The sequence below is a fragment of the Homarus americanus genome, unplaced genomic scaffold (assembly GCF_018991925.1).
Source record: "Homarus americanus isolate GMGI-L3 unplaced genomic scaffold, GMGI_Hamer_2.0 scaffold19518, whole genome shotgun sequence".
NCBI lineage: Eukaryota > Metazoa > Arthropoda > Malacostraca > Decapoda > Nephropidae > Homarus > Homarus americanus.
In genome coordinates this window covers 8,331-80,419 of record NW_024723340.1, presented here as the reverse complement: position 1 = coordinate 80,419, position 72,089 = coordinate 8,331, and the positions used below count along the sequence as shown (strand labels likewise).

At 38.5% G+C, this 72,089-nt stretch overlaps 2 protein-coding genes across 2 annotated transcripts; one reads left to right on the top strand and one right to left on the bottom strand.

Moving 5' to 3' along the window:
• Positions 1-12,773: 12,773 nt before the first annotated feature.
• Positions 12,774-14,825, bottom strand: LOC121863407 (dnaJ homolog subfamily B member 4-like). The gene is made up of 2 exons (XM_042362034.1): positions 13,569-14,825; positions 12,774-13,265 (listed from the first exon to the last, which is right to left on the bottom strand). Exons 1-2 carry the CDS (start codon positions 14,633-14,635, stop codon positions 13,247-13,249), a joined length of 1,086 nt encoding a protein of 361 aa, XP_042217968.1. The 5' UTR covers positions 14,636-14,825; the 3' UTR covers positions 12,774-13,246.
• Positions 14,826-16,924: 2,099 nt separating this feature from the next.
• LOC121863406 (F-box only protein 33-like) lies at positions 16,925-69,111 on the top strand. Its single transcript, XM_042362033.1, has 7 exons — positions 16,925-17,268; positions 29,126-29,286; positions 31,543-31,774; positions 37,704-37,864; positions 52,004-52,124; positions 62,140-62,332; positions 68,914-69,111. The coding sequence occupies exons 1-7, from the start codon at positions 16,945-16,947 to the stop codon at positions 69,078-69,080; spliced, it is 1,359 nt and encodes a 452-aa protein (XP_042217967.1). The 5' UTR covers positions 16,925-16,944; the 3' UTR covers positions 69,081-69,111.
• The last annotated feature ends 2,978 nt before the right edge of the window (positions 69,112-72,089 follow it).

Below are 72,089 nucleotides of genomic sequence, written 5' to 3'. Positions count from 1 at the left end.
TTCATATAGTTTTTACTAAGACAGGAATTCAACAAAAGAATGAAAACATGATGAAGATTAACGAAATGTTAGAACATGTACATTTTCAAGTGTTTCATTTATATTAATTAAAATTTCATAATATCTGGGAAGCTGTCGATGATTGAAACTATTGTTAGAAATATCATCACGGTAATAGCTTTAAAACACGGTGATATCTTGATTGTTATAAATCTCCCTTAAGTAATACAACCGTTGTACGTATTGAACTGAATTTTATCACACGTCCTCCTCCGTACTGTGCTGGCTTTATTTTTTTTTCTTTTCGTGTTTACAGTTGCTAAAACTCGTTTCTTATTTCGTCACAAATTCTACCGTAATCCTCGTTCACCTTTGCTATTTTTTAATGTGGTGGGTTCTATACTAGTTGGCGAATCAACCAATTATTTGTTGTCGTTCCTCATGAGTAGCCTGTTGTTTACGCATGTGACAATACCAATATTTCTTGCTACACAAAACACTAGCATAAATCTGGTAACACGAAATGTTTAATGTAAATAACAATATGACAAGAGAGGTACTTATCCCAGAACTCCCACCTGTCACCATTCCTGTGGCATAATGTACACGTTTTGATCTTGAGCTGTGACCATGACCTTTGACCTTTATTGTTTATCATAACCTCACTTAAGTCACACTACCGACGTACACGCCATCACAATCACAATAAAAGGTATGTCCCTCAATATTGTCAATGCCTATGGCCTGGCACTTGACATTATGAGGGACCTGCCGCGCTTTGCCATAAACACATAAATTGTACCGGGAACTCCCCCACACACACACTCATCATTCTGTCACTTTATGTAACTTGCTGACAAAACCCATGACCCTTCAGGCTTTTACACCCTCAATGCATGAGTCATAAAGGCAAACATGAACTCCGCATGCTTCCCAGATGGGCACTGTAAACGCTTCTGCGCTTCACCTTGCACAAGATGTAAGGGGGTGCCCAATAAACTAGCCCCCTCGGGGGCAATCTATCTAATCTATTGATAAGTTCTGAGCAGGTTAAAATTCCTCTGCAATGCTGCAATGACCATCAACGTCGCTCTACTGGTCTATTGTGTTAACTTTGCAAGATTCATATTGAACTCTAAAAACTGTTGTTCCTCAGAGACGTCGAAAATTGACAAATAGCTGAGGTGTTTAAATTTTGATTCAGTGATGCAGACGTGATTTAGTCTATTTCCCACAATTTACAATAACTGAAGTAATGACTGCAGTCAATTCTCTCTAGTAGATGAATACATTTATAGGCTCCTTAGAATAATAAGCACAGAGTTTCGGTCGGAGTGGTCCTTGTTCCTGACCTAACTACTATGCTTCCTCGCCACACTACAACTGTTACTATATTATAGCCTAGGAGGTTACGGTTGCGCAAGTTGAATTTTAATGAAATTTATATGTGCCCTTAACCTCGTTGTAACAAGTTGGTCGAACAAATTAATACGTATAATTTTAAGAATGGCGTGTGATTGTTTTTCTTCTTTTTTATTTGAAACAGAAATGTTGCTTCTGAATTTATTGACAATTGCCAATAAAAACTCATTGAACATAGTACCGTTCGAGACAGTAATATGTAATAAAAAGAATATAGCCAAAAGTGATCGTGTGTCATGGGTCTAATTTAACTTATTCGTAAATGCACAGCCACGTAGAACATATTTACTTAATTTACCTAACGGCCACAAAGAGGGAAGGAGGCCGGTGGCCAATGTAGGATCTGCTTATGTTTTGGCGTCCAGGGTTTTTTGACACTCAGTGTGAGAAAGGAAATTGGAACAAATAAAGCAAATCTTTATGTAAAAGATTGCTATGTTATTTCACCAAATGCCTTCGATGTATTTGACACATTGAACAAGTCACACGTTAACTAACCTCACCAAGGTTTTACAGTATTACTGTATATAAACATTAGTTAAAACAGGATAGCAAAATTATTTTGTGATAGTCTTATAAAGTTTTAAATTCGTGATCCTCATTTGTTGACAGCTTCACATATTTTTCTGCCCATTTAGTGCAATATTAAAGTTCAAATTATTGTTTCCTCTGTCCTAGTTTACTCCCCACCTAATTTCTCTGTATCGTTATTTGCTTCATAAATACGAATTACTGTATAAAATTGACGCTTTAAAGTGAAACCGAAAGGATAGATATACTGTACTCGGAGCGAGCGACCATTTTTTTTTTGTACCTCACTCTGTCTGTGACGTCTGTCCTGCATCAGTGCTGGTGGGGAAATAGCGGGGGATGAGCCACCACGTCCTCTTGCAAATATTGTCATGACCTCAGGGGTCAGGGGCAAGAGAAACCTAAGGAGGTCACGCAACTCTGCCTCGTGAGATGACCGCTCAAGTGTGTTGTTGCTGTTGTGTGTCACGTCAAGGATTCAGACAGTGAGTTCTATAATTAGTGTAACTGATAGAAAGTTTTACATGCAGGCAGGCACACAGATAGAGCAGTCCCGGCCACCATGAGATCAGTCAGTCGATAAAGGGTACAAGGACAGAGGCGCTATTGGCTGAGGTCTGCCTGAAACGAGAATGTGAATGGACTTTATTGACTAATCGTGAATGGTCCGTGTTTACGAAAGTATGAATGGGCTTGTGTTTGTTAGAATATAAATGGCCTCGTGTTTATTAAAATATGAATTGATTTGTGTTTATTGAAATATAAATGGTCCTACTTTTATTAGAATGTGATGGTCATGTGTTTTTGAGAATATAAATGGTACTTTTTAAGAACACTACAGTATATGGTCTATTTTCCTTGGCTATGAATTTGATCTGCATTTACTAGGATATGAAAAGTTTGTTATAACTAGGACATAAAAATCCATATATGCTAGGCTGTGAATGGTTTGTATTCTTTGACTCGTGTTTGCTGTTGACTTTGTAGGAAGTGTAAGCACCAATAATGAGAACTAAAGAGCAGGAGTGAAGGCAGGAGCCAGGAGTGACATTTGGAGAGCCCTGACCCACGCAAGTCGTGTCTCACTTTCGTAGAGAGCGTGAGAAAGTGGAGACGTCTGATAGTCGCATAGGCAAAATCACCTTGAAAACACCAGTCAATAGAAACTCACTCACACAAACACTAAGCAATAAATATTCTTATACAGACACTAGACAATAAATGCTCACTTATCTGTGTACACACACACACACACACACACACACATATATATATATATATATATATATATATATATATATATATATATATATATATATATATATATATATATATATATATATATATATATATATATATACCCGCCAAAGCACCTGATAATGAATACCACGCATACAAATACCAAACAACAATATACTGTATACTCATACAAGCACTAATCAATAAATAATCACATACAAACATTAAATAAACACTCATTCTTACATCACTAAACAACAAACACTCAATCAGACACCAAATTGAAATACTATACCAAACACCATTAAATACTAGCCCATGCAAGTACCTAGTAATAAAAACAATTTGAAACTGGAGTTTGGCCGTTTGTTGTAATAAATGTAGTTATTGTCTTACACTCCATCTCTTTCAATGCCAAAACTTCTTGCTTACCTCCTGTTAACTTGCCCATATATACATATGCATACTTCAGGAACAGGTGTAAGGCAGTTTGTATAGCAGGTTATCCGCAATGTTATAGTCATGATGGTGAATGTACAAAGGTACTAAGAATCTGTTATAACTTCATTCGTACGGGACTTGGGCATCCAGCAGGGTATTATCTATATGACGTATTTTGAAGGATAAAAAACTCCTTCATGGTCAGTTAGTCAAAAAAGGCTGTAATTTGGCTGACTAACGCAGCCCAAAACTACACTTTCCTGGCCGCTGAAGTAGTTGGTCCGAACAAAGGTGCTTGGGGTGCAGTTTAAGATGAATAAGATGAATGGACTTGCAAGCTGAACCCTGGTTTCAAGCACCGGCCAGATTTTCAAATAGTTTTCAATTAACAAATTTTAATTTTCACATTTTGTATAGCTATGAATTTTTTCTCCCACCTTTTATTCGAGAATTTTATAATTTTGTCAATTTTAACGTATCTTGTATCTGGGGGAGAACTAAGTACAGTATAAGAATCTAGTTATTTTCAATGATATACCTTGAAAATGTACTGTACCATTCAAAGATATTAAGAGTGAACCTGTAACAAGTACAGTATGTTTATTTACACGATTTTTAACTCAGTTTGTGGACTTGACGGTTGTTATCATTGATACACAAAAGAAAAGCATTGAATATTGTTCATGTTTTTTCCAGCGCTTATTTAATTAGGACAATAGAAGGTAAAAATACTTCCCATGAAACCTATAATACGCAGGTGCATTATTACATATGAACACTGTACTTGTTGGCTCATCCTGCTTATCGAAAATAAATGACCTTAAATCCATCTAAGGCTTTGATTAATGTGTCAGGCCTGAGAGGTGAACAGGTTTAGCTTATATGAGGCATCATGACTATTATCACCCGTGTATCAGTCAGTGGGTGGTAACTTTCTTGGTCAACCTTACTAAATTTGGAAGATGTCACATACACCGGGAAATGAAGATACTTAGCATGCCCCCATTCTTGATGATAAAGTGATCGATAAGCAGGGAGTCTGGAATAACTCCTTGACGCCTGGAAGAGCTCGTTGCATAAATGGTTCATGTTTTAGGGGCCACAGTTTAAGTTTATTATATATATATATATATATATTTACACGGGGAAAGGGAAACAACGGAGCACCTTAGCTTTCGTCTTTATTCAAGACATCTTCAGAGGCAACTGAAGCCTCTGAAGATGTGGATCTACATGAAATATATATATATATATATATATATATATATATATATATATATATATATATATATATATATATATATATATATATATATATATATATATATATATATATATATATATATATATATATATATATATACATATATATATATATATATATATATATATATATATATATATATATATATATATATATATATATATATATATATTTTATTTATTTTATTTTTATTTTTAATTAAGGGAGATGCATAATATCAAGTAAGGTTCAAGGACCGACACACAAACAATAATTTCAGTTTTTTCCACCTGAGAAATTGAATTTGTGTAACATGACTCGGTGAATATCTAAAAAACTTTCATTAAATGCCAATTCAGTTATGGGATGTGTGTGTGTGTGTGTGTTTCCGTATATGAATATATGGTATTCGAGTATGTAAACGTTTACTTATGTGCATGGAGGGTATATGTTTTGCGTGTGAACATTCGTATGTACACTCCCAAAAAAGTATTGACCCCTTTTTCATAGACACAAATGTGTCACAATGGACGAAAATTTCCGATCACTAATTGTGATTCCTGCATTGTGTTGGTAAGCCTGCCTTCCGAGTGCCTGTGAGGTTGCCAGTTATTATTTCTTTAGTGGAATAATATAATATTAATGTCGATAAAATATATTATCAATGGCAGTCAAATAGTGGATTTTTTTTCTGGAAATCCATGACCAACTAGTAACCGAGACTCATTGGAAAACACGGTTTGCACCGTCAGACATGGAGAAATGTCACTTTCCGAAAAACATTATAACTATAAATCAATGTGATTCCTCCATAGTAACTGTCAATCCCATGGGAGGACTTGACGACATCATTTCGTAGTGTGTATCAGATAAAGCTCGTTGCCATCACAAATCATGAGCGGATACGTTATATTCATAATTGTTACATCATCAATAAGGTAGAAATAATGTCGAAATGCAGTAAATCATAGTCATTGTAATTGGATATGGCATCATAATCCACCTGTAATTATTATATTTGCAAATGAAAGTAATTTCAGATCATAATGTTTCATATTTCGTTCGAAGCGGTTCCATTGTAAACTCGGTTCAAGAAAACATTGTAACGTTATATTTCTAATTGGCAACGCCTCCCCTGGGGCTGAAACAATATCTACTGTAAGGTGCATAAGTCAGCGGGGTTACACTATGGCATAATTGGTTTTGCATATGGTATTACAATTCATTCTATTTCATTACATTATGTATATAATAGGTGGTATACTGCAGATATCATGGTGATTAACAGGTGCAAGAAGAAAGAACGAAAGGTGCAACTCACAATCAGAAATACTAACCGAACCGAGACTGTTGTGCACGTGTTATTGTGTTCGTTTCCAAATACATCAGGCCGGGGGGGCTGATACTTTTTTGGGAAAGGGTACAGTAGAGTGTGGAGGGACATGGTTCTGTATTAGTCCTAATAGAGCTTGTGAACTAAGAGCTTAGAACAGTAACACTGCCAACGTGAAGGTCGCTTTCGACCCACTGCCCACTTAAAGCTTTTCTAAACAATACTTGACACTCACTTTGGCCAAGCTCTTGGACGAATATCAACACTGTTGTGTAAGATCTCCTGGTTATATTTCACTCTTTGTTATCTGTGCTTATCCATTTATTTAATTATTAAGTTATATATCTACTTAATTGATGGTGTAAATGGTTAATCCATTTATCTGTTTATTCACATATTATATATAAAAAAATATTTGTTTGTAAATTCCAAGAGACCTTGTGACCTCAAGATGAATCAATGGACTCTTGGTTCAGACTGGTGACTTTTAAGGTAGTTTAAGACCATCGGGTGATCTCAGGTTCTCTTAGGAATTCTTAAAATCCACCAGTTGAGCCTACCAGGAAGCTCAAAATTCTATTAAGTAACACCAATTCCTACCAGGCGATCCCAGGTTCTATAATTATCATCTGTCCTCATGTTCTACCAGGTGATCCCAGATCCTGCAAGGTGACTTCAGGGTATGAAAAGGGACGCTAATTTCTTCCAGGTAACCTCAGACTCAACCAGGTAAACCCAGGTTATTTCAAATTACTCCGTTTTCTACCAGGTGATCCCAGGCTCTACTGGTAACCTTAGGTTTTAACAGGTAAACCCAGGGCCTATCAGTTGACCGCAGGCTCTCTCGGGGTCTCCAGATTCTATCAGGTTCCCTCATATTTCGGATCTGAATTTTTTAAATCTTGGGAGAATAACTTCCTCGCAATTTAGCATAAAAAATATGTTTCAATTTAATATTGAGTTTGAGTTCCATCTCGATATTATTTTTAATGTAATCTTGGTGTCGTAGCTTAAGTGAGCGAGTTACATACGATCTCATCTCCAGTTGGGGGAAACAATTTAAAATGAGGAACCGTGAAGCGCAAAGACAATATTATTGTTTATGGAATCCCTGAGAGTCACTTGGATGATGCTTAAACCAAGTAAACGCATGACCTAACAAGTCTTCGGGCCATTTGTGAATATGAAAGTCATTCCAGATATTATTTATTTAATTAATTTATTACGCCCCTGGGGGCGACAAGACCATGCGGACTAAATACACTGGCACTCGTGTCTTGCAGGACACGCTATGACTTGTGATATGGAGACATTTGTGGTGAGTTGAAGACTATGGGAGTTAGCACCCACCAAAGAGTGGGTAGCGTCAGAGAATTATATCCAATCATTCCAGATAAAATGGTTAGGGTGGAAGAAACAGGAGCAGAGAACAAGGCCTTTCAGTGTCAATAATTCACTGCGACATAAAATTTATGGCACATCGACATTATAATTCATTTTTTTACACAAATTTATTAGCGTTCTACATTAGTAATTAATCGAATAATAAGTATATTTGGATATGTACCACATATAAACTTTAAGGCAAATTTTGGACGAACAATGAATTACATGTTAATTAAAATAAATTAAACATTTTAATAATCACGAAGGATGGTGTACATCACTATTCTGAATGTTATGTGGAAAAACTATTCTGTCTTATCACGGGCTGCCGCTGATATAAAAACAGAACTTGGTAGATTTAAGGCACTGGTTAAACGTTCCGTTCGGCAACGTAAGTACTGTATCAGTAAATTCGTGGTCAAACTTATTACCATGGGCGTCCGCAGAAAAAAATGCAGGGGGGGTGCAATGTTATCCTGAATTCGACGTGTGAAGTGTGAAGACATCATTGACAATTTCGGAAGAGATCCCCGACGGCTCCAATTCCTGTTCCAAGAGTAGTAACCTGCTCTAACTGAATGAACTGTTGAGAAATGCTTATGTTATCTTATTCATTTTGTATTTTCCATGTAATTTTTTCAAATTTTTTATTTTCCAGGGGGGGAGGGGCAAATGCCCCCCCTTGCCCCTCCCTGCCGACGCCCATGCTTATTACTTACCTTCTTTACTGACTCGGTTATAGAATTTCCGTTACACGTACTGTATACCTCATTACTCAAATCAGTGTTCTGAGCATTATATTGGTGGGTAATTAGTTGTTAGTTTATTTTTGACAGATAGTGTAACCAATACAAAATATAGTTACAATGTAAGTTCCCGATTTTCCTGGGTGAAATGCCTTTTACACCCCCCCCCCTGCCCTCCGCCGTTTTTTTGTGAATGAGTCACCTTGCAGTGGACTTCTCCCCTACAACTGCCTACAACTGCGTAGCAGCTCACCACCTGCTATCGCATTCCAATGTGCCGCCTTCCCTAGCAACCAACCAGATGTTACCGTATCTTAGCAACGAAACTATTCACCGGCTACTTCTCGGGTTTTCCCACCATGACTCATGGCGGCTGCTGCGGGGTATATAAGCTCTGTCTCTCCCTTGAGATTAACTAACACCAAAAAAAAAAATTTCTGTGGTTACACAAGGACCTGGGCGGGCTCACTAACTCAACAATAACAAAAATAATAATAATAAGCAGCATTATATAAATAAACCAATATTAATACAAAGGTCTGACGACCCAAGGGAGCAGAACAAAGACAAAACACCAATAAGAAAGATGAAGCGATCTGGTTGAGCCCAGATTCTTTCTACTCCTACTGTATTTCAGTTTCACCACTTTTTCTTCAATTCCTAATAATCTTCTTTCACCTCTTAACTAATGACTTCGTATCGTATCGTATCGAGATTCAGTCTGACCAATCTTCTTGAACAAGCAACACCTCCTCCTCTGCCGCTGCCTGGCGACCCTCGCCTCTCCTCCGCCTGCCTGGCGGTCCTCGCTCCCGCCAGCGAGCATGTCCTTCTCTGAGCTTCCTCACCAACCAACTCTCATTCTGGCCCATCTTCCTGAACACGCAACACCACCTCCAGCAAGCTCCACGCTGTTTACATTTCATTCAACCAGGAGGCCAGCAACAGGCAACATCTTCTCTAACGAAGCTCCTGCACATCTACCTCCTTCAACACGATACTCACCGCACGTCTCTACCAAGCAGCCCCTCACCACACAGCACCTCCAGCACCAGACTGTCTATCATATAACTTATATATTATACAAGAAAACCACATTAGAGTTTCCTTCCATCCTGAGTGCTAGACAACATTAATCTCTCAATACCCCTACAACCTCCTCTGTCCTATCCTGTACTTACTTGTCCCCTAGCTATAGTTTTACAGAATCATATTTCTACCACGTTAACACCTTTTTCTTTTTCTTAGTTACCATGGTGACAGAGGTAACCACCATGTAATTGTTCGCTACACATCCTTGTATATCATGTACATCTGTGTACATCTTATATTTGTATTAAATAAATAATTTTTGTTTATTCTTGATGATTGGTGCGATCTCATGTTTACTGTGCCTGAATTATGAAACATTGTGTAACGTTAAATAGCCATGTGGACACTGTGCTCGCCTCCAATCCTTTGGCTCGCTGGTTTGATTTCGAGGGATAATGGGATTCCTAGTCCAGTCATCAATTCAATTCAATTTAAATATTTTATTCCTTGATAGAGGAAGCGGGATCCTAGTGCTGTCACTAGGTACCCCTGTACAATAACACCAGAAGCATCTGGCAAGTGTCACAAGTATATATAAATATTATAAAGGGGCTTACTAAAGCCTAAGGAATGAAGAATATTCCTTTAACACATCATCAACATTATTTACATAATATCTGGCCAGTATGGGGAGGATCATCGTGTCTCCGTCAGGGGGTCGTGGAGTGGTGGTCCAGCAGGCGTTGTGTGTGGGGACATCTTAGGAAGTAGTCGGGTCTTCTGCATAATGCACAAGCGCGTTGCTCAGGGGAGGCGGGGATATACCGATCTCCCAAGCGAAGCCATACCCGATGATGATACGGGCAGCAATCACGACCCTTTCCCATAGACATACGAGAGGTCAGGGAGTTTACGGAGGACATCGTACCAGGTGGGCGGGGAGTCCAGGGGGATGGTTGCTTCCCGAACGTCTCTCTGTTTGCGGTGAATTTCCATTCATCTGTTAATGGGTATCTAACTTTGCAGAAGGGGAAGTGAGGGTGGCCGGATACACTGCTGGCCTTGTTGCCTCCTTGCGTACCGAAACCTTAATATTGTATACATTTTAATTCGTTATGTAACATGCGTAATATGAATAGACGACACTGGCGTTTATAACGATTGAGTGGCGGTCTCTTGAAAACCTAATACTGCATAATAGGATGCAGAGAGACAAAAAGAAATTATGAGTGTGACTTGACAATAAGGGACGTCTATCCACCAAAAATAAAATTATACTACATAAATAATTTTTTTTTAATCTAGTCCATGCCTACCCCTCCTTGACTTGGCAGAGGAAAACGAAAATATAATAAGGATATTCCTGTTTATTTGTGCTATTCATCTAATTCATATTAATTTTTATGTTCATTAGTTTTAGTTAAATTACAACAGCATGATTATCATGACACGAGACAACCAGCTGCATTTGGTCATCATGTACCCCTCTGGAAAATCTGTGGCATACACATGGGGAAGTATGCGTATCCAGGGTCGAAAAAAAGGCATGCAGCTAGTGATTTGTATTAAAAATCTGGAGAAGTCTCTTGAGGTAAGACAGACGAAAACCTACGTACATGTATTTACACTGTAAATTCAAATAATTTCATGACTGTAAAATTTCTTTGAGGATCAAATTTAGTTACAATAAATAATATCGAATTTTCAGAGAAACATAAATTTTAGCCCATGAGAGCCCACTTCTTATCGGTATAAATTTACTGTGGATTCCATCTCCAAGTTAATTGGATATGCAATGATACTGTCGACTGGGAATGTCTGTGGTCTTGTTCTGCCCGTTGCTAAGATGCAGACCTATTGGGATAGTTGGGCTTTGGCAAGTCTGAGAGGCAAAGGATGTTTACCTTCCTGCAAATTCTGCAGTAGTCCTATAGCAAATGCCCTTCACCTCTGTTGCCGCGATTGTTTTTTCAGTAAAAAAACCTACCACAGTGAATCTTTACACGTCTACTGTATCACTATCTGCTTATATCCGATAATTTGGGTTTATTTCTAGTATGCTACCCACACTTAGGTTGGTGATCATTAAAATTGTTTTAAAGCCGTCGAACATTTTACTTGAGTGGTCTAAGACTAGGTTTATCGCTCACGGTATGTCATGTTGATGATATAATTTAATACTGTGCTTGCTGTTCAACAACTGCTTGCATTTTAGGTTAGTTAGTGCTTTATTCATCAACATTTAAATCTCAAGTGAGGTAAGTGTCCAGTGAATCTGAAAAAAAAATCAGCCAATGTTTGTTCAACTATAAAATTGTAAATTAAATGCAGAAGACGTAATGTAAAATCTGAGAAAGTGTACCAGAAGGCAACAAACACCTTATTCATGAGACAAATTATATATTTTTAATCGGGACGAATATTTTATGTAACAACATGGGAAGCGGACGTTAAATCAGGGAATACTGCAAGATTTTAGGAAGGGATTTTCAGGTGGCAAGTTGTGACAGTATTACAAATTTTATATAGTAAAAATTAAAGTAGATTCTCTGTTAAAGACATAAAGCAAGTTACAAAATAAATTCTCAAAGCACTTATACATTGAACTTGCACAAATTATAATTAAAAACTCCTTCAGGGTGATGTCAGCATGACACCCCCCACCACGTTAGGTTTATCCAGTGACTCATGAGACTAAGCTTAAAGTTTAAATAGAGATATCATTACATCCATCCTATCATACTAAACATCAACTTACACGGCACCTTTAATTAAATCTACGAACGTTCTAAGAACAACGAATAACTAGAAAGTATGGAGAATCCGGTAGTTGGCAACAGTGGGTATGCAGTGTTGCCATATAAGGTGAGGATGAGGGGTGGGGTAAGCCTCTCCCATGGCCCAGTCTAAGTACGGAGTCTGGCATCGTTATGGGAAAGTCTTGACAATCTCTTTAAGGGTCTATAATTGTCTGAACTTACATCACCTTAAATTTGATAAGGTACATTGGATTCTATTCCCAAACAGACATTTACAGTAGATTATCACTTCATATAATTTTAGTCCAACAGCCTACACTTGGCACGGGGACCTTCAGCTGGTTTACAGATTGGAATGCGGTGAGGCTGTCCTCGATTTGCCTTTAGTGGGTCAGGCTGTTTAATAGCAACTACACATCAACATCTGAGGTAGGTAAACGATTATCAGCTTCTAATATACAGGCAAGTTTTGATTCCACAAGTCCAGTAATAATTGTTGGCGCGTTTCACTCGGTAAGATTAAAATGTTAACATTTCATGCAACAACTTTTTTTTGTAACTCATTGTAAGTAATGTAAACAGTAAGTTATACCAAATTTCAAATATATTTAATTGAAGGTTGGATACATAAAATGCACTGATACAAAATAAATGTTTTATTCAACTTACACCAACAAAAGTGATATAAGCAATTGATTCTTTGGTGTCATGTTATAATTATGATGTATAAAACAACTCGAAATCCTGCCTCATTCAAGCACTATGATTATTTACATATGTAACTTAAGGTATCTGCAGTATGACTGGATGATGAATAATTAAATGAAAATTGGCTAAGCAAACATATCACTAAACTCAAAAATATTCACTCTTGGTACAAGAGCTAGTAATACAGTGCCTAAGGTAATCATGATCACATACAGTATGCTTAAAACTAATATATACAATAAATAAGTTTAACAATATAAACCATTTTGGGACATTCAGTGGGTTGCGCCTCTTGCCCTTATGACATCACGTTCAACGGATGAAGGCGCCTAACTCCAGGAGATGACGTCATCCTACAGGTATCGCAGGCAGCCCACACCACTCACTACTGCTGAACATGCACACTTCACCTCACTTGACGTTTTCTACCAAACATTGAAACATACACAAAAGTTAGCTTAAGCAGATGTGACATTCAGAAAAATAAAATAAATGTTTGTATAAAGGCACATGGCAAGCATGACGCTCTTATAACTTAGCCTTCACTCCTTGTGGAATAATAATTCAACAGAGGTATCGGTCATTTAGTGTAAATCTCTGCTGCTTCCAAGTTTTTAACTGTGAATTCCTTTTGTGAAGAAAGTTTTGACAGCAACTTCCTTTCAAGTAGTCACTGCATTACAATTTCATTAAATGTATTAAACAACGTTCACTGCCTTATCACTTACAATGGGAGAACTTCCGATAGAATCTCCTTAGCACTTTCTGACAGGCTGGATGGGAACTGAATATCGAAGTGGACAATGATGTCTCCCTTCCTGGTAGGATCCTTGGGGTAAGGTAGGCCATATCCCTGTAGACGTTTTGTAGTCTGGGGTCGTACTACCTCGTTGCTGAAGTTTAGTGTAACCCTCTGACTGTCCAGAGTAGGCACAGTTACACGGGCACCACACAGTGCGTCGCGGAGAGTCAGTTTAGCTGTATACTGGAGGTTGGCACCGTCGCGTTTGAAGTGAGGGTGTGGTTTATCTCTAATAACAAAGATAATATCTGCAGGAATTTTTCCTGGTGACTGGTCGCCCTCACGTTCAAAAGTGATCTTAGTGCCTTCCTTCCACCCCGGCTTCACATCGATGGTCAGGATCTTTTCTTCCCGCCGTGTTGTTCGGCCATCACTCGCTAACACACTACGTGTAATTTTCATCTTCTTAGTGACACCTTTCGCAACTTCTTCCAATGTTACATAGAGGTCCCTGGTAACAGCTGGGTCCTGGTTACGATTCTTGCCTCCCTGTGGCCTGGTAGCATCGTGTGGGTTAAAGCTGAAGGCTCGTCGTGTGCCGCCACCCATACGTGGACCTCCAACACCACCACCCATCATGGTAATGAATGGATCATCTTCCACATCCATTTCTTCAAACACACCATGCGGTCCATGACCATCCACACCCATGTTAAAGAAATTAGCAAAGGGGTCATTGGTGCCGAAAAATTGCTGGAAGGTGGCTCGCGGGTCACCAGAGAATGTGTAAGTGAAGTGAGTGCCATCACTACCACCACCACCCGGTACACCTCCCTTCAGGCCTTCCTCACCGTACTGATCGTATATGTCCCGCTTCTTCTTATCACTCAGCACCTCGTACGCTTCAGCTACAGATTTAAACTTCTCCTCAGCATCAGCAGACTTGTTTTTGTCGGGGTGATACTTAAGGGCCATTTTCCTGTAGGCCTTCTTGATGTCTTCATCGGAGGCGCCCTTGGACAGCCCGAGGATCTTGTAATAATCCTTGCCCATGTTGGCTTTGTGAGAAGTATTATGATTCAGTGGTAATGGAATACCAATGAAGCAACAGGTCTTGCCGTACTTGTATCAACCTCCTCTTGCTATGTCTAGCTTACTACTGAGCCTTGCGGGAGAGAGGCTGCCAAGATATACACTGCCTACGTCGTGGTCCTGAACGAACTGGAGCTACTAGAATGTTTGAGAATGTTCGTTCACATTCCAGCAATGAAAATATTTTTCTAAATATATAATAATTATACTAATTATTTTTTGTTTGTTAAGGATTAGTAAGCAAACAATATTTAATTATAATGTGGATTTTAATAACCGCATATTTGTTGTTGTAAATCTAATGAAAAAATTTTTTAAAACACCAAAATTTACCCTTGTTTTATCTAGAATGTTTGTCTCTGGGTGTGGGCGGAGCTTAAAGCACTCAGCGCTTCGACTGGCTACAGAGATAGCGGGCCTTTTAAACTAGATTGATGTATTGAATCAGTTTTAAGAACAGTAAATTCGTATAATATTTTCTAAAGATTGCTATGCAGTTTTTCTTCAAATATCACAATATACTTACAGTCCAATAACATATATTCACTTCCCAAAGTGAAAGTAGAGAAATGGGAACAATCCCAGTCTTTTAATCTGTCATTTTACTTTTACTGTACTTTGCTTTATCCTATTCGCCGCTGATCGGCTTGTTAGCCACTTGGGCGATCGCCGATCAGTCACATCACTGTTACACACTTTTAGTAAGCACTGGGCATACACTGACTCCAGAATGTATCCGAACCTGTGCCAGTGATGTTAATCTTGTCTTGAATGAGCTTACGCTCGGTGCCGCCACAACACTATATGACAGATTTTTCCAAAAGTTCACAACTCTGAGCTGTCACCCCAAAACAGTTTGCCCTGAACAATGTAGCTTCTTCAACCTTAAGTCCTTAAGCTGCGACCCGTAGTGGGGCGGACGTCCTCTAGTTCCAAGGATGAACACTCGACTGAGTAATATCCTATGAGGTACTTATATAGACCTTTAATAAGTCACCCCTTGCCCGTCATGTGTAAACTAGGCGATTATAGACGTTTAAGTTTATTTGCTAGATTGGCATGTCGGAAGAAAATAAACTATATAGTTTGATTAATGAAGTTCAGAACTTCACATTTAGAGAAAAGCTGCTATATATATGAGAGAGATACAAGAGTATATAGTATATATATTGATATTGATTATAAAGATTCGATATAGCTATTGATGAGTGTTGCGCATCAAGGATTAGTCCTTATTGCTCAAGAAATACTCTACACAGTGCATTCCTTGGTATAGGTAATGCAAACTAAGGACTAATCCTTGATGCGCAACACTCATCAAAAGCTTCTCGAACGCTATAGACACTATGCAATCTAAAAATGAAAGGAAGAATCTGGAACCATTCCGAAATGACAAGCCCCATTCTGTTCATTCTCACATCAATCGTACCCAAGTGTTCGAGAAGTTTTTTTTGGGAGTGTACATTGGAAATTGTATACTCGCTTTCCCTAATTATGTACTGAACCATTTGTAAACTTGTATGACGATTTTATTGACTATCTATCTGTGAGTGTAAAGAAAATGTCGTTAATAAAATTATCGTATCTGTATCCATCAAGCACCAGACATCGCTTGAATGGAGTTTATAAAATTAAGATCAAATGTCGTTTCTACGTTGGCTTAAGTGTGCCTTAAAAATATGCTTCGATTTTTTTTAATGTGGTTATGATAAATTCACCACATGAAATGTGATTAGGGACTAGTATTCTGATGTGGTAGCATTAATGCGATGCAAGCCTGTGGTAATATCTACCTGTAATTCATATCCTACAAAACAGTTTTGTATGCCATAAAAATAACCTCCTTTGTCCTTGGCCTTGTTTTTTGGTTCCGTCTCTCACATTTACTGGCCTTGAATATTTATGAAGTCAAAGGTACCATATATTCTTAGAACAACGAACTTTTCAATATTAATTAGATAAGTTCATATCTGAGCGTGTGGTAAGTGTTGATTGATTTATAATATTTTCAACTGCGCAACAGTCTAGTCAATGACAGGTCCAGCGCTTGGGGCATCATCTGTTCTGCGCGATCAATTGAAGTTCTATATTTACGTAACCTAAATAGTTTTTGTAATATTACAAAAAATATATCATAATAATGCATAAATCCACTTTATAATATATACTGTAGGTTTACATATACTATTGACTAATATAATCGATATGGTGTTGATAAAATAGTTTATCTGTCATTCGGAGACGTGGCAACGTAGCGATAGTTAGTAAACATGTCGACACAGACACAATGGCACTGGAACCTGCTGCCTAGTGTAATTTTAATCGAAATTCTTTCTTATCTTCCACTGTCCGATAGAATAAATGCATGTTCTACGTGTAAGGCATGGCGTTCTGCCCTCTTCCACCCAAGTTTTTGGCGGAAAATAGTGTTGGTGTTTAAATCTTGCGATTGGAGCGGGCTGGAGCGGTCCCGCTTTGTGGCCTCCTGGGGAGTCAGGAAACTACGATCCTGTATCCTCCATCTGGAAACTGTTAACACAAATTGCCTGGTTGAAGCTGACCATGTTCTTCTTAAGCTTACCAGAAACCCACAGGTTAGTATAAGTAAAGTCAGAGTTCCTTTTGTTATGTGTCAGATTTATCTGTGAGAGTTAAGAGAACTGAACTTGATGCTGTGTGCATGGATTTCAGTGAAATTTATTGAATATTGGTTTGATTTGATGGTGCATACTTATGAAATCATAAAACTATAAGACAATGCAGTAATTTTTTAGCTTAATGTCACCATTTCAATTGTTTCAAAGCCACGGTTTTTCTCTGGGAAGGTCTTTGCTGGTTTGAAATGTAGTTCTGGCTTGCAGCCTTTCTAATTGTCTATCTTTCAGCAGTTTCACAGGTATCTGTTTTATTGCATTGAATGCAAATTTAGTCATGAGTAAAGAAAACATAGCATTTGGTTGCAGTTCTTTGTTCTGAGGTTCAGCCTGTACAGCACTGATATCCTACTAGTACAGGATGAGAAAGGAGTGCAAATGGAAAACCTGCAGTGTTCAGTAGGGCTAAACTGGCCAACACATTTCTCACATCTGATGTAAATCCGTGTTGAACCTGAGTCACTGGTGGGTAAATTTTTACTTTAGGACATAAGTCCCTAGGGGTTGACCAAATATTTTTCCAGTGTATTTTGGTGTGTTTAAATCTGACCTTCATTTTTGGCAGAAATTGCTTATTCCCCCCCCCTCCTCTCATTAATAATGGGGAGAGCCTGGGAAATCGGGGTCTTTGAGTGGGGGAGAAAACGAAAACGAGTCATCTGACCTAAAAAAACCTAACCTAACTCCTAGCCGGCCCCCGGACCTGGTAGGCCTAACCTGACCCCTAGCTGGGGGCGGTAGGCCAAGCTTAAACTAACCTAAATGTTCCAGTCGTTAAAAACTTTGGGGTGCACCATGACCAAAAGTACAATACCTTAGTTAGAAGTGGAAGGACCAGGGATACATAAGAATTGGATAGAATGATTTTGTCTTTCTCGTAAAACTCCGCAATAAACTTAAAATAATTGTAGGAGCACAAACGACAACCAACCTCCACCACGGCTATTGTGAGACGTCAATGAAATTACCCAGGCTGCTTCCTTTGAAAAAAAATTAAATGATTGTTCGAAAAAAATTTGCATGAAGAAATCGATACCTTATTGGTCATGACTGGATGATGTCAGTCAATATTGCGCATGCGTGATGCGTCAATAACATCATCTCACAGACGAAGACTGAAAACTACTTAAAATAAATTAAATTCAATTGTGTCGCTATTATCCTTTTCCGCCAGGTTTATTTGGGATTCAAAATGTTCAGAATAGGGAGATATAAATGTTTCAGTAGTTTATAAGTTTCGGGGGCACTATGTCCGAAAGCAAAATAATACCCACTGGTGATAGGCAAGTGTGTTATTGCTGTATTACTGAAACCCTCCTAAATTAAAGGCCATTATGGGTTTTTAATCTAATTATCTTGAATATGCAAATTAAAACGAAATTGTTCAGTAGCTTATCATTAATATTGAATATAAAGTATTATATTGGCGGAAAGCACCGTTAGCTTCAGAAAAAATGATGGAATTGAACCAAAATTTGTGGAGAGACTAATATCATGATTCTGAACACAAAAGTGGAAGTGAGAATGCACAGAACCTTGCCTCACCTTAGCTTAACTAATTAACAGTTGAAATAACAGTTTAACTTAACTTAATTGAAAATTTGGCAAATTAATTGATTAACTTCGATTAATTATCAATTAACTCCTTAGAAAAAATAACAAATAATATATAACACACCAGCTCTTGCACCCAGTGAGTATCCATACTGTTGACTTTCCTGTACAGTCTCTCCTCGACTTACGACAGGGTTCCGTCCCGACGACCAGGCCGTAAGTCGAAAAGGCGAAAATAATACATAGAAATTCTAAAATGGGTGTCTCTTTTTATTCTCAGCACCACGATAACTCTCACTTTTATGCTTGCCAGCCATTTTAATGGTAATTACAAACGACAATTTTGTCAGTACACAGCGCGATTACTAACGTCGGGACTCGAAAATACGTAATGTGAAAAATATTTTATACGACCATGGCCGTCGTATGTCCGGGTTGTCGTAAGTCGAGGAGAGACTGTATAGTACACGAAACGTTCGTAACCTGAATGGAGAGAGTGAGGCTGCCTTGTCTGCTGCCTCTCGGTTACTCAGTTGTCATTGCAGTGCCCATGTGATAAACCCGCTCAAAGGGCGAGGTGTATATTATAATACTTTTTGCAAGTTGAAAAGTCTTGAAAGTTAAAAAATGAGACAAACAGTTTCGTTTACACAATATGGAAATGAACATAATGAGGTTATCATGGTGTTTGTAAAAAAAAAAGATGCAATTGTTATGAACGGTGTTGTGGTAATTTGGTGAACCATAATTTGAGTACAGTACAGGGTATCTGACTTGAACTTGGCAGTTAGCATTGAAAAAGTTTGTGTTTAAACTTTCAGAGATTATTATTTATTAGATAGGCAGAATTCTTATCTTTTCATGATATCATTTTTCCAAGTAAGAAAGTTTAACTTGATTTTGCATACTGAAATAATAAAATTATTTACGTGTGAAAAACTGTTGAGAAAAAAATAAAAAAGTCTAAGAATTTATAATTATTTTATCTCAAGATTTATTCATACCAAGGAAATAGTGTGCCAGACTGCCTGATTCAGTTTGGCTATTCAGGTATTCAAACTAAAGTATTCATTGACTCTTCTGGAAAACATTTACAGGATATTAAGTTATTTAATCCACATGAAAGTTTCCCTAAGCAAATTTGACACAGATTGGTTGACTTAACTTAATTGAAAAATCTTAACTTAATTAGTTAATGTTAAAAAAATCAGGTTAACTTAACTGGAAAAAAATGAAAATTAACTTAACCAGTAGTTGAAACTTAATTGCCCCATGCCTGGTGTGCACACAGATCTGCAGAAAATATTATGTTTGTTAACACAGAATATTTAAGGACAAAGGCCTGGGTTAACCAACCACCTAAGGAAAAATATTTATAGAAAACTTTTTACTTACTTTCTTATTCAGTTTTTTGTTCTTAGTTTTTCTCTTTGTAAAGAAATACACCTGCTTGAATCTGCCATCATTATTAACATGGTCATGATTTACTTATAATTGTAAGCCTCGATCAGAGTAGAACATTCTAGAATCTCCCAGGCGTCTCTGGGTTATTCTAGGATATTCGAGAAGCGTCTGACGAGGCGTATATAAGCTGGCGCAGGCTTCCTAGGGGCAGTTGTCCTAGTGTAAAGACTAAACCAAGCAGAACAATCGAAGACAATTGTTGTGCAAGTATTGTGGAATTGTTGTACTTAATATAAAGTGAGAAGAGTGTCGTTTGAGATCAAACACCTTCAGTAATCAAGGCTATTCAACTCATAAATCCATATACATCTGCAACAGAACAAAATAAAACCCAATTAAAACAAGAGAACATTTAGAGTAAAAGTAAACAAAAACATAATTTATTCCCTAATATGACATTTACCCCTGCCAACATAATCAATCAAACATCATAGCCGTACCGCTGGGGTTCTCTTCGCTGCCGAGTAGAATGGCGAAGAGGTAACTCCTGCATGATACTAGGATTCAGCAATGTCGTCCCGGTATCTCCCTCTGCAGCAAGTCCCTCACCATCATCCAATGTTTCTGGCTCCACTGAAGGCGAGGTTGATCCGGCAGAGATGTCTGAGGATGAAGTTCCACCGGGGCATGGAACAAGATCATGGAGGGAAACTGAAGATTCACATCCATCTGGATACTTTATGTGCGCATACGTTGGGTTAGCCTCGAAGAGCTCCACCTCATCAACGAGAGGGTCACCTTTGCTTGAGCGAACGGATCGGCGTAAGAAGACAGGACCTGGAGTCGTTAGCCATGTTGGCAGGGATATACCCTGACGAGATCGTCTTGGAAAGTTGAAAAACCTCTCCTGTGGAGTCACGTTGATGGCTGTTGAGAGCAATGATCTAATGGAGTGAAGTGCTTCGGGTAGGAGAGCCTCCCATTCAGTATCCGGAACATCTTGAGATTTGGCAGCTAAACATATGGACTTCCAGATTATACCATTGTACCGTTCTATTTGACTGTTTCCTGTTGGGTGGTTAGGTGTAGTTTTACTGGACGCCACTCCTCGACTAGCGAGATGAGTTTTCACTTCACGAGACATAAATGCACTTCCTCGATCAGAGTGGACTAAACTCGCCATACCACAAAGCGAGAAGATGGTGTCCAGACATATGATGACAGTTGAGGATGTCATGTCAGCACATGGAATAGCAAAGGGAAATCTGGAATATTCATCCACAGCAGTGAAGAGATATAAGTTTCTCGTGCGTGATGGAAGAGGACCTTTGAAGTCATTGGTTGAGTAGCTTTAATAAGGGTATTTTCAGGAGGCCTGTGAAATGTTGGCTTGATTTCAGCTCACACATGACAAGTTGAACAGACCTTTTTCACATCCTCCGTAGAATGGGAGGTTCTTAGTCCTGACGAAATGAAGCATTCTGACAATCCCCAGGTGGCAGAGCCCTTCCTGGATGACAGCAAGGTTTGACGACAAGATGGTTCCGCAGAGCGCTCAGGTGAAAGTGTCAGGAGCAGTGTTGTCTTTACCTGGACAATACCAAATGGAATAGCTGAAACAAGCTAGTTCGAGCCGCCACCGTTGTATCTTGTCATTTTTTACTTTAGTCCTCCTACGACTGTCCAGCATAAATGCAACTGATCGCTGGTCAGTAACAATGGTGAAGTGCCGTCCCAACAACAGACCACTTTCTCACCGCTTCAATTATTGCAGTCGCCTCCTTCTCAACAGGAGGATAGTGAATCTCACTGCCAGATAACACCCGAGACATGAAGGCAACTGGCCGACCAGCTTGATTTAAAGTAGCAGACACGGCCACATCCGACGCATCACACTCCACAACAAATGGGATGGCATGGTCAATGCTATTTAGGGCAGTTTCTTCAAATCTTCAAAAGCTGTGAGCGCTTCACGGTCCAGAGGAAAAGATCTAGCCTTGTAGAGAGGCCGTGCCTTGTCTGAAAACTCCGGGATCCACTTAGCGTAATAAGCAAACATACCAAGTACACGTTGAAGAGCTGATCGGTTTGTAGGTGGTGGAAGTTCTTACAGTGGTATTAGCCTTTCAGGATCTGGTTTGATTTGACCATTTCCAAGTTGATAACCCAGAAGATTGATCGATGTTGCTGATATTGTAGATTTGGATGTATTGAATGTTAGCTTCCTTTCCTCAGCAGCAGCAAGAAATTTCTCAGGATTTGCGTCATGTTCTTTCTGATCCCGACCACCTATGGTAATATTGTCAACGTAGGGAAATGTGTCACATAAATTCTCCTCCTCCACGAACTTGTCTATGGCTCTTTGAAAAACGGCAACACCATTAGTGACACCAAATGGTACTCGTGTCAATTGATACAGTCTGCCATTTGCTTCAAATGCTGTAAAGGGTTTATCAGACTCGCTTATGCGTAGTTGATAGTATGCGCTCTTTAGATCAAATGTTGAGAACATTGGTACTTAGCAAGAGTGTTGACCATGGTTTCAATGTTTGGCAATGGATATGCGTCGAGATTGGTGTAAATATTCACCGTAGAAGAGTACTTGATGCACATTCGTTTTCTGTGACAGCCTGAATCATCTCTTGCAATCACCACCTGTGCACGCCAAGGTGATGTACTTGATTCTATGATGCCTTCGGACAGTAAGCGTTGTATTTCTTTGGTAATGAACTTTTGATCATCGGGGCTAAACTTCCTAGATTTGGTGGCTATTGGCTTTGCAACTCCTTGCGTGTTTGCAAATAACAGTGGTTCTGACATACCTGCTGATGCCAGGCTTGTTACCAATGTTGGAAATCTTGAGCTCAGGTCTGGGTCCTCCATACTCTATGGTAACTGAGGAGTGTTGTTTTTGGAAATCTATGCCGAGAGTAACATCACCACAAAGATTCTCAATGACGCCCAGACGTGTGTTTGGATAATGACTGTCATTCATATAGAGATCCACCGTACATTCACCTATCACAGAAGCCGTTGAAGAGGACATTACCAGGGTTATACTTTGGGAAACGGGTTTGATGTGAAGCTTAAGCCGATGGGCCACTGTCTTGCAATGAAACTCTCAGAGCTTGCCGAATCAATAAGGCCGGAGATTCGTCTTCCATTTACCTTTAATTTTGTAGCAGAGCAATTCAGGCAATGAGGAACAGCAGCTGAGATGGCACAAAGAGTAGGAGATGAAATTGATGCCGTTACCTGTTTCTTACCCTTAGTCTGACAGACTTTTGCCCAGTGCCCTCTTTTTCCACATGAAGAGCAATCACTATCTTTAGCTGAACATCTCGCCCGTAAATGAAGACTGCCACCACAAAACCAACATCATTTCTTAGTGGTCATACTTGCAAGTGTTGAGTCCTCAACTGGACGTATATCTTGTTGATTAGTGTATGGTGACTTAACAGTTTCCTCCACACATCCTGAAACTGCTGCAATGACAGGGCCTAGTGGCTGGAAGGCTTCCAAAGTATGCTGTACAAAATCCAAGGTTCTAGCTTGATCAAAGGCTTGAGAGAGTGTGAGAGCCTGATTTTCCAATAGACATTGACGTATATTTGCAGAAGACAGTCCGTTGATGAAGGCATCCCGTTATAACTCTTCACGATATTCTTCGGCTGTGACAGCTTTTAGAGTACAATCTTTGCTGAGTCTGTGCAAGTCGCGAAGAAATTCATCCAGTGTTTTGGAAGGACGTTGACGTCTTGTGGCGAGCTGGTGTCTGGCGAATATCTCATTTTTCTTTTTCACATACACCTTTTCCAACACTTGTATAGCTGTTTCAAACTCCTGTAGCATCAGCAAAGTATTCATACACAGTAGCAGATACATATTTTGTCAAACATCGTAGTTTGTCAGGTGTTCTGTCTCCACACTCATCAATAAAGTTTTCGAAAGTTTTACGCCAATGCTTGTATTCCTTCTCAGCAGCCGGGGAATTTGGATCAACATCAAGCTTGTCGGGGCAGAGTATGCTTTCCATGTTGCTAGTAGAATATGAATTAAATAAATTGTCGTTTGAGATCAAACACCTTCAGTAATCAAGGCTATTCAACTCATAAATTCATATACATCTGCAACTGAACAAAACAAAACCCAATTAAAACAAGAGAACATTCAGAGTAAAGGTAAACACAATCATAATTTATTCCATAATATGACAAAGACTAAGGAATTGTAAACTGGTAGTGTGCTGACTATATATTTGAAGTGCGGAGTTAAGCTGTGAAGACATTACCCTGTTAACAGTGTTGTGAAGAATTAGTGCTTATTAAAGACGACTACAGTGCACAAGTGTGTTTCTGTGACTTGGTGGAAATTTACCTAACTTTTGTTTGTGTACAATACCGATCGTCGGGAAATTACCGGAGACTGGCAGGACAGCCAGTGGTAATTTGACAACTCCTGTGAGATATCTACTGCATCTGTACATATGACCCTGGCCACTGGTAACCAGTGGTGGAAGCTGGGTAAGTGGTGAAAGGAGGAGGGTCATAACAATACAGTAAATGTATCCATTTAGCATTAGTTCATTTAACGTTAATTCGGTGAAGGAAAAAAAAATTGGACAACCTTTCTCACAGCCTCACTTAACGTTAGGTCAAATTTTAGTTTAGCGATAGCTTGACTCACTGAGAAGGGGAAGAAACTGGGGATGAGGTGGCCTGTGAGATTGCATGTTGCCATTGTTACATGTTATGAAACTATAAAAATTGTGGAACAATCATTATAATACTCTAATGTGGCTTAGAAATGAAGAAAATGTGATAAAACTATGAAATATGAAAAATTAAGAGCATGGGTATGTATGTTTGGGAAGTAAACATATGCGTGGAGGCTGTGGGATGTAACTGCGTTGCTGGCTTGCCAGTCCACTCGCACACATACCTGTATGTCTCCAAGTCAGCTGATTGATTGCCTGGCTGAACTGTGTCACATGCTATTGTATTTTATGGTATGCTGCTGTATATATTCATTTTATTGTTATAGCAACTTTGTTCATTTTTTATGTAAGTACAGTACTGTACTGTAATTGAAATTTGTTCGAATTAGACTCGCCTTTTGCTCACAAAATTGTTTAACTCTGAACCACATTGTTTATAGAGAAGTTTGGTGTTAATACTTCAGTAAATCAATCATTTAACTTCAAAGCCGTGTACAACAAACTTGTTTATAATTATTATTATTGTGTTAGGGAATACTACTGTACTCAGTGTTTGCTGCCCTGACATTTGAAGCTGTTGTTTGCCCTCTGTCCTTTGCTGTTGTCCTTCGTTCAGCAATAATTTCGCTTATCAGGTTTTTCAGGAATGCAACCCTATCATTAAATGAGGGATACCTGCACAGTACAGTACTGTATATTGTATTTAGTTTGTCTTTATAAACTGACCAGGCCTGGTACAGAAAGCCCTGAGATGTCTGTGTCCACACCTCACCATCTTCCGATTCTTTGAAGAAATTACGAAAAAGTAAAAAATAAATTGACATTAGATATTTGTATGTTAATTGAAACATTGGAAAAAATTCTGTACCTTTGGATTTTTATAAATCAGATCTTCATAAATTGGGGACTGGTTGTACAGGATTATGTATATACAGTAGGGTGTGTCATACGGAGGCGAATTTTTTTTTTTTGAGTTTGAAAAATCGGCCCATGGTATTAATGATGTAGTTCTATGTGCAGAATCATGTGATATCTTCAGATTTGAAAAGTTTTAATTTTTTGCTAGGTAAATTTTAACTTGAAATCTTATGAAAATTCAGTATTCCCACCCTTTTACCAACACCACTAAATAGCTTATTTAAAGTAAAGTAAATGTATCAGGTTAATTTATTAGGATGAAAATGATGCAGAATAGTGAAACGAATGATCTTGACACATTTATTAAATTTAATATTCCTTTAGAAAACAAAATCATCAAATACAAAAACCGGTTTTACTACTACGACCCGGTGTTGCTGCACACCATAGAGAACATGTCTTTCTTGCTTCTGTTTCTACTCATCACCTCCCTGCTGACCACCTGAGCTAGGATGTAGCCTTCCCTCCTCTCCTGGCTGTACACGTGACTGCTGGCCTCGCTCACTTGCTGTACACAACGCTCTATACTCTGGGTGTGCGAGGGCCAGGCAGGGGCATGCATGGGATTGTCCAGGAAAGCTCTGACTTGAACATTGGTGAGGCTGCAGGTAAGAGGGGGCTAACTGCCAGCCTGGATGCTATCCAGATCTATGAGATCAGTGAGGGTCTTGGCACCTAGATTGACTTCAGGAGTCTTCCTGACCCTGAAGGAATCGTCACCAACTAATTCGTCATGCCCAGATCCTCTCATAAGTCTCATATCCAAGATCTGATCGCCACTCTTCTCCTCCTCATCCTTACTGCAGAGCATTGTCTGCAGAACTGCCTCGGGATGAGCATACTCAGGAAGATCTCCTCACAGTCTGCTCCATTAATCTGAACAACCTTCCTTGGCTGACTCCTCAGGAGCCTGCTGGAAGAGAACATGTCTCGGACCTTCGGAGAACGATGACTTGACCTTGGTAAGCGGAACCAATTTGGCAAGTAGACACTCACGATGAATGGACAATAAGTCTCAGGTTGTAGTTGGTTCCCTTTCAGTTTATGATGAGCCACCAAATTCTGCAGAACCTGAGAGCCAAGTAGAGCCACCTAGGAATGTGAGATTGACCTATCTGCAGGAAAGCAAGTCTATCAGGCATGACCCCAGTTTGATGGTACTGCAAATCATGTAAACCATAGTACTGGTCAGTACTCAGGTCACGCCAATGACAGTATGTGCAAGCTCAACGAGTGGAGGGCCAACTGTGATTTTTTTCAAAGCTCGGATTTATTTCTAACTCAGTGGCAGAGTCCAGCATCTTGCCAAGAGGACCAGACCATCTGTTGTTTGAAAGAGTCTTGCCATCCAGCTCCTGGATCAGATGCCTGAGTGGCAACTCGTTGGTGTGGAGGTCACAAACAATCCAGACCAGCTTCCTCCCAATCTTCCGCTCTATCCACTGTATGACCCCCCCTTGCCACCCTGTGTTCGTGTTGGTGCTGTCCCTCCAATGGCCTGCAGGGTCTGGTCTACGTTCCTCTCTCTGAGCCAGTTCACAATGTTATCTGCCACTATCTCAGCTGGTTTCCTGATGTCATCTTTCTCTGGAGTGAAATGCCACAAATACTTCCCTTCTGGTTCACTGCAGCAGGAGTAGTGTTCCTCCTTCACCATGGCAGGGAACAACTTGTCAGAATCTCCAACTTTCATGAACACTTTAGTCATCCCTTCTCCCATCAAAGAACAAACAATTGATTCCATTTTCTCTTATCCCCTTATCAAACTCCTCTTCTAGGTTACTGACAAGTTTCTCCTGAGCTCTCCTTACTTTGTTATGATCTATCACCAGGTGAACATCATCAGGTGTTATCAAACCACCGTCAATCCAGGCAGCTGTTGCTATCTCTGCAGTTTCTCTGAGACCAGTGTGGTGTCGCATGCTGGCCAGAGCTATGCTCGGGATATCTTTCCTATTTCGAATCTTATGCCTGGAAGGTTTGGGATCATTATTTTCTGGGTTAGGGACAAAGTCACCATTCTCCTGGTCAGCACTCGGATCAGCCATGGGGAATTCATTAAACTCTGAATCAGCTTGACTCCAATCATCGGCCTTTTTTACCTCACCCTGGGCCTTCTCGAGTCTCTTTTCCTCGGCAACTCTTCTCCTCTTCTGTCTCTGTGGCAGCCTCCTGTCTCTTGGACTCCGGAATATCTTGGCTAGAAATCATGAGAGCCCCTATACTGCCAGTCTTCTCTCTCTGTGCTTTGATAAATGCCAGTTCGATCACAGGAATCTTCAGTTCAAGCTTGCAAATACAGGAGATGTGGGCCTCGGATTTACAGTCACGATCGCATCCAAACTCAGGACAGAGAACAATTGGGCACTTGCAAGTAATTATATCAAATAACTGGTCCAGTTGCTTGGCAAAGCTGTCCTTAACTGCAAGTTTTCCTCTCCCAAGAGAGATATCTCTTGCCTTTTCCCAACTGGCTAGCAGTCTCTCACTAATCTTCTTCTGACTTGTTATGACTGGAGGCTTGAACTGAGCGTTAGCCAGAGTGTACTGTGCCAAGACAGCTTTGGTCATATCACTGGCAATGTCTTTGTTTGTGTAAGTTCTTTGGTTCTTTTCACTGATTTGCCTGATTAAAACACCGTATCTCAAAGCATCTCTCAATGTAGGCAACTCCGACTTCAGGAGCTCTCTCCCAGACCCAAGATAGTGACTGAGATGGCTGGATTTTTGGTTCCTCGTCCTGACACAAGCAGCCATGCATAAATATTATCAACTTATAAATGCATCAGAATCTGAAACAGAAAAAAATATTGTTAGTTGGGTTGTTAAAGAATGAAGTCAGAAAGCAATGTTCACTATTTAATTGTAATGCACTAATGCAGCTGTACGTTAGATTTTCGATAAATTTCACGCTAAAATTTACCGAGCAAAAGGTTGCAAAATATTGAAACTGAAATTATTTTCTGTTTATATACACTAAAATCTACCAAAAAAGTGATGGGCCATTAGTTTAGCTGATCTTCCCTCCTATGACACACCCTAATATACAGTATACTGTAATACTTGCTGACTCCCATAAGAAGTATAAACTGAACAATTATTTCATTTTTAACCCCATCTCAAGGTAGCCAGTGTTAGTACAGTTAAGTATGAGTAATTGCTGAGGTACTAGTAATGCAGGTATTATATGTTGTATTTTTTCAGGTGGAAGAACTTATTTTACTACCAAGTCATTGCCATACATTTATAAAGGGCCACGATCGCCCTTACTACTTCCGCCACAACAACAACAATAACAACAAGAACAATGCATCTCATCCCCGGTGTCTACCATGTTCAAGATCATCATATCAGTTCATTGAGAGGTACAGTGCTCTATACTTTTACTTGATAAATGTTTTGGGTTTCTTTAGTACAGTATCAAAATCTTGATCCTCAGGAATTTTATTACCCTGAAGAGTTTTGTGAGTTATTGGGTACCTGCATGATAAAACAGTGGTCATGCAACTTATTAACTTAGGGTGTGGTAGTTGTATTGGCGACAGCTTCTACACCTTAAACAAATTCACACCTAGGTGGCCCTAGGGTAGGCCATCCTCGTACATGAGGGGCAGCCATTATTATATACAGTAAACCCTTCCCATTCGCGGGTTTGCATTTCACAATTTCAACGATTCGTGGTAAGCATATGGTGGCTAGCTTGCAAGCCTTTTCCTGCAGCTCAACTAGTCGCCCCCACACGCCCACAGTGTCTCCTCTCCCTCTGTTCGCACTCAACCGTTGTCTGTGACGCATCATCTCATGTTGCACTCTCAAAAATTAAGTGTTTCTGTGTGAAATGGCCCCTAAAAGACCGCATAGTGTCAGTGCTAGTGGAGTGAAATGTAAAAGACAGAAGTCGGTGATGACCCTGACAAGGAAAGTTCAATTATTAGATAAGTTAAAAGAGGGGTTGAGTGCTGCCATGGCTGGTCGGTTGTTTGGTATAGGTATACATTAGTGCAATATAAATATACAGGGGGTCCCCAGGTTTCGTTCCTGAGGACGTTCTTAAATCGGATTTGTATGTAAGTCAGAGCACGTGCTATATGCATACTGTACTTCCAAAACTATATTTAAAATCCTACTGTATCATAGTCTAAGTCCTTATATACATCTAAAATCACTTAATTTAAGACTAAAGAAGAAATAGAATGACAAAATACATTAAATGAAAGAAAAAATATGTAATTTGGTAAATAAAATGCTGTAAATTTCAGGTTTAGCCTTGTTCATATTGGCAGGCTTTCGTAAGTCGGGGACCTCCTCTGTGTGTGTGTGTGTGCGCGCACGCGTGTGTGCGTGTGCGCACGCGTCCTCCCCCCGACTCCACCACTGCCTCTGCCTCTGCCACCACTAGAACAAAGCCTTCAAAATAAAAGTCCTTTGGCAAACTCAATCATATCTACAATCTTTCTCTTACCCTCAAATGAGTACTTTTTCATTTTCTTCCCAACTCGATACTCGGGAGAATTTTTTGTCTTTGTTTTTACCCCATCATTTGAACCGACTGGCCACTCAGGCGGTCTTTCACCACCACTATCATCCCCTCCAATAACCCCAGGTACTTTTGGGGCCATTAATCCGCACAAGAACACAGCGCCAAGCGAGAGTGAATAAAAAAAAAAGTACACAAAGGTGAAAGTCACTCAAACAAACAGTGGGAATGTGGATTGACTCGGTCAAAATATCTGCCTGAGCAGCTGACTGGTGCTTTGTGCTCAGTAAATACTCACCAATAATACTCACTAGTAGTATTAAGCGAGATTTATCTTGCACTTATTATTTTACAATTATTAGTTGTGATTGCATTTAAATTTAATCTCTCGCCAAAGGTGAGGGTTTGGTCGCCATAATGAAGGGCAGGGCACTTTGAATTTTGACCGCCAACTTCGAATTCGCTAAACAGAAAGTCGCCAAACTGGAGGGTTTACTGTACAGCTTGTTGTCTCTTGGCCCACATGTGGCAACAATCAACCTTTGACATAAGGGACCTCCAATTTATTATTATTTTTTTTTTGACAATAAATTAATTTCAAAGCTTTGTGTTACAATAAATACCTGTATTTATGAACTCACAACTTCTGGCAAATGTCACAACTTGCTAGAAGCTGCTGGGACATACACAAACCCACTTAACTCGCTACTGTATTGGGAAACTCAACTTCTTAGTGGACTATATTGTTTTTTATTTTAAATATTTATGAAATTATATATTTTTTAATGTTGAAGAAGAGAAATAATCATCCAACAGAAGCTCAGGAAAGAAAATCTCTGGTTTTCTCTAGGTCTGGTTTGTCAAGGATCTGTATTTATATTTTAAAATAACATTAAAATGCATTACCTCTTGAAGTAGGAATATATTGCGGTTTTATAATGGCTGGGAGATTAACCTTGAAATTATTTCCCACTTTATCCTCACCTCTGACAAAATACTAAGATTATAACATTAAATCACTAAATATTTTAGCAGTGGTGCTCATGAATCACTTTAAATGATAATATTTTTCTCTCCTTTAGTACTCAAGAATTATTGCAAAATATCATAAGCAGAACTAAAAACATCTTTTTTTTTCTTTCAGTGTACAAGAATCATTGCAAAGTATCATCAGCAATAGTCGAAATCTGCGCACTCTTACACTAGGCTGCATCCAGGATTTAATTGATCAGGCAGATATATTTCTTCCGTTATTGGCCCACCACCAGTCAACTTCCATCTCAACCATTGGTATGGCCTCAGTGAAATATGATCCCAATTCATATGCCCTGCTTGACATCACTCCAGACAATTTTACTGCCTTCACTAACTTGCAGGTGTGTTATTGTATATTTTCATCATTTGATTGCTAGGAAAATATATCCTAAAAACACTTATAATTGTGATTTATGACCAGCTATACTTCACCAGGCAGCTTAAGTTTAATCTGCATACTAACCCATTGGTCTAACTCTGAAACTTGGGAGATTTGATGTTATTGACTTGGGTAATACTGGAGGAGATGGCTCACACCAAAAGGAATTTATGGAAATGGTTAGTTTTTTCCAGAGATGTTGTACGGCTGATAGTAAGTAATAAAAACAATACGACAAGTTTCTCGTTATATTGGATTACAGTTCCTGTATTATTATTTTTTCCCCATTTCGTCCACCCTACAATCAAGATTTACCTGTTGGTGGGCAGGGCATGAAAGAAGAGGGAAATTATGGGGTAAAAACACAGCAAGCACTGATTTTGACATCTGTACGTGCTTTGTGGGCAAAGTAATAAATAATTTATCTTAAATATGGAGCCGCTTTTCTCACGTCCCCACGATGTCAATGCTTCTTTCCAAAACTAAAGCCAGTTGAATCTGCTATTTGTTACTACTGTATCTATAACAAATGTTAGTCGATCTTATCAGGGTTTGTTATACTTTAAAAATGGATTGCAATACTTCTGTTTGTTATCTAATACCATTCCATTTTCTGTTCATGGTGTCTTTCTGCACAAATCACTCATATTTTTTCTTTGCTGCGCAATACGTTTTAGAAACTCGTCAATATATGCAGGATCAAATCATATGGTTGAGATTTAAACCCATAACTGGGGTTTGGATAGCTTTCCTTTAAATTTGTAATGTCAAAGGATTCCAAGTTAAATGTAGTTTAGTTTTTTTTTTTTTTTTTTTTTGTGCACTGGTTGTTCCCTTGATCATCGGAAGCTTTCAATCCTTGTTGAGGATCAAGCATATGTGAAGGACTTGATACTTGATCATGGTCTTGTTGGCAGGACCTGCAAGTGTTAAAAAATGTGACAGGGACATGACATTTAATGATCTTAATGTGTTTCAGTGCAACATTCGACAGTATTATTGCGTGGTTTGGTAAGGTTAAGTTCAATTCTGTTAGGTTCTATGCATTTACTTTTGATATTATTACTTACTGTCATCTAAACAGCATCTTTGGAAATTTTGGTCCATTTCCATAAGCTCCTTCTGGTGTTAGCCACCTGCTCTGCTTTTACCTTGATTGGGACTAAGTGGTTTGGTTAGTATACATCCTTGTTGCAGCTGATGTCCTGAGAAGGGAGTGTAGAAAAAGGATTTCCCTCACAATGGAAGGCAGGAGGCCTGAACAACCATGTGATGTCAATCTTGCTGTTAGGTTACTTTGTCCCCTCCCCCCCCGTTTAGGTTATTACGCAGTTTTAAACACCCTTGCATTACAGTAAACAAACATAGAATATACTGCACAAGTAATACTAATGTCTAATGCTGTTTTACTACAGACCATGCACCTATACATACACAAAATAATTGCCATTGTCTGCATAAAACACACATTTTTGACAACCACCAGAAAAGGATTTTAATACCCTGCACTGTATAGTACATGAAATCCTTCCAAGTTACAATATGACAATGGGGACCAAGGAGGTGCTATGAGTTAAATGCCTGCTGTAAACAATGCCTCTCTCATTCAGCTGATGCCATCCATGCAAGACCTTTAATGACTACAGTGTAGTCTCGGTTTACGAGGTCAATTAAACCCGTGGAGGTCCGCGTAAAACGCGAAACGCGTAAACGAAATAAGAGAACATATGGGATTAATTGAAATTGAGACTGGGCCGACCCCCAGACTACCTTTTTTCCGACATAATACGTACGTTGTAGTAAAAATAACATCTTAATTTTATGATGGTATGCACACACAATTAATATATAAGAGAAATATCAATAATATTAGCTTTTTGAACACTTACGTTAGTAGAAGAGATGGCTGGGCACACAGGGATGGGGAGTTGGTTCCGAGGCAGAGGGCAGATTAGTGGCCCATAGGTGTATCACTTGTATCACCTGTATCACTATCCACCACAGAGGCTAGCAGGGCCTCTTCGTCAAACCCCTCAAAGTCCATATCCTCACTATCACTGACCTGGGCTGGCTGTGGCTGTGGTGGATTGCGGGTGAAGAACTCGGTAATATTTCGTTGACGGCTTGCATTGATGTGGTTGTGATACATCTGGACATACGGCTCCATAGATTTCAACAGATGGTTATTTGAGACTTCATAGCGATGATTCACTGGGTCTTTGGCAAGGATGAGCTTGATTTTCTCAGCAAACTCGATGACCTCCTTTTCAACACTATGTGTTAGTTTCTGTTCCTGTTCTTCTGTAACACCTGGCTGTTCACTGACGTCATCATCTTCTAACATCTCCTCTGCAGTCACCTTAGGTTGCCTGATTACCTCCAGGATGTTGTCGTTGGTGGTCTCGGAGAAGCCTGCAGCTCTAACACTTTGTGCAGCCTCTCTTGCTATGTCCAATGCCACAGCAACAGACTGAGCCTCACCAGCCACCGCTTGACTCTGCCTCTCACCTGGGATACCCTCCAACACATGCCGCCACGCGTGACGAATCGTTGCCACAGACAGCTGCCCCCATGCCTCCACCAAGAAATCAACAGCTTTCTTGACGTTAAACAGTTTCCAGAACTGCTTGACTCGCACTTCATGGTCCGCCAAATCTTGTTCTGGATCCTCACTCGCTATCGGTGCCACTCAGAAGGTTCTGCAATTCATCCTTGGTGTTGGTGAAGTCGTTCAGGAGCCGAAACTTCTTTGCGGAGAAAGCAGCCTTGACGTTACATATCAACTCCTGGTCCATGGGCTGGATTAACGATGTAGTGTTAGGGGGAAGGAAGACCACTTTTACATTGGGGTGATGATCCAGTAAAAGGGGCGAGTGTCCTGGTGTGTTGTCAAGGAGCAACAAAGTGTTGAATGGAACATTATGTTGCTTGCAGAATTTCTTCACATCAGGAACGAAACAGTCGTCAAACCAGGAGAGGGACAGACCAGTGAACATCCACGCCTTACGTGAGGTTAGCCAATGGACATTTAACTTGCTCATGTCCATATTTTTGTAGGTATGCGGCTTACGGGCTTTGTGGATCACAGACAACTTCAGCTTACAAGTGCCGGAGGCATTGGTGGTGAATAGGACGGTGATGCGCTCTTTCTGCAACTTCCGGTACCGACTCTTCCTCGCAGACTTGACTACAAAGGTCTTGGATGGCAATTTCTTCCAAAACAACTCGGATTCATACATGTTGAATACTTGGTCGTCGGTGTACTGTCCTTCCTCCATAATTTCTCGTAAGAATGGGGGAAAATTCATTGCGGCAGCCCGGTCAGCACTGGCTCCTTCACCAACAATTTCAACGTTCGTGATCTTATTACGACTTTTGAAACCTTGCAGCCACCCAGCGGAAGCAGTGAAGGGTTTGGGCTCTGCAACTCCCATTTTTCTCGCCACTGATACGTACAATTCTCTCGCGTAGTCCTGCAATGCCCGAGTGTCGACCGCCATGTTCCTACTTGACTGACGCATCAGGTACCTGACCAACAAACTTTCAGTCTTGAGCAGCACCTTATTGTGGCAATATTTCACCATTGACGCACCTGCAGACTTTGTGATGCTCATGTGCTCTTTGATCTTGGCGGCATCTTTCTTGATGGTGCGGATCGTCGATTCATTCACGCCATGTTGTCGGGCGAGATCCACCTGCCTTGTGCCTTTCTCTAAGTCCTGGACGATTTTGTACTTAGTTTCATAGCTTAAGGCGTGTCGCACCTTCTTGGGCTTGGGGCGGCTTGGGCCAGGTAGTTCAAGGTTTCTCTGGGGTGGTAAGGGTCCAGCGGAAGCCATTGTTGAGCGGATTAGCGGGCACAGGGAGCACTGTATACGCGGAGACGGAGAACAATGGGACTGACGCATCTAAGGTCAGCGACTTACTCCCTCTGGTGGCAGGGCACGCCAAGTTAAATTAGACCAATCACAGCTCGCGGTGGAGGGGATGCGCGGCCCAATCACAGTCCAAAACATCATCTGACATCAACGGTGATGTAAGAGCGACCTAGCGCGCAGCTTGCCCACGCCGCTTCCTGCGTAAATTCAAGAATGTACCGCGTAACTAATAATTGAAGCGTCTGGACAGGTACTGCGTAAAAAAATCCGCGTAAACCGAGACTGTACTGTATATTCTTGCTTTTGACCATAATGAATGGTTTGGATAATAAAATGTCAAGATAATTGTATAAAGGTTCTTGCATATATAGGTATATAAAACAGGGTAGTAGGCAGCTATCAAACAGGGAGGTACTACCATCTGGGAAGATATTGGAAGCATTATGTACTGTACAGTATTGTCTAATGGTAGACCCTAGACCTTGTTGCCATATGGCATCACAAAACTTGTGTCCAAGTCCCAGGATGCTGATCTGACATTCTGCCTCATTTACACACAATTGCAGGGTTTCAATTGTTACTCTTACCTTGACAACACTACATATACTGTATATGTCGTTTCTCACTCTTGATTTTTTTTCTGCACTTTTAATATTATTAGTATTGTTGTTTTAATATAATTTTATTTGTTTTTATTAATTTTAATTATTATTATTATTTTTTATGATTAATATAAGTAATATCTCTGTTAGCTGGAATCCCTCTTAACTGGAACTCTCTGATAGCCAGAATTGAAATGTTCTCAGAAAATTGTTCCCGAGGCCAAAATTTTCCGGAAAATTCTGGCCTTGGGAACGATTATCTGAGGGGCACGTTTTCTGGAAAATTCCAGGGATGGGGGAGTATTTTTTCTGGGTTTGAGAGATGATGTAATGCGCAGTTTCTGGAACTTCCGAGAGTATGTTTTCCGTTACCCGAAAAATTTCGGGGGTTAGGGATTTTTTTTTTCCGGCTTTGAGAGAGTTGTTTTGTTACCCGGAAATCTTTCATTCCCGGAAGTGCTCTGCACTAATTGTTCCAGCTAATGGAGATATCATTTATTATATCCCCAGACCCTGATATGGGTCAGTGACCCGTGTCCGGGTGGGCTAATACCCTTAAAAAAATGGTAAAGTATTTAAATGAAAGATAATGTAACACTGCTTGTTTACAAGTTTGACAGTAGATTTTGTTTCATTTCACTCATGTGTATTTTTCCCTCTCCCATTCCTGCTTGTTCAATATTATGATTTGGAACAAATGCGTACATTATGTATGCTGTTTTGTGGATTTTATTTACCCAAGTTAAATATTTAGAGAATAATTTTTTAATTAAATTTCCACCAAAATTATGGGTTGTGTTCTGTATATAATTTGGATTATATTGATGCTATAATGTTTATTAATAACAAAGCACAGAGTGGACTTGAGGGTAGACTCAACATTTTTAATACCTTTGTTTGATTATTTGTGAGAGAATTCTCCTACAGGTATTATCATTTATTTATATGTGTTTTGTGTGTGTGTAGACACACACACACACACATATACAATACAGTTAAAGGAAATTACTGTCTCTAGAACGAATGGCTCCCTGTCCCAGCCGGCCAAAATGCCAGTAGTATCTTTAAAAATACCCTTAGACATTCTTAGGTACATCCAGGGTGTCATCCGCGAATTAAAAATCCGCAAATTTGAAGGGCATGCTGTATTTCTTTTCTGTTACACCTCATCTGACTCCTGGCTTTTGGATATACAACAATGCCTATAATGTACCTGTTTTAACAAAGTGGACATTTTCCTGACATCAATTATGTGTGTGGGATTAATATTTCTGGTGGATGGGAATTTTTTTTGTTACAAGAAATCTGGAATAAACAAAAGTACTGTACGTGTGTTTAAATACTGACAACTTGTAGTCAATTGAAATATCATAATCCACTTTTTTTTTGTTAAGTTCTTCTTCTCCATCAGGTTTTAACCTTAGATTATGACTACATGAGTGACCGTCTTTTGAGTGTTCTGTCATCTCCCTACAACACACCATTAAGACGATTAGTCCTGCACGTCCATGGAATTGACCAAACCCATCGTGGCACAACTGAATATATGTGGTATCGCTTTAAACAACAACAGTGAGTATCATTTTTAGTGTGTACTTTAGCAAGATGTAAATGTCATGCTGGACATGTAAGATTTTATTGTACTGTTCTGTACTGTACACAGTTTCATGAAACTTTGTTGGAAACTGTTAGAGAAGTCATGTATGGTATATAAAATTAATTGCAGGTAGACAGATATACAGATGGGCATATAATATATTAGCTTGATTAAAACCTTCTAAATAGTGATGTCTAGTTAAGTTCATATTACTGAAATCTAATGAATTGTTAGGTGATATTCTTGCATCCATCACCATGCAGTTATATCAGAAAAGTTATTAGGTTGAACAGCAGGCTATTCCCCCCTTTTCTTTAAATTTGTCTCTTTTTAGATAAACTTCTATTTGGTCTAAGTCTAAGATGTAAGGACTACAGAAAGGGCATTTACTAACTGCAACATTTAAAAACTTTTAAAATAAAGAACAGAACAATACAATAAACAGTATATTTCGATATCAGAAGCACAGGCTTAGATGTGCCCAGCAAAGGCATTATGTCAGTGCTTAGTATTAGCATACATAGCATCAATAAGGTGGTTGTGTATATCACCATGCAATACTGTAATAATGTATTTTTTTCTTCCTTTTTTTTAATCTTTAAAATTAAGGTAATGTTCTATTTTAAGGAAGTCTATGTCATTCAAAAAATACGAGTATATCTTCATTTGGAAACATGGTGTAACTTCAGTTTAAAATTACGTACTGTAAAATTCATCCAAGATGCAATGTCTGTAATTTGCATCTTTTTAGAGTTGTAGCTTAGAAAGAGGAACGAGATCAATTTTAAGTCTGTGAGATTTTGTGGGTAATGTTCCCACTCTCCCCCAAAATTAAATACAGTACAGGTCCACCACCGATTTTCTGGCACCCTTGGTTCCAAAGCCTTGCCGGACCAACCGAGGTCATTTAATAATAATTCAACACTACAGTAGGGTCGTGATATATCTCGAGATAGGGTCCAATGATGTTCGCTTTATACTAAATCGTGATATATAATTACATTTAATCAATGGGAAAAATAGGTTTAGGTTCTGGAGGCCAAAAAACAGTGACTGGACTTGACTTAACGAGTTCATTTTCTTACTAACTGAAGCACCAATGAACACTAGACTCGAGAACAACAGTCTATTTCAACATCAAGGAACACCATCCTGGGAACACCAGACTCGGCACCCTCACTTGACAATCCCACACCTACATAAACGAACACCGAAAATATTAGTTACAGTATTAAATCTTTTCCATTAAGCTTTCCATTATCTTCACTTCACTTTTCACCTCACTAGCAACCCATTTGCACTCACCTTGGAAGTCATAATCTGCACCAGACTCGGCAGCTGATGCTCCATCCCGAGAACAACAGACGACACACTGCCATCCTCACTTAGCAATCATAAACGAACAAACCAAAAATATTAGTTACAGTATTAAATCTTTACCATTAAGCTTTCCATTATCCTCACTTCACTTTTCACATCATGAGCAACCCATTTACACCCACCTTGGAAGTCATAATCTGCAGCAGTTGGCTGCCTTCTCGTCACTCACTCAGAAAGACTGAGCTGGCGAGCATGAATGCGTGAGTGAGCAGCCACGGTGGCGCCTCTGGTGAGCAAATAACGCATTTGTTTGCCATGTTGATACATTTGAAATATTTCCTGACCGATTTTCCTATATACAGGCAGTCCCCGACTTACGACGGGGTAAGGGACCCAAATCCAGGTCGTAAGTCGAAAATGCAAAAAAATAATACATAGAAAATATGAAATAAAATACAGTACAGTAAAAGTAATCAATAATGAAAAATGAATAAAGTGTTACTGTGCACTTACCTTTAATGTAGTCAGCTGAATGCACATGGGACCTAAATTTTTTAATTAAACATGGCGACTACATTAATTGGATGAAGCAGAGGAGGAGACAGGGCTGGGTGGGTCATCAATGTCGCTTTCTTCAGACGTAAGTCCCGACGGTCGTAAGTCCACGTAGTCGTAAGTCGGGGTCTAGGTGTGTGTATATATATATACAGTTGTACCCCACTTAACGCGGTCAATTGAACCCAGAGGGTCCCGCGTTAAGTGAACAACAGAACATATGGGATTAATTCCAATAGAAACCGGCCCGACCCCCAAACTCCACTTTTTGAAGGCACATACCTATGTTGTAGTAAAAATAACATCTTAATTTTATGATGGTACATGCACACAATTAATACTTAAGAGAAATAGAGAAATACAGTCGCCAAGTTAATGTCCATTCAAATAATGGACTCAACTCCCTCCCCCTCTCACACTACACAGCCGGCTAACAGATGGTCGGTCGGTCCCTCCTCCCACCCCCCCACCAACCGTCCCAAGGAGATGTGTGGGATAACCTCAAACTAAAGTTAGGAAAATATAATTGACATTGCTGGATTCCTTGTAAGACCAGGAATATTTTGAATATAAATGTCATATATTTTGGACAAAAGATAACATAGTTACCTAGAGAAAATTTTATCTAAAAATTGTAAGTTTAAAGCAAAATATATGATGTTTATATTCAAAATGATCACCAAATTATAAGAATTCCAGCAATGTAAATTATATTCTGACCGGGTAATTTGTATGAATTTTATGAGCTAAAACAAATATCTTCAGTTAATAAAAAAAAAATATTCTTCACGACACTATCTGTCAATCAAAGTACCCCACCTTGCCTCCCCCCTTCTTCCAACCTCACCAGATGGTCGTTCCGTCCCTCCCTACCAGAGAAATGTGTGGGAGAAACCAGAATATTTACCTTTTTAGTAATAAATAATACCTCAGACTAAAGTGAGGATAATATAATTGACATTGCTGGATTCCTTGTAAGACCAGGAATATTTTGAATATAAATGTCATATATTTTGCACAAAAGATACAGTGGGGTATGGTATAACGAATCTAATTGGTTCTAGAACCTTGTTCGTTATAGCATTCGTTTGTTATAGGATTAATCCGTTCCAGGCCCCCAAATACAACCACTTAACTCTGAAAAATATAATATAAAATTGTAAAAATTTTAAAAAAGTGCATAAATATGCATCTAAACCCCTGAAATAATGAATATCATTAATATTTGTAATAATAAAACAATAAATTAGAAAAAAAAAAAAATTTAATTATGTTCGTTGTAGGAGTTTCGTTCGTTATAGCATTCTCAATTTTATAGGTAAAACCGTTCGTTATAGGAATATTCGTAGTAGGATCCGTTCGTTATAGCATACCCCACTGTAACATGCATTCAGCCAGAAACAAATTTGTAATCTATGATGCACCGCGTAAAGTGGGAATTCCGGTTCTGGCAAGGTACCGCGTAAATGTAGAAACTTTCCACGATTTCTCATTTACGCGGTACCTTGCCAGAACCAGACTTTCACTTTCCGCGGTGCATCTACTCATATACGCAGTGAAGTATAATTTTTTAATTTTTTATTTAGCTCATAAAATTCATACAAATTACCCGGCCAGAATATAATTTACATTGCTGGAATTCTTACAATATGATGATCATTTTGAATAAAAACATCATGGATTTTGCATTAGACATACAAATTTTAGATCTAAAGTAATAATTTGGTTTACACAAAGCAAATATTTTATCTTTTGTGCAAAATATATGAAGTTTACATTCAAAATATTCCCTGACCTGCAAGGAATCCAGAAATGTCAATTATATTATCCTAACTTTAGTCTGAGGTATTATTTATTACTAAACGTTAAAATCTAGGGTTTTCACCCAAACATTAATCAGAGAGGTAGGGGCCAGTGAGCTGGGAAGAGGGGAGAGGGGGGATTTGAGTCCATTATTTGAATGGACATTAACCTGGCAACTGTATTTCTCTTAATATTAATTGTGTGAGCATACCATCATAAAATTTAGATGTCATTTTTACTACAACATAGGTATTGTGTCGGAAAACGTGGAGTTTGGGGGTCGGGCCAGTCTCTATTGGAATTAATCCCATATGTTCTGTTGTTCACTTTACGCGGTTTTCACTTTCCGCGGTACCCTGTGGGTTCAATTGACCGCGTAAATCGGGGTACTACTGTAGTACAATAAGTCTACGGAAATATAACATATATATAGTACCTTGATTAACCTACCTCATATCTTTCTATTCATTTTTGTTCATTTGCTATTCATATTTCAATAGAATTTGCTTTAAAACATTAACCTCTTTAGTAAATAAATATGAACCAGCACAGAAACCGTGAATAAATAATGGAAAAGTCAAAGAACATATGTCATAACAAAAATTGTGACCAAGTCCCAGGTTGCTGATCTGACTTTCTGCCTCATTTACACACAATTGCAGGGTCTGAATTGTTTCTCTTACTATTGACAACATAACATACATACAGGTACATTGTTTCTCACTCTTGATTTTTTTTTTCATTTTTTCATTTCTTTGTGGTTCTTTATTATTATTATTATTATTATTATTATTATTATTATTATTATTATTATTATTATTATTATTATTATTAACATTATCATTATGATTACATTATCTCCCCCAGGCCTCGATGTGGGTCAGTGCCCTGTGCCTGGATGGGCTATTCCTCGAAAAAAAAATCAGGGGTTCGGGATTGACGGTTAATCCGAAAGTCGGTTAATCGAGGGTCGGTTAATCGTGGTTTTAATATATATATATATATGTATGTAGAAGGCCGCGTGCTTTATTGGGCTAATGAAATATATATATATATATATATATATATATATATATATATATATATATATATATATATATATATATATATATATATATATATATATATATATATATATATATATATATATATATATATATATATATATATATATATATATATATATATATATATATATATATATATATATATATATATATATATATATCTTATAAAATCCACGCATTGTTTAATATATATATATTATATATTATTATATTATATATATATATATATATATATATATATATATATATATATATATATATATATATATATATATATATATATATATATATATATATATATATATATATATATATATATATATATATATATATATATATATATATATATATATATATATATATATATATATACAATATATATATATATACAGTTGTACCCTTAACGCGGTCAATTAAACAGGGTCCGCTATGAAGAAACACGTTAAGTGAATAACAGAACATATGGGTTAATTCCAATAGCCCAGCACTTAACTCCACTTTTTGGCTGACAAATAACTATGTTGTAGTAAAATTTATCTTAACTTTATGTTGTAGGGTATGAAAAACAAGCAATAGAAGAGGTTAGGTTAGGAAAGATAGCTAAGTAATAGGAAAATAAAGGATAGGTTAAAAAACGAAAGTTTTAACACTCACGTAGTAGAAGAGATGGTCGGCATAATGATGGAGGCTGGTTCCGAGGCAGAGGCAGATTATTGCCTCAGGAATCACCACACACACAGGGTAACTCACTTTATTACTTTGTGGGTGGAATCTCAATACTGTCACTTACAGTTGTCATGGCTTCCCTGACAAATCCTCAAAAATCACTTTCACGTTATCACTGCTCGGGGCTGGCTGTGGTGGGTTGCGGGCTAAGAACTCGGCAGAAGCCGCTGACGGCCGCTTTTGATGTTTTCTTATGATACACCGTGGATGTACGGCTCCATAGCCTGCACCCAGTCGGGTTATGGAAGACGCCATGGCGCTCATCGCCAGTGTGTCGCGAAACGATGGACTTAATTTTTTTCTGTTAACTCTATGACACACACCTTAATATCACTATGACTTAAACTAGGTTCTTCGGAGAATGACCCACCTTCTTCCTCCCCTTCACTGGCGTGGTTCTTTCTTCCAACATCTGCATGGTCACTTCAGGATCTCTGATCACCCATGATGTCTTCAAGCAGGTCTCGAGAAGCCTTCAGCTGTAACAGTTCAAGAGCTTCTCTGGCAAGGTCCACTGGGTTACTGCAATAGTCTGAACCTGACCAGTCACAGGTTCACCTCCTCCACCTGGTATGCTATGCAACACATGTCTCCATGCGATCAATCGTAGCAATAGACAGCAGATCCCATGCCTCCACCAAGAAGTCTACAGCTTGTTTGACGTTAAACTTCTTCCAAAATTGTTTGACGAGAAGTTCTTGAGTCGCCGCCTCTTGTTCCTTGTCCTCGCCGCTTACTCGCTGTCGGTGTCACCAGCTTAAGCAACTCATCCTGGTGTTGGTAGAGCTGCTCAGGAGCTTGGAATCTCTTTGCCGAGTATAAAGTTTTTAACGCTGCAGATTAACCCTGGTCCATAGGCTGGATTAATGACGCGGGTGTTGGGAGGAAGAAGACCACTTTTTACGCTGGGGTGACGATCTAACAGTAGGGGCGAGGTCCAGGTAAGGGCGGTTTGGCGAGCACAAATGTTGAATGGAACATTCTGTTGCTCGTGAATTTCTGCACGCTGTAAACAAAAAAAGTTGTCAAACCAGAAGAGGGACAGAGAAGAGGACATCCACGCTCACGTAAGTGTTAGCCAGTGGACATTAAGCTTGTTCTGCGTCCATATTCTTGTAGGCGCAAGTGCTTTGCGGGCTTTTGTGAATCAATTTATAACCTTTGGTTTACAGGTACCGGAGGCATTGGTGGTAAACAGGATCGTGATGTTCTTCTTGCATCTTCCGCCCCTTACCTTGCTCTCCTCGTGACTGGACAACGAAGGTCTTTGAAGGTAACTTTTTCCAGAAAAGACCAGATTCTGTCCATGCTAAAACACCTGGTCGCTGGTACTGTCCTTCCCTCCATAATCTCAATGCAGAAACGGAGGAAAATCAGTCACGCGACGGTCAGCACTTCGGCTTTTCCTCACCAACAATGCTGATGTTGGTGACCTTGTTCCTCCTCTTCAAACCTATGCAGCCAACCAAGGGAAGTGATTGAAGGGTTTGGGCTCTGCACCTCTAGTTTACGTGTCACTGCTGGCAGAGTAGTCCACGTATGCATCTCTGCACTGGAAGCAAAACCACCGCCATGTTGCGTCGCTACCAGACGCACTCAAATAACTCACCAGCAAAGTTTTCCACTTTAAGGCACCCTGTCTCTGGCAATACCTGGATAGCTGAAGCACCTGCAGACTTTGTGAGCTTCATGTGCCCTTTATCTTGGCGATCCTTTATTGTACTTAATCAGAGATTCGCGGACGCCATGCCATGCCGCTGACCAATCATGCTTCTTTTCTCCAAATCTGAACAATTTGTACTTCAGCTCGTAGCTTAATGAACGCCGGTCTTCTTTTTGGTTTAGTGTCACGGTCCAGGTATGAAAGGTTTCTCTTGGGAACCGGCGGAAGCCATTTTACGGAACAATGATGCGCGGCACACGGCGTGGGCTCCTGGAGGGATGAACGTCGCTGCTAGGCCGCCAAGCGCCGCTCTCCTCCTCCCTCCCTCCCCGGGTAGTCAGCGCTATAATACTTTTAGCCACCACAGCTAGCAGCAGAGGGGTAGGGCTGCATGGCCAATCACAGTCCGGAGACGCCATATGACGCCAGATAACGCAACAAAGACATGGACACTCATGCGAATCCACCGCTACCGGGGCTTGCCCAAGCGGAGGGAGGAGGAGGAGAGGCAGGCAGGCAGGCAGGCAGGAGGGCGGGCGGGCGGGTGGCGCGGCCCGCAGGCGGACACTCGCTGCTGTGGAAAAAATCAGCGTTAAGAAAGTTCAGCTTTGGCAAGGCGTATATAAAAAGCGCGTTAAGTGAAAGCGTTAAAGCGGGTAATACTGTATATATATATATATATATATAAAATATATATATATATATATATACTGTATATATATATATATATATATATATATATATATATATATATATATATATATATATATATATATATATATATATATATATATATATATATATATATATATATATTCTCAAAGCACGTAAAAACATTGAGAATTTGCATTCCGGAATTCATTGATGAGGAATATAAATATATCTAAAATATTGGCTCAAACCTTAAATACCCTAGATCTTTCATAGACAAATGCCTAAACATTACTAAGAAAACTTTTTATAGAACTGATACCAAGCCCACCCATGACCATAAGAATATCTTAATATTACCATTTCACAAAAATTTCTCACACATTCCTTTACATCTAAAAACCTGGAACGTCAATGTGGCATTTAAAAACTCATGCACTGTTAAACAAATGTTAATCAAGAACTCCCCCAACAACACAATTGGTTGCATTTATAAAGTTCCTTACAAGGAATGTAATATGTTTTACTTAGGCCAGACAGGTAAAGATCTTGTAACTAGACTTAAACAACATAAATATTGTGTTAGGACAGGCCAGGAATCCAATGCTCTGTTTGTTCATTTGAGGGATAACAAGCATTGCATTGACTGGGATAATGCCTCCTCAATATTACCTTGTAATTCAATTGATAGTAGGAACATCATAGAATCTAGTCTTATTAAACATACCGAAGCATTCAACATGAATTTGAGTAATGGCATGTACAAAGCTGGACAATTTTGTAATTAAGAAGATTTGTAACCAGGTGAGAAGGTTGGGTCACCTTACCCTCTGACCTGACTACCGACCGTTGCGTGCTATTTAAAGATTAGTAGGGTCATTACCTAATACCTGACCATTGTGGACCTGGTCTCACCCTCCTCTGTATATATACACCTTGTTTTGTACTTCTCTTTAGTCTGTACTCACCCCTGAAGATGTGAATTACACGAAAGCGCTTGGGAACTTCGTGTTTTCTTCTTTCCTTGTGGTTATCAGCATATACCTAGATCACGCGCACCTACAGTGATTTACTTGCATATATATATATATATATATATATATATATATATATATATATATATATATATATATATATATATATATATATATATATATATATATATATATATATATATATATATATATATATATTCTGCATTTACGCGGTCAATTGAACCCGTGGGGGACCGCGTAAAACGAGAAACGCGTAAATGAAATAACAGAACATATGGGATTAATTGAAATAGAGACTTGGCCGACCCCCCAAACTCCACTTTTTCCCGACACAATACGTACGTTGTAGTAAAAATAGTATCTTAACTTTATGATGGTATGCATACACACATAATATAGAAGAGAAATATCAATAAGAGAATAATATACTGTACCAGGTAAAAGAAAATCAAGGCTTAACACTTACGTTAGTAGAAGAGATGGGTCGGCATACGAGGATGGGGGCTGGTTCCGAGGCAGAGGGCAGATTACTGGCCCGCAGGTAAATCACCATCACTATCCACCATAGTTGTCAGGGCCTCCCTGACAAACCCCTCAAAGTCACCATCACTGTCACTATCACTGGCATGGGCTGGCTGTGGTGGGTTGCGGGCGAAGAAGTCAGTGATGCTACGCTGATGGCTAGTGTTGATGTGGTCGTGATACATCTGAATGTACTGCTCCATAATTTGGTCTAGAAGGTTATTGAAGACATCATACCGGTGATTGACAGGGTCTTTTGAAAGGGTGAGCTTTAGTTCTCGGCAAACTCGATGCCATCCTTTACATCACCATGAGTTAACTTCTGTTCTCTACCTGCCACACCACCTGCCTCCTCACTGACGTCATCATCTTCCAACATCTCGTCGGCAGTCACCTCAGGATCCCTGATTACCTCCATGATGTCGTCGTTGGTGGTCTCGGAGAAGCCTGCAGCTGTAAAACTCTGTGCAGCTTCTCTTTCAAGGTCCACTACCACTGCAACAGACTGAGCCTCACCAGCCACAGTTTGCCTCTGCCTCCCACCTGGGATACCTTGCAACACATTCTGCCACGCGTGACGAATCGTTGCCACAGACAGCTGCCCCCATGCCTCCACCAAGAAATCAACAGCTTTCTTTACGTTAAACATTTTCCAAAACTGTTTAACTCACACTTCATGCCCCGCCAACTCTTGTTCTGGATCTTCATTGTCGTCGCTCTCCCTATCTGTGCCACTCAGAAGGTTATGCAACATCCTTGGTGTTGGTGTAGTCATTCAGGAGCTTAAACTTCTTTGCGGAGAATGCAGCCTTAACGTTGCATATCAACTCCTGGTCCATGGGCTGGATTAACGACGTAGTTTTGGGAGGAAGGAAGACCACTTTTACACTGGGGTGATGATCCAACAGTAGGGGCGAGTGTCCTGGTGCTTTGTCAAGCAGCAACAAAATGTTGAAAGGCACATTATTTTGCGCGCAGAATTTCTTCACGTCAGGAAAGAAACAGTCTTCAAACCAGGAGAGGGACAGACCTGTGAACATCCACGCCTTACGTGAGGTTAGCCAGTGGACATTTATCTTGGTCATGTCCATGTTCTTGTAGGCGTGCGGCTTGTGGGCTGTGTGGATCACCAACAACTTGAGCTTACAGGTACCGGAGGCATTGGTGGTAAACAGGATGGTGATGCGCTTCTTCTGCAATTTCCGGCCCCGACACCTGCTGGCAGACTTGACAACGAAGGTCTTGGAAGGTAATTTTATCCAAAACAGACCGGATTCATCCATGTTGAACACCTGGTTGTCGGTGTACTGTCCTTCCTCCATAACTTCTCGTAAGAATGGAGGAAAATCCATGACGGCAGCACGGTTAGCACTGGCTCCTTCACCAACAATGTTAATGTTGGTGATCTTGTTCCTTTTCTTAAACCCTTGCAGCCACCCAGAGGAAGTAGTGAAGGGTTTGGGCTCTGCAATTCCCATCTTGCTCTCCACTGATAAGTACAGTTCACAAGCTTAGTCCTGCACTGCCCGCGTGTCCACAGCCATGTTACGTCTTGCCTGACGAATTAAGTAGCTCACCAGTAAGTTCTCAGTCTTGAGCAGCACCTTATTCTGACAATACTTCACCATTGAAGCTCCTGCAGACTTTGTGATGCTCATGTGTTCTTTAATCTTGGCGGCATCCTTCTTGATCGTCCGGATCATAGATTCGATCACGCCATGCTGGCGCGCCAAATCAACTTGTCTCGTTCCTTTCTCCAAATCTTGCACGATCTTGTACTTAACTTCGTAACTTAGGGCTCGTCGTATCTTGGGCTTGGGGCGGCTTGGTCCAGGTAAATCAAAGTTTTTCTGGGGTGGTGGGGGTCCAGCGGAAGCCATTGTTGAACAGATTAGCGGGGACACGAGAGAACAGTATACACGGTGACTGAGAACAATGAGACTGACGTGGCGAGGTCAGTAGCTCACAACAAAACGTATTTGTCATAAGGATTTCGTTAATCGAAGTTTTGTTCGTTATCCGAATTGAAGATCCTTATGGGAGCTAATTCGTAAACCGAAATTTTGTTAATCGAATCGTTCGTTAACCGAGGGACCACTGTACTTTCTTGAGATAACTGTACAGTATATATCAGGTACCTTCAAGAGAGCTCAGGCTCTCAACTGGCTCAGCCATGTTAATATTATGATTTTTATCGACTCTGTATCTGTGTTCTTCTGGCTAAATAAACTGTATCAATATCAATGGGTAGACAAGATGATGGAGGTGGTGGTAGAGGTTTTACATAGTTGGTGATGGTGTTGGAGTGACATCTGCAGTCATCAGGGTTGGAATCCATATCAGGGAGTGTGGCATCTCGCATAAGGCTGAATTTTGCTCGCATTAATTGAATTCCTGGTAGGAATAGGGTCTTCACATATGAGTGAATTCGCATATATCGGGGACTTAATGTACGTTACTCCGCCCTTACGCTTGGGTCTCATTCTTGGCTTGGCAAATTAACATTAGTCACACGTGTATCATTTTTATCATCTACTGTATTAAGTTTTTAATTTTTAATCTCACTATTTTATAGATTTAGTTGGTAGATATAAGCACTGTGCTGTAAAATAAAAAATGTGACAACTTTGCAGTGGGTGGCTGGCCAGACCACAGACTGTGATTGGAGAAATTTACTTTGCTTTTACCCGGTACATGAATATTTATGGCACTTGGTGCAGCTACTGAGTTTGGGTATTTTAAAACATACAAGCATGAAAACAATATACTGGATGCTTGTATTTATTATAAATACCAAAATTCCAAGTGTATCGAGTGCCATAAATATTTGTAAACAAGGTAATAGGGCACATGTGACCAAGCCACTCAGCTCAGCTCACATGAACCTAGACTTAACACTACCACTCCACACCCCAGGCAGACAGACAGACTTTCAATTGAGTTATATGCCTGGCAGGTATTATAGTTGATCACTAAACAAGCAGGAATAGAATGATAGTGGTGGTAATACACAACCCTCGCATGTAATTGTATTAGAAGCTTGTTATATAATTTTTTTAGTCTGGCGGGGGGTGGGGGCCTAACCATGTTTAGGGCTCAACTGTGCAAATGAACTGCCCTTCAAATCCATTAAAATGATCATGGTCACTTCAGTCTACAGGTATAATGGTATATAATAGACCGAGTCTGGTATTATTCCGAATCTGGATTTAACGGACCGGCTTTCCCCCCAATTAATCTCTTTTATATCGGGGGTTTATTGTAATTATTAACTATTCTTTTGATTATGTTTGAGGAATTTATAATTTTTAATAAATTAATTTTGCCCAACAACACATAAAAGTAATTAAAATCAATTAAAATGAGATGCTCTGTAGCATCACATGAGCTCTTTCAATGAAGCAGGTTGTTTAGCTGACTGGCCCATGTACAGTAGGTCACTTGCTCAAGAGTTACTGTGTGCACACATACCGTGCTGTCGAGTCCCATGGCCCGAGGACATAATAGTTGCTCAAGGTCAGGTTGGGTTTGTTAAGTTGGAATTTATACTTATGCTCCAGAACCTCTATAATTAGTTATGAACTTGTCATAGGCAGAGAATCTGTTATAGTGAGAATCTATCATAGTTGGGCCAAGAAGCTGTCACAGGTTGAGAATTTGTTGTAGAATGGCTGAGAACCTGTGATAGTCGGGCTGAAAGCCTCTCCTAGGTAGGCCAAGAACCTGTTATATTTAGGCCAAGAACCTGATCTTCTTAAGCTGAGAATATACATTTGAATTGGTTAGTTTACTGAAATGAATGAGGATGTTGGAATCCCTTGCCTACTGTATTTATAATAATATTTAGAGACTTTATGCATAATGCTTCAATGACTTAAGTCACAAGTTAAGACAGGTTGGTCTCACTGATAGCACACCATCAGTCTTCTACTAATTTAAGTTCATTAAAAAAATTTGCAAACTTGCACATTGAGTGATAGTGTTAAAAACTTCATCATACATCACTCACCTTATAATTAGAATGTATAAGTCCAAGTGACTGTGTGGCAAAGTTAACTCTGTCAAACTTGTGAAAATACTAAAATGTAACAAACTATTATCCCTAATTTCCCTAAGTGCAGTAAAATGCAAACAATACATCTATAGTACAAAGGCAACACATATTAACAGCTTGGCACCAAAAGGGAAGATGTGCGATGCTTTGTGTGAATTCAAAGTTTACGAGTTGAGTAAGCTTGTTCAGGGCTTGTCCCAGTGTGCCCATGGTCTTACTGGCCTTTGAAACAATCGCTGGTTTTGACTGAACAGGTGGCTATTTACTGTTTGACAACTTAAAGAATGGCCAGTTGAGTTGCCTCAGAATGTAGAAAGCCCCTTGCATAAAGTAGGCTCAGGTAGGGGGTGGTATGGGTAGATAATCTCTCGGATAATTTGAAATTTCCATTAGTCGTTAAATGAGGTTTCATATTTCAATCCTTTGTACATAAATTGGGAATAATGACATGAGTGAGCCCGTGATTCACCTGATTTTACACTATGGGCTCCATTTTAGGATGGTCTGCACATTTACTGTATCGTCAGAATTGTATTGTAATCTTAGTTCCTGTGAGTTCTCACAGGGGTAAATTGATATTTTGCACATCCGTTACAGGTATTGTGAGTAGAAATTAAAAGGTTGTTGCCTACACCAGATATCATTCTGTCAAGTGAAATTCATTTATTTTTTTATTTTTTAAGAAAAAAATAATGTTAAAAGCTAATGAAATACCTGTACTGTATTTTATTTTTGTAATATAGCTTTTATTAATATAGTCCACAGTGTTGCTTGGTGATGAATTTAATGCATTCATATGATGGAGTGGAACAACTTGGGTCTGGTCTGCTGCATCCTTCCATGCCTCTCACACACTTCAGAGCATTCTTTTGTGAATGGGTAAGTGCAATTTTGTCAATACTTTAAGGTGCTGTTATACCCATGGGTGATATTTTGGTGATAACTGAATTAGTGGCCACAGAAGTAACCAATTTAGTATTGTTTTGCAAAAATATACAATGGAACCCTGATAAAGTGTGAGTTTAGTTCCTACACCCTTAGTGATGTGGCTAATAATAATGATTGAAATTCTTTACAGTCAAATGGAAAAATTAGTTTGGTTTAATAGCATGCATTTAACATTTTTCTAAGTTTTTACTCTTTTTATGTACACTTATTTATGATCCTGGATGTATAGTACTGTACTGTATAGAAAATGTAATCAAACTAATTAATTTTATGTACAAATTGCATCACTAGAAATTCACAAAAATATGGGACAAACAGTAGGGTTAAGTCTTTACTAATCTCACATAGATCATAGCATAATGTATTGTCTAATGGTAGACCCTGCTATTGTATGGCATCACGAAACTTGTGACCAAGTTTCTCTCTCTATATATATATATATATATATATATATATATATATATATATATATATATATATATATATATATATATATATATATATATATATATATATATATATATATATATATATATATATATATATATATATATATATATATATATATATATATATATATATATATATATATATATATATACACACACATAGTATTACCTCTGGGTTTCACTTTCCGCACGATTTCTCATTTACGCTCCCAGAACGAAATTTCACTTTCCGCGGTTCATCTACCCATATACGCGACAGAGTGTCTGGCTCGACGCTATTTTTAGATTCGCCTCCTGCCTGCTCCCGCCCCAGTAGGGTTGAAAAATATTTACCAGTAACTACCAGTAAACAATGGAACGATGATAACTAATGCACCACCAGCTGTGAGGTCGGCACAGTTGCTAGGCAGATCTCTTAAGGCCATCATAGCAAGCCCAAAGTAGCCAAGCAAACTACAGGCGAGAGCACAGGAATTTACGCGTAAAACATAGCATTCATTTATTAAAGTGTATTTATAGAACTGTACATAAATTTTTGTCTATTTACATTTGAAACATCAATTCTTGTTAATTAAATTTGAACAAAAGAAACTTCGACATCAGATTTCTTTTTTAAAATATTACATCACAAGCATATTTTTACCTTAACTGTGACTGAATTGAATATAATGATTCTCAGAATGTAATATTTGCCGGAATGATAAATCATGACCAAAACAATGACTTTTCATTATTCAAACAGAGTCGCTGAATGGTTTTCAGTTAAAAAACTGTTGTATATGCATTGCACATAATAATATTCTATCTCTATCATTAGCCTTATAATTCCACATCTGAAAACCATTCAAAAGCAATTACGTAACATTTTTTGAACGAAAAGAAAAAGAAAAGTCATTAAGCTACTACAATTTTTATCCCACTTTCCACTGTAATAGACATCATTTCAGCAAAAATATTACATTTCCATGTTCTCTGAAATAAATGGAAGTTTTGTTGAAACGAATGTACAGTATTTCATATTAAAATGCAAAAAATAGCTATAAGAACACCTTATCACTGTACACCTGTAATGTACTAGCTGGCATCTCCACTGGCCCCTGCTCCCGCCCAAGGTCACCACCTCCCAACTCGCCTCCTCCGCCCTCCTCCACCTCCTCACCGGGGCCACTACTGCCGACAACAAACACAATGTTTTGTGAATAACTGCACCTCCACTTCCTATGTACAGTACTGAACTGTACTGTGCTGTGCATTTTTACAACAATAAACATGGCAAGAAAAGCTACTAAAAAAAAAGAGATAAAAATTTCAATTTTACTGTACTGTACCTATCCTCGTAGCGACAGGACGGGGTCATCGGGGTCATCGCCGACTAATTCCATAACGGTGGTGAAGGGGCCACGGTGATTTAGCTGCTTCCTCACTGCCTCCAGTGATTGATGGTGCAAATCTCCTTCGGTGATCAAAGAACATGGTGATGATGAGTTGTCGCCTTTTCTTTTCATTTCTTCCATGATGTTTTTTGTATGGAGCAAAAACGTCATCCATCCTCGTGAGATGAATTTCAGGGCACGCACTTTCATGGAGGGGTCCATACTATAGGCCAGGTTTTTCAGTGCCTCAATATTCTGGTCATCTCCCCAACTTCCCAATGCTATTTCTGGTGTCTCTCCTTTCCTCTTCTTTATTTCCTCTTCCTCTTCCTTGCCTGAGTTTATTAACCCCTGTAGATCCTCCCCGGTCAGCCCATAGTGTCGCGGCTTCCTTCAATTAGCTCCTAATCTTGTCCTCTCTGCCATGTCCTCGGCTTCCCCAGCCACTCTCCTTGACAGCCAGGGTCTTTTCTCACCGCCAGCTCATGGCGGCTTCGCCAGGAGAAAATCCAGTGAAATCTTCACATATTCAGGCCACAGTGATTTCCAGCAGGTATTCACTGTCCAGGCTTCACATCCTGAAAGATGATCCAGCCACCACAGATAAGCAGCCTGCAATGCTGAAGCTCTTCCAGTACTGAAGCCCATCCAGGTTTTGACTATGGTCGAAGGCTGAGGCATTCAGCCAACACACGCTATCGTAGTTAGCCTTGAACGCCTTTATATCCCCCGGTCCATTGGCTGATAAGTAGTGGTGTTGGGTGAAGGAACAACACCTGTATTTTTTCATGCAGCACTTCCACTGACTGTGGATGACCAGAGCATTGTCGAGGATTAGCAGGATCTGAACTCAAATCCTTTCTGCAGGTAACGCTTCAACTTCTGGCAGGAAACAATGGTGGAACCAGTTGAGAAACAGGCCGCCGTTGTCCAGGCTTCTTATTGTGCATCCAGAAAAACAGGCAGCATGCTCATGTCGCTGTGTTGGAATGCACGCGTTTCTTAGACTTGTATATGAATGGGCTAAATAGGTGACCCAGCATTGCCACAAAATAGCACAGTGCACCTGTCTTGGCTGCCTTCAATCCTGGTGCACGGCGTTTCTGGCGCGATGAAAGTGCGCTAGGCGTTTTTTGCAGAACAAACTCTGTTAGAAAGAAAATAGTACACCCTGTACTATTATACATATATGTATCAAAATTGGTATAAAAATATAAAATATTGCTGTTAATAATTGTATGGTAAATCACTACGAATAAAAATATAAAAAGCTACTGTATAAAAAACTCTAGACGATTTATCCTGTTTTCTTACAACGCAATACAGTAATGCATAGTACAACAGGTATTTGAGCATTTTAAGGCTAAATGCACAGTACTAAATTATTGTCTAACCTGTTTCGGCCCATTTCTCCAAACTTGTTCTGGTTGTAACCCTGCTCTCGAGTATTGCTTTCAACTCCCCAGCTGGGAAAGCTTTGCAGCCATGGTGTTCGCTGGACGAGCCTCCCAGTCATCTTCACATTCTTCAGGCCAAATCGACGCTTGAAATTGTCAAACCACCCCTTGCTGGCTTGGAAAGGTGTCGGAGGTGCTCCCAGGTGTGGGGTAGCAGCACTGGTACTGGGGTAATGGTTCTCAGCTGCAGGCGTGAAGCGTGTGTGTAGAGACTTAGCTTTCCTGGATAAGGAGAGTACCCTACACCTTCCAGTAAAGGGTCCTCTATCCATGGTGAAACAAGGCATTCTCCATCTTCACCATATTGCCTTCCCCTCACTTGGCTGGTATGCTTAGTAATCAGCGTGAGCACTGGCACCAGCCCATCACAGATATCTTTTTTTCCTTTTCTTGATGGTACGTACAGTGCTTTCGTTCACGTTGTACAGTCGCCCCACAGCAGCAAAAGACATTCCCTCCCTTAACTGATTCAGCAACTTCACCTTTCCCTGCAGAGTCTTAAATAAATAAACAATTATTATTTGTGTTTTTTCTGGACATCTGATTAAACCAAAAATTATTTTGGGGGTTTCTTGCACCCTCCTCTATAATTTTGTCAATTCTTCCTTTACTTTTTCCACTGTAACTGTGTCAGCTGATGCAGCCTCCTTAGTGCCATACAGCATGAAGCTAGCTTTGGCATTCCTCATGCAATAAAAAATTTCATCTATTATACAGTATAGGGCACAGGTTGTACCTCTCTAGTCCGGCATTCTGTGGTCCGGAAACTCCTGTGGTCCAGAACGATTTTAGTTTGTCCAATAGGAAGATAAGCAGGCTTTTTTTTTTTTTTTATCTGAATTATTATTATTATTATTATTACTGGAGAATTGCATTTTTCCCTTAGGCCCAATGTGGGTCGTGACCTGTGCCCGGTGGGCTAACCTAAAAAAACAAAGCCGCGGAAATTAAGGTTTGTTTACATCCGCAGTTCGGGTTTCCTCTCTTTCTCTGCTTGTCTATATAGAGTACAGTACAACATTTAACCCTTCAATATATATGAACAGTAAATAAATGTTGCTTTTATATTCTTATGTAGAGTAATGACGATATGTTTTTACGCAGCTAACTTACATATGCAGTCTCACTTTTTTGACATTTGCGGTTAGCTACTTATATTGTTCCATTTATTAACATTAAATAACATTACTTCAAACAACCATATTAATTTTACATTAATTTTACTACAGCTACAACCAGGGTCTTATTTTCTTGTTTTATATGTAGAACCAATCAGTCACTGGTTTTGTAAACATAGAAAACAATGCCAGCAGTCAGTTCGCCTCTCGTGTTTTAATATTCCACAATTATTAATGAATTGTATTGTCTATTTGCACACACAAACATTAATTCTAAAAAATCAGAAACATCAATTAAAAACATATTTGAACAGTAAATAAGTGTTGCTTTCATATTCTTATGTAGAGTAATGACGATATGTTTTTCACATGTGTGCACTTACATAATGCCAGAAGTTTCACTTCTTTTTCTTTAACATTAATGGTTTGCTATTTTATTGTTCTATTTATTAACTTTAAATAACTTTACTTAAAAACCATATTAATTTTACTATTAATTTTACTACAGCTACAACCAGGGTCTTATTTTTTGTTTTATATGTAGAACCACTCAGTCACTGGTTTTGTTATCAATCTAAAAACAATGCTGTCTCATTTCCTCGTGTGTTAATATTCTACGATTATTAATGAATTGTATTGCTCATTTTGCACACACAAACATTAATTCAATAAAAAAGACATTCAGTAATAAACAATAATGAATCTTTTGTACATAAGAGAAATGACACTGTTTACACGACAGTGCACGTCGTCTGAACGTTGGCGAGCCGTTCAAACCCGTCGAAATTCAAGTTTCCGCCGTCAAAATTTTAAATTATGTAGTGTTTGTTTTTTGTGTGTAAATAAAAAATGGTGAATTAAAAACTCGCGAAATTTGAGAAGCTACTGTACGACATTTAACCCTTCAATATGTCTTCAAAGAGACCACGAAGCAGTGAAAGTGGTGCTAACTTAAGCGCAAGTCACTATCTGTCCAGGAAAAAGGTGAATTTCTATGGTCCAGAAATTTCCATGGTCCGGCACCGGTCAGGTCCCGAGGTTGCCGGACTAGAGAGGTACAACCTGTATTGGTAATAATTTACGCAGCAATCACAAAATAACCCGACTTCGCTATAATGTGATTTTTTTCAATGTCAAAATCACTAAATCTTGTGAATTTGTTCTTGATGAAAACTAAATACAGTAGTACCCCGATTTACGCAGTCAATTGAACCCACAGGGTACCGCGGAAAGTGAAAACCGCGTAAAGTGAACAACAGAACATATGGGATTAATTCCAATAGAGACTGGCCCGACCTCCAAACTCCACTTTTCCCTACACAGTACCTATGTTGTAGTAAAAATAACATCTAAATTTTATGATGGTATGCTCACACAATTAATATTTAAGAGAAATACAGTTGCCAGGTTAATGTCCATTCAAATAATGGACTCAAATCTACCCTCCCCCTCCCTCTTCCCAGCTCACTAGCTCCTACCTCTCTGAGAAATGTTTGGGTGAAAACACTAGATTTTAACGTTTGGTAATAAATAATACCTCAGACTAAAGTTAGGATAATATAATTGAAATTTCTGGATTCCTTGCAAAAGATAAAATATTTGCTTTGTATAAGCAGAATTATTACATTAGTCTAAAATTTGTATATCTAGTGCAAAATCCAGATGTTTATATTCAAAATGATCATCATATTGTAAGAATTCCAGCAATGTAAATTGTATTCTGGCAGAGTAATTTGTATGAATTTTATGAGCTAAAACAAATATCTTCAGGTAATAAAAAAAAAATATTCTTCACGACACTATCTGTCAATCAAAGTACCCCACCTTGCCTCCCCCCCACCCCGCACCTTCCCTCCCTACCAGAGAAATGTTTGGGAGAAAAAACTAGATTTTAACTTTTAGTAATAAATAATACCTCAGACTAAAGTTAGGATAATATAATTGACATTTCTGGATTCCTTGCAGGTCAGGGAATATTTTGAATGTAAACTTCATAGATTTTGCACAAAAGATAAAATATTTGCTTTGTGTAAACCAAATTATTACATTAGATCTAAAATTTTAATATCTAATGCAAAATCCATGATGTTTATATTCAAAATGATCATCATATTGTAAGAATTCCAGCAATGTAAATTATATTCTGGCAGGGTAATTTGTATGAATTTTATGAGCTAAAACAAATATCTTCAGTAAATAAACAAAGAAGTATTCGTGAAGGACACTATCTGTCAATCAAAATACCCCACCTCCGCCCTCCCTCCCTTCCTACCCCCCACCCCCCACCTTCCCTCCCTACCAGAGAAGCGATTGGGAGAAAATAGTATATTTACATTTTTAGTAATAAATAATACCTCAGACTAAAGTTAGGATAATATAATTGACATTTCAAGATTCCTTGCAGGTCAGGGAATATTTTGAATGTAAACTTCATATATTTTGCACAAATGATAAAATATTTGCTTTGTGTAAACCAAATTATTACATTAGATATAAAATTTGTATGTCTAATGCAAAATCCATGATGTTTATATTCAAAATGATCATCATATTGTAAGAATTCCAGCAATGTAAATTATATTCTGGCAGGGTAATTTGTATGAATTTTATGAGCTAAATAAAAAAATAATAAAAAAAAATTATACTTCACCGCGTATATGAGTAGATGCACCGGAAAGTGAAAGTCCGGTACAGGTTCTGGCAAGGTACCGCGTAAATGAGTAAATGAGAAATCGCGGAAAGTGAAACCACCATGTAAAGCACGGGGTAATACTCTATTGAAATGTCCTGAAATATCTAATTGTGAATACAGTAAACCCTCGCCCAACACGGGGGTTAGTTTCCTCGAAAATGGTGAGCTAGGCAAAATTGCTTAGGCCAACTTATCTTAACTTTTGGGAAAAATTGGGTGGCGGGATCGTGGCCGCGTATGGACTCCTATCACGTGAAATTAATACCTTTTAAACATTTACATAATGCACAAATATGACAATAGTAGAACTAACATACCATAAACAATTAATAATATTAATCATAAGTATTATAGACTCATAATACTGTACTCACCGATCCATGGTTAAGTGATTGTAACGGAACTATGATGACGATATCGTAGATGTTGTGATGCCTTCTGATGATGGTGATTGATGAAGAAGACTTCAGTGATGAAACTGGAATGATTTTTATTTCTTAAGCCGATGGATCATCGACTTGAGGCTCCAGATCGGCAGGTGATGTTGATGGTTGGGGTGACTGTGGCCTTGGGAAGAAGTCTGTTATTTTCTGTTTTTTTGCTTTTTCTATGCAAATCTTTTAAAATTTCTTTGTATGGCACACATATATCATCAGGGGCCCTTTTGAACTTAAAACTTCTCTTCATTATTGGATCTATGCCTAAACACATGTCACAAAGTTCATTTACTTGCAGGAGGAATTAAGAGGTCGCCTTAATTGTTAATTTAGGTTTTATGGGTTCCATTTCAACATCATCATCACTTTTACTGTCATCTGCTATAAGCTCTTAAAGCTCCTCATTTGTTGGTTCTTGAAAATGCGTGTCCAACAGTTCACCAACCTCCTCTTTCTGCATGTCATCAAAGCCCTCACATCCATTTTCATTTGCAAGTTTCACAATTTATACAATTTCCTTGTCAACTGTCGGAAATCCCCTGACATTGTGAAATTTCAGGCCAAAGTTGGTGCCAGCAAGTGTTCATGGTGGAAGGCTTCACTTCATCCCAAGGCATTTTTATAATAACAAGGCAGTCTTTGATGTTAAATGCCTTTCAGAATTCCATTGGTTGCAGAATTGAAGTGATATTGGGGGGCAAGAACATAACTTCCACATTGGGATGCGTTAACTGAAGTGTTTCTGCAACATGGCCTGAGGGCATACTCCAACAATAGCAACACCTTTGAGTCAAAATTCTTCTTCGTGAGATATTCTGTGACCTCATGCACAAAATGATGCAGCAACCAATCATTATGAGCACCCTCGTCACCCAGGCCTTTTTATTGGACTTCCAAACAACAGGCAAATGAAACATATTATTACCTTTTAATGCCTTGGGATTTTCCGAAGGGTACACAAGCATGGGTTTGCACTTAAAATGACCAACTGCATTACCACAAAATAACAATTATCAGCCTGTCTTTGAAAGCTTTAAACCCTGGAGCAACTTTTTGGGTCTTCGTACTGTAGGTTCGGTTACCCATACATTTATAAAAGGCCAGTCTTATCAGCGTTAAACACTTGCTCCGGGGCATATCCTTTGTCCTTTATCAATTCAAGCAACATGCTTGAAGTGTTCTGCAATCTCTTTGTCTGCTGATCCAGCCTCTTCCTGAAGCTTCACATTATGTAAAGCATTTATAATTTTATAACCATTTGCTTGCTTGGAAATCAGTCACAATCACATCACTCCCTGCCACCCTCAGCTTTCGCAACATAAGTATACAAGCTATGTGCTGCCTCATGTATTGCTACTCTATCAATAACAGATCCTTTCTCATTCACTTGTCCACTGATCCAAACATTTAATAGTTTTTCTATTTTTTCTAAGTACCGATCCTTCCTTGGCACTTGAGCTACCTTAGTACCAAGAGATGCAGATGCACATATTTTGTCGTCACATCTACAAATTGTGCGTATGGTGGATTCATGTACAGAATTCTCACGGGCAAGCGTTGCTACACACGCTCCATCACGTAGATTAATCCAAAATCTTTATTCTCTCGGCTAATGTCATCACTTTTCTATTTTTCTTGGGTGTGCTACCATCACTAGCATCACCTCTGCGTTTAGGGGCCATACTGCAAGGGCAAACACACAAAGCAACGCAAAAACACAAAAAGTTCCCAAACCGTTTTAGTACAATGTTGTTGGTATGAGCACGTAGGCGAGACTTAGAGATGAGCGGCTGCTGCTTGGCAGGCATCTACAACTGGCACAAAGCGGAGCAGAGGGAGGAAGGCGGAGGGAGTGCATTGTTAAGCCGCTTATATTCAAATTTTCCATGTTGGTCAAATTATTTTATCACATATATTTAAACTCGTATAGTCAAAAGCGCGTTGGCGCGAGGGTCCACTGTATTGAGTTAGGAGTGTTGAGTGTATTAAATTGACTGGGGATGTTTGGAGTATCTTAAGAGGCCAGAATGATGGAATTGAAAGAGAAGTTCTCTGAGATGATAAGGGTATATCAGGATGATACCATGTGATAAGATAGTAAAGTGGTTCTATAAATTCTGGGTTGTGTAACAGGTGGATTGGGTAGAAGGATACAGTCTCCATTGCGGGAGGAAAGGCGAGATAATTCACAAAAGAGGGAACAGGAATGGTAATAAAGGGTATGAAGTAGTCAAAGGAGATTTGTAGTACTAGTGGTGTGGAGGCTCTTCTATTGTGCCCAACTTTTTTGGAAGTGAGAGTTTCACCAATAAGTATGACACCTTAAGTACATGTAGAGTATTTTATAAGTATTATGATGAAACTCTCTAGTATCCCCCTCCCCCAACAAAATCACTCATAGTATTTAATTTTCTTTTAAGATCAATGTAGCAGCACTGCGCCTAATGAGCAACTGGTACAGTGAAACCCTGCGTCACCTGACTCTGGTAGACTCCCTGGATCACAGTGGTTGGGGGATGCTCACTGAGGGTCGAGATGAAGACCAGGAATCCCCAGACCCTTTGGTCATGTTGGCTTGGAAATGTAAACATCTGGAACACCTTACACTCTGTGGTAAGCCAAATAGATTTATAGGCAAAATATTCTATCACATTAGAGCGTCAGAATGCTGTATGGAACACGCTATCATTTATATAAAGTACTGACATATAAGACGACCCCAATTTTTAATTTAAAATAAATTTTTTAGGCTAGACAGTACAGCAGTACCCCGATTAGCGCTCGGTATACATTACTGGAAAATGGGACCACTAACAGAAACTGCGCTCAACAGGGTTATTATACCATAGCATACAGTATATGGAGATGCATTGTTGATGACATTATTTTTTCCTATGAGATATACAGGTGCATACAGTATTGTATATAAGTGATACAGGTACAGTACAGAAACATATTTTTACTGTTTAACGAATAACAAATAAAAAATGTACTGTGTAACATTGTATCTTAAATGACAGTCAAAGAATGAGTGGGAGAGGTAGTGTGTTGGTGAGATGCAGTGGATGGGAGGCGGGAGGCAGTGGATATCATACAGCTGTGCTCTGACTGAAGCTAATCATCTCTGCAACACTGGTGATAATAGAGGGAGTGGTGATGATGGGGGGTGGTGGTGGTGAAGGAGATTGCGTAAGTGGTGATGCGTCTATTGGTTTCTTTGGTAACTCTTGCCGCAACAGTCCCAGACACTATTGAACAGCTAATGTCTATCCAAAAAATTAAATGTAAATGAGCAACGTTGTATCTCAACATTACGTTATATATAGCATATTAAAATTCAGTATTGGGTGAGAAAGCAGAGAGGTTGTGGTGATTTGAGAGCTGGAGTGGAAAGGAGTGGTAACAGGCACTGGGTGTGTTGCTAAGTGCTCCTCAACAGCTGACATTCAACCCACTGCCACACACTTGTATTTCAGTTAACCGCACACAATTTTATGTCATACAATAAGACCTACAGTACCGGATATCTCGGCCTATAAGGCGTCGGGGTGCATAAGACGGCCCCCCAAATTTCCATTTAAAAAGTAGCTTTTGAGCTCTATTCGCTGTATAAGACCGATACCCCAAATGTGACTCTTACCCACTGACCCAGTAGTCCTCTACCAACCATCCTTGGTTTTTTAAAATAAGGCCAATTCACTTCATGTAATGTCATCAAATGTTACCCGCTGGTGTAGTGTAAACACTAGTGACGTCACTTAAGCGTCTGCTATTTACCGGTAACTGGAACTAATGTCGGTGTCGAGTAAAATTTTTCCATTTACTTGAAATGGATTTACCGATTTATTTGTTTATTTATTTATTTATAATATACTGTAACATATTAAACACACTGCAAGTATTTTTTTTAATTTATACGCTTGCTTCGCACGAGACGATCGGTGGTGGGAGTGTTCCCCCGTCTCGGTGGTGGGACTGTGTTCCGACTGTTTGTACAACAGCTACCACCGTATTCTAATTGTGGTGTTTCATTAGGATTTGAGTGAAAAAGATTACGTACTTACTACATACATTTATTACACAAATATATACAGTGACCCCTCGTTTAACGAACACCTCGGTTAACGTAATTTCGATTAACGAACTGCCTTCCATAAGGATCTTCAATTCGGTTAACGAAAAAAAATTCGCTTAACGAACTTCTTACGAACCGACCTCAACATGTTTTCGCTTGCACTGACCGGGCAACCAGCTTTAGTATCAGTCCGCCAATACATTAATCGGTTCTAGGGCTTAAATTCCTTACTATTTTTGTAAATATCAAGAAGTTTATACTATTCAATAATTTTAAAAGTTTAATATTCAATTTTTTAGTCATTTTAACAATTATTGAACAAAATTGAAGGTAAAGTGACTAGTTTAATGCGCGGCATCCAGCCTCTTAACACAGCAAACAGGCGTCAGTCTCTCTCTGTTTTCACTGGAGGTAACATCTTGCTTGAGACTCTCTTCAACTAAACGCTTTTTTTCTGTGTTTCCAAGCAAATTATTGGTCATTTTGAAATATATTTTATATATTGACAATATATAATGCAGTGCAGCGTTGATTTAAAGAAAATAATCTTGAATTAAACCAGAGAGCTAAAATTTTATGGGTGAAATGGCACCATGGGGTGACTTCTCTTCCACCCCAATGCCTTCTCTTCTTCCTTCTCCTCCACCCCCATTCTAAATCCCATCATCATCATCATCATCCAGGAGCCTTCTACATACACACCTCAAAGTAAGTGAACTTTTCTACCATTTTTGTTGAATTTAGGAAATTTTCGGTGAGCTGGAACCAATTACCCAAAAACCCATTGAAACAATGGTTTCGGTTAACGAACGTTTCGGTTAACGAACGACCTTCTGGAACGGATTGAGTTCGTTAACCGAGGGGCCACTGTATATATATACAGTGGGGCATGCTATAACGAATCTAATTGGTTCTAGAACCTTGTTCGTTATAGCATTCGTTCGTTATAGGTTTAATCCGTTCCGGGCCCCCAAATACAACCACTTAACACTGAAAAATATAATAAAATTGTAAAAAAGTACATAAATATGCATCTAAACCCCTGAAATAAAGAATATCATTAATACTTGTAATAAAAAACAATAAATTATTAAAAAATAAATAAAAATTTTAAATAATGTTCGTTGTAGGAGTTTCGTTCGTTATAGCATTCTCAATTTTATAGGTAAAACCGTTCGTTATAGGAATATTCGTAGTAGGATCCGTTCGTTATAGCATACCCCACTGTATATATATATATATATGTATATATATATATATATATATATATATATATATATATATATATATATATATATATATATATATATATATATATATATATATATATATATAATATATATATATATATATATATATATATATATATATATATATATATATATATATATATATATATATATATATATATATATATATATATATATATATATATATATATATATATATATGCAAGTAAATCACTGTAGGTGCGCGTGATCTAGGTATATGCTGATAACCACAAGGAAAGAAGAAAACACGAAGTTCCCAAGCCCACCCATGACCATAAGAATACCTTAATATTTACCATTTCACAAAAATTTCTCACACATTCCTGCACAGCTAAAAACCTGGAACGTCAATGTGGCATTTAAAAACTCATGCACTGTTAAACAAATGTTAATCAAGAACTCCCCCAACAACACAATTGGTTGCATTTATAAAGTTCCTTGCAAGGAATGTAATATGTTTTACTTAGGCCAGACAGGTAAAGATCTTGCAACTAGAATTAAACAACACAAATACAGTGTTAGGACAGGCCAGGAATCCAATGCTCTGTTTGTTCATTTGAGGGATAACAAGCATTGCATTGACTGGGATAATGCCTCCTCAATATTACCATGTAATTCAATTGATAGTAGGAACATCATAGAATCTAGTCTTATTAAACATACCGAAGCATTCAACATGAATTTGAGTAACGGCATGTACAAGCTGGACAATTTTGTAATTAAGAAGATTTGTGATCAGGTGAGAAGGCCGGGTCACTTGACCATCTGACCTGACCACCAACTGTTGTGTGCTATTTAAAGATTAGTAGGGTCATTACCTAATACCTGACCATTGTGGACCTGGTCTCACCCTCCTCTGTATATATACACCTTGATTTGTATTACTCTCTCTAGTCTGTACTCACCCCTGAAGATGTGAATTACACGAAAGCGCTTGGGAACTTCGTGTTTTCTTCTTTCCTTGTGGTTATCAGCATATATATAAATATATATATATATATATATATATATATATATATATATATATATATATATATATATATATATATATATATATATATATATATATATATATATATATATATATATATATATATATATATATATATATATATATATATATATATATATATATATATATATATATATATATATATATATATATATATATATATATATATATATATATATATATATATATATATATATATTTATATATTTAATATACTCATTCACACTATTTTATAATTGCAGTCATGTACTGAATATTCTATGTACAAAAAATAAATGTTAAATGAATTATCTATGTGCATTAGGGTACTGGTCACTTCAGACACAAAGACGGGCTATAAATAGCCTTCCTTATCTCCCCTCCATCTCACCCTGAGCTAGAGGGAAGGGTCTTGGTAAATAACATTTGTTTGCTTATTTTCCATTTACTTGAAATAGATTTACCGAATTATTTGTTTATTTATTTATTTATAATGTACTGTAATATATTAAACACACTGTAATTATTTTCTTTAATTTATAAACTTGTTTTGCGACAAAGGAATGTTCTCCAGTAGTGTTTCATTAGGATTTGAGTGAAAAAATATTACGTACTTACTACATACATTTATCACACAAACATATTTATATATACTGTATGTATACATATATACACATGCACACATTTAATTTACTAATTCACAATATTTTAAAAGCAAATTACCCGACAAGTTAAAAATGTTATTAGCACATGATTATTACTAACGTCATCATGTATTAAAAACCTTCAAAATCCACATCATCAACATCTGATATCATAAGTTCTTCAAGTACATCCTGAGATACATTTATGGCTGCTTCATCATAAGGATCAAACTCCAAATCAGATGACGTGGCTTCGGCTTCTGTTTCATCCTCGTCCTCCCACAACATATCATCCTCCATACCATCCATTGAATTAGATATTCCGCACTTTTTAAAAGACTTGATAACTGTTTCCACATTAATATCATCCCATGCCTTGATAATAAAATAACACAGTACATCCAGTTCTGGAGTACGCATATTCCCACCTTTCGTGTAAGACTTTTTGCCGCTGATCATCCACTTGTTCCATTGTTCACGAACGCGGTCCTTGAATGGTTTGTCTAACATCAAGTGGTTGTACAACTGAAGTTAATCCACCAGGAATAACTGCAATGTCACTGTTGTTCCTCGTCATGCTGGTTTTTGTTCCCTCTGTTAAATGACTCGCGAACATATCCCATACTAAGAGGCTACGCTGTTTTCGAAAGCCACCAGGTCGCCAACACCATATATGATCAATCCATAACTTTATTCCTTGTTCGTCCATCCACCCTTTCTCGTTGACGTGAACAAAAACTCCAGCCGGGAACTTGATTTTGGGCATTGTTTTCCTTTTGAGAATTAGCATTGGGTTCAACTTGGTTCCGTCTGCCATGCATGAAAGTACTACTGTAAACCGTGTCTTCTCGTGTCCTGTTGTTTTCACTAACACTGTTTTTGCACCCTTTGTATCAACAGTATGATTACCGACCATGTCGAAGTTCATTGGCGTTTCATCCATGTTCCTGATGTTGCTTAATGGATAACAATGTTTCTTACGTTGTTGTATTATGTAGCGATGGAAATTAACAATTTTACAGTTAAGATCTGCTGGTAATTTTTGTGACGTCACTTAAGCGTCTGTATTTAACTGTCGGTAGTTTCAAGAATTAACGCAGTCATTTACTGAATATTCTTTGTAAAAAAATAAATTTTAAATTAATTATTTATAGGAGATAATTATTATTATCAGTAAATATACCGATATGCATTACTGACTACCTCAACGGCTAAAAATAGCCCAATCTCGCGGTCACTTTCCCTTTCTTGTCTACTCACTGGCAAATGGGGGGGGGGGCGTGGGGAGGGGTGTGTGATGATAGCTGTGTTTATTACAGGGGTATATTGTTCTTTTACGGTATGTTAGACAGGTTTATAATACATTTTTATTATTTTAATATACCGGTAATCTTAATTTGAATCCAGCTTGCCAAACGTAAGTTTCAGTATAAAATAATTAGTGGTAGGCCCTTGTGAGTGGCTTACGATGTTTCCATCACCACTCTTGACACACTAAACCACAGTATTTAAGAGGTAAGAATTTTATACCTGGTGATTAAGACGACCCCCTAACTTTGGGCAGTTTTTTTAATGTTCAAATTCCGTCTTATAAGCCGAGATATACGGTACAGTTAAATATTAAATATAAAACTATAAAACATTTAATAATTTGTTGTGGTTGAATGTGGGTGCGCCAAGTCCGTAGACTTGCTATTGTACAATCAACTGTAGTCATGGGTACTCTTTAAAATATGTATAAACAAAGAGAGCTGCTTTTTGCGAGTGTTTGAACTTTACTTCTTTTTTTTTAAGTAAAACTAGTGCTCCAAGATGCAAGCAGTGCTCTAAGGGGTAGCGCTAACCAGGGTATTACTGTACTTGTCATATTAGACAATTACCTGTATAAAATATAAACCTCTGTCATATGGTGTTGGTTGTCACCATGGGTCATCTTTATTTGTTTCCCATATTCCTGAGAATGGGAATTAGCAATTCATATTTTCTGTTCATGTGCCAGTCCTTGTATCCATCAGTTTTTGAATACAATAATTAAAATGATTTCAGTATTTATGTGAAATTTGGCATATGGCCATTTCACAAGCTCACAGACAAGTTCCAAAATTCTTTTATGGAAATATATATTTGAATACACATCTGCTCATTTCCACATACAGTACCAGTATCATTGAATATTTAAATATTTAAACTGAATAAATTGGTTGGTTGTCTAGGTTATGGATATGGTGGCAGTGATGTTGTTGCCATAGCAAGACTCCGTGGTACTGGTCTGAAGGAATTGTGCATTCCTGAAGATTGTCTTGAGGCAGATGATTCCCATGAAATAGCCAATGAAGAGGATGTTGACAATATTGCTGAGGTATGTTTACTAATATTGTAAATTATAATATGTTGTCCTTTTCAGTCATATGTTTCAAGTCTTTCAGAAGCTTATACCATTTTAGGATATTTCATCATTGATAACCCTATTTTGATTCCTTGAAACATTTTTCTCCTTTTTTTTTTGTAGACAATAGAATTTTTTTTTTTTTTTTTTACACATAGAATAGCCCCCGGGCACAGGTCATCGGCCCACATCAGGGCCTGGGGGCAAAAAATAAGAATAAAGAGAAATTAAAATTAGAAAAGAAAAGGGTTATATTAATTTACACCACGAAGATGCGAAAAAACCAGCTTTTTAAAATGAGACATTGTATGAGTGTGGAAATACAGAAGAAGGCAGAGCATTCCATAGTTTGGCTGTGTGAGGAAAGAAGGATGTACTATAACAGGCTATTCTAGTGTGACCGACAGCCACAGAGAAATTGTGGGCACCGCAGGCAAGACAAGTGTTACGAGCCCACCGGTTTGCCGGCGGTACACGTGATGCCAAATCCACCAAACATTGCCCGTTAAAGTATCTGTAAAAGAGAGAGAAGCAACATTGTGGCGAAGAGAAAGGGAAGAAAGATTATCAACTTAAGGAGGAGAGTCAATAAGGCAAAATGCCTTTGATTTCACCCTATCTAATAGTTGGACAGAAAAAGAGCCATCCCAGATATGAGAGTAGTACAGTCGGCCCTTAACATACATGGATTTGCAAATACACGGATTGCCGCTGTAGGAATATACATTCAAAGGAATATACATTATTCAAATCGTGCGCGACACCACACAGTGCACACACACACACACACACACACACACACACACACACACACACACACACACACACACACACATCGCCCGCGCCACCCCGCGTTCCCTCAGTCAGTCTCGCTGTAACCACGCTTGTGTTGACATCAGCATTGTAGTTGCAAAAATATTACGTTTCCGTGAATGTATTATATCAAGCACAGTACGAATAGAATATCACTAATATAACAGTATTTTAACCGAAAACTATTAAAAAAACGAGTAACATATCTTGAACATCGGAAGGTTAGGTAAAGTCTTTTGTTTTCATGTAGTTTATCCTAATTTACATTGAAATACATTGCGTTTCAACAAAACTACTATTTATTTCTGAGAATATGGAAATGTAATATTTTTGCTGAAATGACGTACGTATTACAGTGGAAAGTGACGAAAGCAATGACTTTCGCTTTCTTTCGTTCAAAAGATGTTACCGTAATCGCTTTGCGAATGGTTTTCAGTTAAAAAACTGTCGTATTACATTAATATTCTATCCTAATTCACTTGTGATGCAACAGTTTTTTAACTGAAAACCATTCGCAAAGCGATTACGGTAACATCTTTTGAACGAAAGAAAGCGAAAGTCATTGTTTTTGTCATGATTTTATCCCACTTTCCACTGTAATACGTACGTCATTTCAGCAAAAATATTACATTTCCGTGAATGTATTATATCAAGCACAGTATGAATAGAATATCATTGTAATATAACAGTATTTTAACCAAAAACTATTAAAAAACAAGTAACTTCTCTTGAACATCGGAAGTTTAGGTAAAGTCTTTTGTTTTCGTCATGTATTTTATCCTATTTTACATTGAAATACATCACGTTTCAGCAAAACTACTATTTATTTCTGAGAATATATTCATTCAGGCGCAGTTTAGGTAAAATATATGTGTGATGTAACAGTTTTTTAACTGAAAAAGATTCGAAAAACACGTACCCTCTAGCCCTGTTCAAGGAGAAGACTGGGAGGAGCTGTTTGGTGCTGAAGACGATGACAAGGAAAATGATTTTGATGGATTTTAATGAAAATATTCAGAAATATAGTATCGTAGTATTTATTCAAGTGAATTAGGATAGAATATTATTGTAATACGACAGTTTTTTAACTGAATACCATTCGAAAAGCGATTACGGTAAAATCTTTCGAACAACGAAAGAAAGCGAAAGTCATTGTTTTCGTCATGATTTTATCCCACTTTCCACTGTAATATGTACGTCATTTCAGCAAAAATATTACATTTCCATATTTATTTCTGAGAATATATTCATTCAGTCACAGTTAAGGTAAAATATACTTGTGATGTAATATTTTAATGAAAATACCTGGTATTTAGAAATACGGTATCGTAGTTTTCTCTTGTTTCAAATTTAATTAACAAAGATTGATGTTTCAAATGTAATGAACAAAATTTATGTATCTATAAATACACTTTAATAAATGAATACTTTATGTTTTACATCGTCCTGTGCTGCCATACCATGCATTTGGCTACTTTGGGCTTGCTATGATGACGCAAGAGATCTGCCCTGGCAACTGTACCGAAACTCACAGCTGGTGGTGTGTCGTTTCCATTGTTTACTGGTAGTTACTGGTAAATATTTTTCAACCTAACGAAACTATTACCCGTTTAGAGGTCGACCCCCAATTTTTTGCCAAAAGATTTGGTCTTAAAAACTCGAACTACGCACAGGTATATACGGTAAATAAGGACATGGGGGGCCAGGGGTGTTTTTAGGGGGGGGGCAGCAAAAATACGGGGATTCTTAACATTCACGGGTGTATCTGTTACCTAACCCCCGCGTATGTTAAGGCCGACTGTACTCCAAGTTAGGAGAATGAATCCCTTTTAAACTTGAAGCAACTGCTCAGGAGTGAAGTAGCTACGGCATCTGTACAGCATTCCCAGCTTTTGGGAGGCAGCTTTAACAATGTTGTAGATGTGTGGCTTCCATGACATATTAGAAGGAATGGTGAGACCTAGCATATCTATTTTAGAACTTGGCAGAATGATTGCATCTTGAAATGTGATTGGTGGGAGATCATCTAATTTGGAAAATGTAATTGGTAAATACTGTATACTGTGTTTTATTACTATTGAATTTAACCAAGTTTCTACCTCCCCATTCGGAGATGCTGCACAGATCCGTGTTGATAGATGAAATGATATCAGCTCTAGAAACAGATCTAGTTTGAGAATTAGGGGGAAG

What these genes read in the sequence shown, in the direction of transcription:
- LOC121863407 (XM_042362034.1), bottom strand. Translation starts at nt 14,635, where the DNA reads ATGGGCAAGGATTATTACAAGATCCTCGGGCTGTCCAAGGGCGCCTCC.
- LOC121863406 (XM_042362033.1), top strand. Translation starts at nt 16,945, where the DNA reads ATGTCGACACAGACACAATGGCACTGGAACCTGCTGCCTAGTGTAATT. An exon ending in CTGCCTTCACTAACTTGCAG is followed by an intron (nt 31,775 to 37,703) that starts GTGTGTTATTGT and finishes CTTCTCCATCAG; the next exon opens with GTTTTAACCTTAGATTATGA. An exon ending in GAGCATTCTTTTGTGAATGG is followed by an intron (nt 52,125 to 62,139) that starts GTAAGTGCAATT and finishes TTTTCTTTTAAG; the next exon opens with ATCAATGTAGCAGCACTGCG.